At 39.2% G+C, this 70,097-nt stretch overlaps 2 protein-coding genes across 3 annotated transcripts; one reads left to right on the top strand and one right to left on the bottom strand.

The window, feature by feature from the left end:
* Window positions 1-5,227: 5,227 nt before the first annotated feature.
* KLHL15 (kelch like family member 15) lies at window positions 5,228-37,360 on the bottom strand. 2 transcript variants are annotated; one of them, XM_032330177.1, is made up of 4 exons: window positions 36,918-37,360; window positions 23,742-24,453; window positions 6,976-8,067; window positions 5,228-6,661 (listed from the first exon to the last, which is right to left on the bottom strand). In XM_032330177.1, the coding sequence occupies exons 2-4, from the start codon at window positions 24,444-24,446 to the stop codon at window positions 6,650-6,652; spliced, it is 1,809 nt and encodes a 602-aa protein (XP_032186068.1). In that variant the 5' UTR covers window positions 24,447-24,453; window positions 36,918-37,360; the 3' UTR covers window positions 5,228-6,649. The 2 variants fall into 2 exon arrangements, with proteins under 2 accessions (XP_032186068.1, XP_032186067.1); XM_032330176.1 differs by having other exon boundaries at window positions 5,228-8,067.
* A 12,738-nt stretch (window positions 37,361-50,098) lies between these two features.
* EIF2S3 (eukaryotic translation initiation factor 2 subunit gamma) lies at window positions 50,099-68,299 on the top strand. The gene is made up of 12 exons (XM_032330642.1): window positions 50,099-50,228; window positions 50,780-50,843; window positions 51,793-51,920; window positions 52,005-52,126; window positions 53,949-54,043; window positions 55,549-55,707; window positions 57,831-57,965; window positions 59,926-60,020; window positions 60,542-60,686; window positions 62,286-62,455; window positions 62,730-62,902; window positions 67,877-68,299. The coding sequence occupies exons 1-12, from the start codon at window positions 50,160-50,162 to the stop codon at window positions 67,938-67,940; spliced, it is 1,419 nt and encodes a 472-aa protein (XP_032186533.1). The 5' UTR covers window positions 50,099-50,159; the 3' UTR covers window positions 67,941-68,299.
* Window positions 68,300-70,097: the final 1,798 nt, after the last annotated feature.

Genomic DNA, 70,097 nt, shown 5'->3' on the forward strand with positions numbered 1-70,097 from the left:
CCCATCTCCTTGAATAAATGCGCCTCCCATTTGTTGTATGCTTTTGACCAATTTCCCGAGTCTCCATTTTTTGGGACAGGTTTGTTTAGTTTTATTGTTTTTTAGGGATAGGATCTGCTGAGCTCCTTAACTGGCCACTCCGGAAGTCCTGCTGTGTAAATCACATAAGTTGTACAGATTAATTATACAAATTCATCTTACTCCTTGGGGGAGACAGTGGGACCTTCCTTGGGTTGTCAAATCCCCAGGGTAATGTCACCTTGGCAAAATGTTGACTTCAGCCTGGAAACTAACTGGATCTGCAGGAGGAAGTCCAATTGTACAGACCAGAGCACCTGAACTAGTGGCCCTCTGTACTTGTTTTCTTCCAGTTAGTTTTTAGGCAGGCTTTTTCAAGAATATTCAATGATCATATATATTCCATGAAAAAAAAAAAACCACCAAAAAGAGCTCTGTGGCCAACATTTGGTTCACACTAAGCTAAACAAAATCAAAAGAAGTTAACGTCAGGACTTCTCAGAGCTTTTAATATGCTGTTTGTTGAGACTCTCTAGGAAAGAAAAAATATACATAGTGTTTTCTCAACATAATTGTGACCAACGAACACATTTTTCCTCCACAGAGAATTTCAAAGTATTAGTGATCTTTGAGACACCCTTTGGTGTGTTTTACTTGAAAATTTCCACTTGGATCAGACATACTGAGATGTTAAGGGAAGAAGTATGTTCACAACTATGAAAGCTATACGCATTAACCTTCTAAAGGGACCAGTGCTAGTGGAAATGAATGGAGGAAATCCCTCAGGGAGGTCTATTTCAGCAGACAATCAAGCTAATACAGCTGCCCCTCCTCACCAGGAGCATTTCATTGGTAACCTTCCAACTTCGTTTTTTTTTTTTTTTTTTTAAGAAGGCCTTCCCATGTGCCTGGCTTAAGTCAGACTTTTGGAAAATAAAGACACCATCAAGGAGTACAGTTAAGGGTGAGACAGAAAAGAGTTACAAGCCGGATGTGTAAGAGGCAGGCTGGGGGTGTCCACAAGGTGCTGTGGTAAGGCCAATGGCACAGTTAACCTGGACCAGGGTGTACAAGGAAACCTGACAAAGGCCGTGATGTCCAGGCTGGTTCTTGCAGGCCAAAGAAGGCGTGACCAGGATAGGCAAAGAAGAGCATGTGCAGAGGCAGAGAGGCCACAGGGAACAGTGTCTTCAGGGGACTCCAAGTTGCTTACATAGCTAGAATGTGGGGTGTAGAAGACTGGACAGGTACAAAGGTAGCAAAACACGAAGGGTTTTGTGTGGCACCCTGCGGAGTTTGGATCTTATCCTCAGAGTGAAGGGAGATTATGAAAGGCTGTTGCATCTCAGGATGGTCTATGCTTCAGAAGCTCCCTCTGGCAGCAGTGTAGAAAAGGGATCATGGAGGTAGATCAGAAAGCCAGCTCCAGGCGGCCAGCAAGAATAATGAGGGCCTGAATGAGCCAAGATGCTGGGGCGAAGCGGACAGAGGGAGTGGTAGACCATTCCTAGGCTTCTGACTTGAACAATATCAGGCAATGGTACAGCCACATAACCGAGGGAACACAGGACAAGGGGCAGGTGTTTGGGAAGGAGTTAATGCATTCAGGTTTGCACTTGTTGGGTTTGAAATTCTGACAGAACGTGTACAAGATGTTCAGGAGATGGGTGGGACTCTGGGTTGAGACACAGATTTGACAGGTTTCAAGACAGAAGGTTGTTGAAGCCATAGGTGTGGAGGGCAAGGGCAAGGGCTGCGGAGACTAAGCAACAGACAAAACTGGCGGGAACTGCATCTCCCTCTTCCAAACGCCTACAACACGTGCCTGGAGCTCAGACGGCATCTGTCGTGCGCTGCAGCATTTATTTAGCTCTGCGCCTGTGGGCCACAGAAAGTGTCACGCTAGATGTGAACGTATGAAGAGAAATAAAAGATCCTTTCGTCCAAGGAGGCTATGATGCCGTTGGGGGGGAAAGAATTCTACCCAACTATTATGAAAATGAAATGAAGAGTTATGAATATGCTGAGTGTAGAAGAGGCAATTAATCCAATGGAAGATATAACCCAGGCTTCGGGAAAAGAGGAGAGCATCTGAGTTGAGGGGGGAAAATAAGTGGATTTCGCAAGCAGGGAAGGGGAAAGAAGGCAAGTAATTTGAGGCTGGAAACTGACAGATCACAAGAGAATGGAGTGCAGGAAGTGACAGAGAGAAAGAAGCTGGAAGGGTGGCTTGAGGCCAGGATCCAGGGAATCCTGCTGAGATTTCTCAGGAGTCCATTTTAAAGGCACACATGGGCCTATGTACACCCAAGGGCCTGTGATGTAGCTAGCTTCGTTTCTGCCTATTCACTAACCTCAGAAACACATTTAAGAACGATCAATCACAAATGCTAAAGGAAACCTACAAAACCACCACACTACATTTCCATTCTGCAAAACTGCGTTAGTGGAACTTTAATTACTTGGCTTCATTATAAAATTTCCACTGCATGTAAGTGTAAATAATTTCACTCTAATGCACTCATTTGAATCTGTGGCTGAAAGCATTGGTAGAAATCCCATTTTTGTGGCACTTCCTTGGCACACTGAAGGAAAACAAAATGTATACTGTTAATCAAGTCCTGAGTGACTCTGAAAGTGATGGGTTGCATAAAGATAGCAAATAATAAGAGAAAAATCTATTTTAAAGATTAAAAATATTTTATTTAAACTTTTCTTCATAAACACTTTTAACATTTTTTTTTCAATTTAAAAACAGAATGGATAGCATAAACATGTTTGAATAGATTATATTCACGGCTTGGGAAAAATTACCTGACAAAAATGTAAAGGCTTTCAAAACAGGTATAAAAGGCAAACCTTAAATTATTCTAAGATTTTTAAATCGGCCCTAGGATTATTTGACTACTGGCCCAAAATGTACCTAAAGGTCAAAATATTTTTCTATAGACAAAGGATGCCCAAGAGGTAGAGGGCATATACAAGTTAGGTAGAAAATAACCTCTCTGACCACCTCACTGTAACTCTCCTTCAGAAAGCGAACACCTAATCCTTACTGACACACTGATAGATAAGGTTTTTAATGCAGTTGTTCCCAAAGATGTAAAAAGAAAATCCAAGAATATCGAGGGGGAACAAAGCAAGCTGATGGCATTCTCTCGGTGTTGCTCACGTAACACCGAAGTTACACGGGTACATGTACTAAAAGGCTAGGACTTCCACGAGCTTACTGATTCCAGTCTATGTCTATTGAATATTTGACTTTATAAACTCTCAATAAACTAATTTTTCAGGACTTTCATTTTTAAGATAAATCTCTTTTTAGAAGATATTTATTCCCAAACCAACTCTAATCTGATTGAACAAACATATGTTCCCTAAAAATGTTCAGAGTACAAAAAAAAAAAAATCAAAAATGTGTAATAGGCAAAAAAGAAAAATGGCACTAGCAGTTTTACTGCCATATAGCCCTCAGTTATATCTAATTTACACTATTATCTATGTTGTGTTTTACTTCAGTCTAAAACTTTAAATTATGTATTCTCAAAAGAGCTAGTCTTTTCTGAGATAGCTTATAAACTGAAATATCAATTTATATTATAAACTGAAATGTTATGACCTACAACCACATATACATATATAAAAATAGTCCCACTGAACGTTTGACATGTTTAGATTATGCAGCTCAAATAATTTGTTATAAAATATTTTAAAGCTTAGTTTCATGTAATTAAGACAAAACTCTCCATTTTTACCACTTCTCCTCACACAAATGTGTGTGTCCTTTACTATGACTCGAGCAGGCTTCCCAGAATGAGGTGTCCAAAGGTGCTGCTTTAGAAAAGATAAGTGAAGGGCTCAGTCAATATTTCACAAATTAGAGTAACACACACACAGAGCAGAGTAATGAGGACACACAGAATGCTGTCTCAAGAAAAGCTAATAGTTCTATTAATTAAGCTTTGCTTTTTTTAAAAACCAGTAGTATTTCTTCCAATATAAAACCTTCAATGTGAGAATCTTGGATTTTATGAAATGGCTGTAGTGCAAGGATTTTCTTTAAGCAGACTAAAATCGAAACTGAGAGGGTCAAAGATATGGAGAACAAACATTTCTAATTAAGATGTAATTAATGAAAATCGGCTATTTTTGTAAAGTCTGCCGTTTAAAATGTAAAGTGAAAACACACAAGGATCACAACAGTTACACTGTAGTTTCCAATCTGACTGAATTTAAAAAAAAAAAACAACTATTTTGAGCACATACAATGTAGATTAACAAAAATGGTTCCAAATGAAGCACACAAAAAATAAACTTGAAAAAAATTCTATGGAAAAATTTTCCATAGTTTAGTATAACAAAAATAAATCTCTTTCAACAATTAAACCACAATTTTAAAAGGGAATGTAAGTTAATCATGGATTTAAAATAACCTATATTAGCACTACATATAAACAGGTGAGTTTTCTCAATACATTCAGAACCCAAGCAATAGCAACTATTCTTAAAGCTCAAAACTGATTACAGCTAACATCAGGTCAGACATGACTTATGTGTGAAGCTGAACCCAGAGTTAGTTCAAGTTAAGATTTCAGAAATTTTCTAAAATGTGAACTTTGATCTTGGTCTTGTGTCTTGAGAATGGAGACCAAGAATATGCAACTGTTCGCCCAGACTTTACCCTAACTGGGGCTATGAAGTCATACCTAAGCAATTAAAGAGAACCACCACTGGTGTGTGACGTATAAAAGCCTGATGGGGTACCCTGTCTCGATTTTTTCCAGCAAAAGACAACGATGAGGAAAATAATGAAGACGTTATTATTGTTATTTTCTTTAAAGCAAGACAGCACACACACAAAACATTAAACCAACTAATGTATTAGAAAAAGAATTAAATGGCTAACCTAATGCCTAACTTTCAAAAGTAAAATGATTAAAAATGCTTTTTAAAAGGTAGAAAAAGACTTTTACTCATATTACTATGGCAAACAAGATACTGAATTCCGTTTTAAGAAAGTGAAAGTAAATGACAGAACCACTTAATAAAAATTTAAGTCTCATATACAAAAGAATATCATTAACTTGATTTCTAAAACCAACGCCAATGTTTCTCTTTCTCAAAAACTACTTGTGTACCTGACTGTTTCTTAAACTCAAATGTCTCCGGTTTTGGAGTTTTAAAATCAGGCGTTCTTTTCATAGTTATCTAATTGCAAAAAAAAAACAAACAAAACAAAAACAAAAAAAAAAAAAAGAAAACCAAAAAACCCAAAAGTCTTCACATTTCCGTGACTTCACCCTTCCATTTTGTGTTCAGTGGTGGCAGCAGCAAAAAAAAAAAAAGAAAAAAAAAGTGAAACTAGAAAATTTATACAACAGCCATAGAAGAAGGCATTGCAATATTGCACCAATATCCTAAGACCTGGCAAGTTTTGCCAGTGTAGAACTAGTCTGTATCAGATATAGACTCTACTCAGGAGAAAATGGCATCCATGTGAATGATCCACTCCCTGGTTATTCTTGCTTAATCTTGTTCTTCCTTCTGAGTTTAAAGAGTTGAAAGGTGCGCGGCTAATCCTACAACACTTACTATAAATGCTTTTAAACAGTTATTCTTGATCTGTTCTGAACTTTGAGGTTACTATCCTTCATGCTAGTAGCTTTCAGTAAATAAAACAAAGGCTGGGGGCTTACATCCCCGGTGCCACTAAGTATTCTGTACTAAATAAACAAGTAGATATGACCAGTAAGATTATAATTCTGTTTCTTACCTCTACATCAAAAATGAGCTCAAATTTTCCACGAGTTGCTACTTTCCATTCAGTAACAGACGCAGCAGCCTTACTGAGTGTAAAGAATGGGAGTTGCACTTACTTTTAAGGGGCCTCTATTTAGGAGTCTGGTATGACCTAAATGCTCTTTAAAAGTGCTTGCACGCCGCAAGGCCCGGGCTGCGTCTACCACTCCGATTCTCACTAAAAACAGGGTAACGTTAAACAGACTGCAAAGAAAAACATTTTCAAAAAGAAGACATACATTGAATAAGGAACACTAACGTTTACTTTTGAAAAGAAAATATAAAATGTTAGTTTTCAGAAATCCATACATGTTTCAGGAATACACGGAGTTCCAATATTACTGAATCAGTATGGACTGAAGATAGGCTACTTTGATACCAATGAGGACTCCAGTTATTTTAACTTTCTAAAAATGTTAATACACGAAAAGACGTTACATCTAAAATTCAACAAGTATGGCAAACCGTGTGTGCAAGTGCACTAGCTTAAAAATATAGAATCCTAACCACGCATAAAAGGAGATGTGCCTTATATGTTCATAAGATGTATGCAAGTATGGATATGCTTCACTAACACAATGCAGATAAGAGAAGGCAGCTTAGAAATAGTGTTTTGAATATAAAAAAGTTAATTTTGTAGAAAATTTATATTTTTGCATTTTCAGCAAAAAGCCATGCAAAAAGGTCAAGAGTTTTAAACTTAAATTATAAAACCAAAAGGTCTAACAGACTGTAATACACTGAAACGTTCCAAAAGATTTCAGATCGAGATAGGAACCGAAATTACATCCAGTGACACTTATCAGGTCTTCTCTTAGAAGATGCAGGACTCCTACGCTGACATCTGAAAGAAATGTTTAAAGCACAAAATCAACTTCCCAGATAAGTGGATCACTCTATTAAACTGCTTCTGGAAGTAGTTTCAAGAGCTAGCGCTTAGAATGAACTTATTGCATGAGTCTGAGGCCACTAAAAAGAAAAAAAAAAAACGGATGCTAGCACAGAATGAAATTTTTTTACGATATTAGACCAATGGCTTTGATAGTAAAACTGGTGAGGTTTTTCTTCACTTTTTTTAATTAACTACTTCGTCACAAACAAATCTTTTGTTTGGCTTTTTTTAAAGGGAGAAAGATGTCATTAGTTGCAACGCCTGACCTCGTCCAGTATATATTCCGGGAAGTGCAGGTTGCACACTTGTAAACCATCCAGCTTGCAGGGCATCCGCGGGTACTCATCTTCCTTCCACTTGTTTTCTTCTGGATCAAAAGTAAGGATGGAATCGCTGTAATGACCGTTGTAGCAAAGGCCTCCGAGAACCATTATTTGTTTGTCCAGCACAGTCACACCGTGGCCACTTCTGCCAATTGGCATGGATGCCAAGATGGTCCACTGATCAGTCTCTGGGTTGTACACTTCTGTGGAAGGGCATCCCTGAGACTCAAAAGAGGCCCTCAAGATCACACAGACACCACCGAAGACATAAAGCTTGCCGTTGTAAGAAATCATCTTGTGAAAGCATCTTGCGTAATTCATTTTGCTCTTATTCTCCCAACAGTTGGTAACCACTTGCGTTCTTCTGGTCCGCTGTTCTATGGTCCCTTCTTTACTGGGGTCGAACACGCACACTTGTTTGGAGGTGGAAGATGAGGTGATTCCACCGGTGATAAACAACTTGTTGTTGAGCACTGTCCCTTCATGTCCGTATTTGTTAACTGGATAAGGATCCACGAATTCCCATTTATCATTGGTGATGTCGTATCTCTCGGTTGAATAGAAAGTCTCATCTCTGGTTCTGCCAGCTACGGCATAAATAAACTTCCCAATAACACCAACTGCAAACTCTGAACGTGGCACTGACATGTCTGCCATCCGGAGCCAAGAGTTCTGCCTCGGGTCATACCTGAACACTTTGGAAGAAGCATGGAATTCGCCATCTGGGCCCAGTTCTTCCCCGCCCAACAAGAACACGAAGTTATTGACGATAGCAAGGCAGTCCGGGCGCAGAGGAACCTGCGGGCCCTCCAGCTCCCACCAGACTCTTGGCTTCTTTAAGAGAAGGATTTTACTGTTAACCATGCTATGTCCAATCATTCCTCGGAATACTGTAGTTTGGGGTTTGGCAGAGCGGATGCGGCTGGATTTCATGTCCAACAAAGGCTGCTGGTGAACGTTCTGAAAGTAATTCAATGCTTGGTCAACTTCATAGCGCAGCTGTCGGGAGTATCTATAAAATTCGGATGTCTTAACCTAAGAATACAAGTAAAATGATTTAACGAAAAGAAAGAACATCAATGGCAAAAAATATATATATATATATCAAAGCCAACTAAGGAGACTAGTGTATGATCTAAGGCTTGCTGTACTAAAACTGCTTTTCTTATTAAGATCACATACTTTTTTTTAAACAAAGCTATTATATATTTGTTTTTATAATAATCTATGCACAGTCCCAAGCCTTTCAAAGTAAACAAGCTATTTTCCAGGCACAAGCTAAATTCCTCTAGCAAAATGTACTGATCATCTATTCTATATCAGGCCCTGGGATATAAGTGGTGATTATGAGGACAAACAGAGGTTTCACAGTAGAGGGAGTCACGGCCATGGTTTCCTTAACCACAAGAACACTGTAAGAGCAACCATGACTGAATAACTTGGGCAATCAAGTTAGTGAGTTAGTAAAAATTTTAGAAGATGCAAAATTCTCAGTAGGTTTTTGCTATAAAGACTTGGTCGGATATCAGCAACTCCTACAACCATCAAGCAGGTGACAAGGTCCAATTTTTTTCCTTTTTGTTTTTGGAGCTGGAACTACCTCATTGTGAGGATTTTCTTTTTTAACCAAAATCTTATGAAGCACTTTTAAGTACTGTGCTAAGTTCCATAGGGAGACAAAAATGTTAAGTATAAGATGGGGTCTGTTTCCTCAAAGAACTTCGAATATGTTTGGGGAAATGAAAATAAGACACAGATTTGCCAACAAGCGAACGAGGCGGTTGGCGGCTGGGAACGAGAGCGCACAGCCCATCTTTGAGTGCTGCAGGTGTGAAGACAGGGAACATACCAAACCGGCCCAAAAGACAGGCTGCCTCGTGGAAGAGGTAGGAAGCTGGACAACCACGAAGAAAAAGCCTGTGTCATAATGACAAGGATGAGGTGAGAGTCTCCCATGTCGACGGGAAAATCAGATATTGAGAGAGAAAATGGGCACAAGTGCATGACTGACGTGAAGTAGGGATAGGTTCCCAAAGAGAGGACTCTGACTGATCGGAGAATTTAGACTTGAGGTGCTCTGGAGAGTGCTGTCACTAAGGGACACGGGAGAGGCATTCCACTTCATTGGTGATCCATCTGAGCTGCTGAGAGGACACGGACATGGCGAGGTCCAGGCACCCGTGGGGGATCCAGGGGGACTGCTTGGGAGGGAGCCAGCACCAGGCATTTACTTAGGAGCTTCCTTTTCCTCCCTCTGCCCTATCTTTCTCATTCATTCCCCACCTCGGTCCAAAGAAAGTCTGAAACATAAAGGACCACAAATGTGTTTTAAGTATTTTGGTAACTGTCTTTCAATATAATTGGCTTCCTTTGTAATCCCAATCACTGAACTTTATGGCTTTAGTATCACTATTCTGAGAAGGGGTCCTTCCGTGGGTTTCACCAGGGTAGCGAAAGAGTAAACAGCACAAAAAAAGGTTGAGAATTCCTTGTCTTACTGCGTAAAAGAGACAAAATGGATATCAACACTTCACTGAGGCTTTACATGTAATATCTCAAGTTAAATTATTCCTCCCATAAGAGAGTAACAATCATCACTATTCTTCTAAAAAAATGAGGATCAATTATAAGATGAAAAAACTGAGGCGTAGACCCTTAAGTGACGTGCCCAAATTGTTTACATGACTAAAACTGATAAGAGCGGGGATCTGAAACTTGCACCAGGACAGTCTTGCTCCAAAGCTATTTCCACAGCTTCCACTACTCATTAGAAAACTCTTTAAATGACAAACTCATTTATTAAAACACTTAACATACATGTTCAACAAGTTATCCTAATGACCCTTCTCAAAGAAAAGATAGTATAATGGTTCTTTTTTTTTTTAAAGATTTATTTATTTATTTATTGGACAGAGAGATCACAAGTAGACAGAGAGGCAGGCAGAGAGAGAGAGAGAGAGAAGCAGACTCCCTGCTGAGCAGAGAGCCCGACACGGGACTCGATCCCAGGACCCCGAGATCATGACCTGAGCCGAAGGCAGCGGCTTAACCCACTGAGCCACCCAGGCGCCCCAGTATAATGGTTCTTGAAACAAAGAATCAATTGCGTGGATCACAATGACTGGACATCCAACCCCACTCTGCCTAGCAAAACACCTAATGTAGAAGAGATCAAATAATGAATGGTAAAGAAGTAATTTCAATAAACAGTCTAATAATAAAAAATATAGATCTGAAGTCTCATCCTCTACTTTTGCTTCACATATAAAAACGTACAGAACAAAGGAAATGAAGTGAGCTTCAATCACTTATGAGAAACAATGGAAACCTATATCGCCATCATCACCGAGTGTTTATTAACATGGAACGATGTTCACAACAGATTCAGTTTTTTAAAAAAGCAATTGTACACTGGTAGCTCAACTGAATAAGATTTTGTGTATGCCTGCTTGCGTTAATAATGATTATCTCTGAAACTTCACAAACATCTCTGCATTCTTTTTTATGTATCATATTTATAAACAAAAAGAGTCTTGCCATTTAAAAACTGGGTCTCTTAAAACCATCAAATACACATTTGCTTAGGAAAAACGAGCATCTTTTTTTGTCTTTCCATTTCTTCTATGAATTGCCTAATGGTGTATCTCACCCATTTTTCCTCACCTTTTTCTTAATTGCAAGAGCTAAAAGGCAATACCCTGGAAATCAACAAGAAACATAAACCTCAAATTAAATATTTAAGTGCCTACTGTGCACAGCCAGTGGCCTAAGAGCTACACAGGTTTTGAAGTAATAGAATCCCTTCCAGCAATGTAATTAAGCACCACGTCAAGCTGCCCAGGATAGCCGATTAAGAATCCAGTAGAGGAAAATATCCAACCTTGGCACTCAGGAGTTGTGGGATCTTGGGCAAGTAACTCAACATCCTTATAGCCATTTCCTCATCTGTATTACTGGGAAAACAATACTAGTACCTATGGCTCATAACCCTAAGGCAGGAGACAAGCAAGATCATCTATGTGAAAAGGAGACTATGGTACCTGTCATGTGGCAATGTACAACGAACAGCCATTCTTAGCTACCATCACTGACCAGCGGACATCTGTAAAAGTGTCAGCTTAAGTCAGTGCGTCTGATGATGTACTTTTGGTCTGCATAAAAATTCAGTCTTTCCAAAGTAAGAGGAGAAAGGAGAGAAACTGTTACTCTGGATCTAATTCTCCCCAATAAAACATGATTGGTAAGATGCAAGGAGGAGGAAGCTTTACAGAAAGCAGCCATGTCATTTGGAAATCGAGAAGGGAAGGGGAATGTTGCACATATTGGATAGGCAGATTTCAAGTTTTTTAAAGGAAAATTAGGATCAATTCCAAGATCGGAAACTGTGTAAAGAAGCTCAAGAAGGCTTGGAGGCTCTCAAAAGCATAATGCTGACTGCATAATTGCAAAACACACTGATGAGGGGAAGAAAAGGGGAAAGTATCTAAAAAATCTGATGTGCTGCACAGAGAACTTTCTGGAATTCAGATGTTAAAAAACCACTTACAACAGATGGTAAAAAAAAAAAAAACCCACAAAAAACAAGTATTACAAAGGGTGAAATGGAGCTGTAAGCATATTGTAAACGAGGCTAAAGCCTCAGGATGAACTGTGACTTTACAAAGCGCCTGATAATGAATAAACGGCGTCTTAGAGGTTAGAGTAAAAAGAAGTAGAGGCAAAAGGAAAGCCCCTCCTGGATGGGGTGGTCAATGTAATAGTAACAGAGACAAATAGCCTTCTCCTATTTTATTTCCATTCTTGGCTAAGGATGTTTTCTTCTTTCTAATCTGAAGATCAAACACAATGACTAAGAAGAAACTTAAATCCAAGATGGCTGAGGAAAAAAAAAAAAGAAAAACTAGATAGATATTCTCATTAAATTCAAGTCATTTCATCTCAAAATCACATCCTGGGATCCTGAGAGGCTTCACAGATAAGGCTGCTTAATTGCTTTTCGTAATCTGTGTGGAATCATGAATGGGAAAGTACTAGAAGCCAGACTTCCAAACTACGGACTGGTTAGCCTGAGGCTGATCTGTATTGTTAAAAAACATCACTTGCGATAAGAAAGCGCTACACGCTGGGAGGCAGCACGGACTCACCCAGCAATGCCAAACCTTGACCACTTCCAGTTGAATGAGGACGTAACAGAACTGGCAGAGAATGAGAGAACCTATGAATGTGGCAAAGTAATCAACAAGTCCAATGATAAAGAGAAACACCAGGGACCCATGAACCACATAAAACTACAGAAATACTTGTGTTAATGCATTCCGGGAGCAGGGGGTGGGGGCACAGTAAAGTCAGAGGGTGGGAAGTCCACAGCTTTTGTCAAATACTCCAGGGATCCATAAACTCCAATGGAAAGCTATAACTGACTACCCTCAATACAGACTAACAATGCGATAGGGGAGAAGAAAATCATGGACTGAATTAAAACAGACAATCCCACCCTCTCCATTTGGTAAAACCACAGCTAAGAGGGCTGAGTTCCATCACTACAATTTAGACATCACAAAGCGGACCACATCCCGGACAGCAAAGGGATCCAAACCATATGACAAAATGGTAAAACTGACAAGGAATGTTTAAACTCAAGAGAAAACTCGCAAGAAAGATGGCAACCATTTTCAGAACCAGTCAGTGGAAGTTAGAAGAAAGATTTTGGGGCCAGCATAGGGAAAAGCTTTCTAATTAGAACTGTCAAGATAATGGATGTTCATTACATTATTTTAGGAGCACAGAAACCAGGACAACTCAAATATCTCACAAATAAGACACTGGTTGGCTGAACTCTCGTATGCAGTCTTTACCATATGCAGTCATTAAAAAGGAGGAGGTTAATCCACACGCATGAACACAGCTGTTCAAATGTCAAGTGATAAAAACTGCAGAAGAGTGTAACATTCTCAAAAAATAAAAATGGACTCTTTTATACAGCTGGCAGTATATTCAGAGGAAAACATATGTATACACATACAACATGCAGTTGCCCCTTTTCGGGTTCTATATAGGTCTGTACTTGGCTTTTTTTTTTTTTTTTTTTAACAAGGACTATGTAAGAAGGGTATGGGTACCTATTCTCCCCAAGTCAGGACTGCCACCTCTGGAGTCAGCATTCCTGCCAGTGGAGGTAGTCCAGGTGGGACCACGTATCAGGAGCGCCACGGAGGGGTCCTGGCGTCACATGAGGATGAGGCACCACAGCCTGTGTGATAGCCTTCCACATTCCAAACCCAGGCTCTTACAGATTCCATCAAACTGAGTCAGCTTAACTACTTCTTATAGTCATTCTCCTGTCTCATTTGCTACCCAACCTTTGGGTCCCTTTGTCCTTTTCTCCCTCCATCCATTCTGTCATCTTCCTTTGAAACTCCAGCTCCAAAGAATTTAAAACGTCACTTCAACTCTGTTAAAATCCACATCACAGCTACATATCTTTATCCAGCCTGTTCTACCTGTGGGCCCCCAATAATGGAAGCTGTGTCTTTGAGATAGTAGATTATACCCAAGAACATCTTCTAACCAAAGAAATTTAGCTCCTCCTCTCTGTCACAACTCAAAGTTCTAGATCTACCTTGCCCTTTTCCCAGGGCTACAATTTTCCTCTGAAACCAAATAATACAAATAAGCATAATTATAATTAGTTTCTTCTTTCATCAAAGAAATGGGGAATTAATGCCTCTTTGATAATCCTGGACAAAGTAATTACAGATACTCTGCTTTAAAACAAAAGGTGGAGGGCTGTATGAATGGAGTCATTTGAATGCATTAACAAAGGGAGCTATCAAAAAAGAATCACGTGGCTCATCCTTAAGCATTTCTCCCATCATTCACTCCCCACCTAACAGTTTATCTGTAGATCAGGTGCTTCCAAAAGCAAGATATGGGGGAAAATGACATTTCTTTCATATTCTAAAGAACTTTCCTTATCCTTTCAAAGGATTAAAAAAAGCTGTCTTAATACTTAGAATATATTCAATATTACTTTTCTTACTTTGATACTTAAAAACTGCATTACAAAAAAGCATCTTCTCTTATACTGAATACAAAATTAAATTTGTTACCTCTCAAAAACAGTGATCTGAAAATCCTAAATTGGCCATTTCTTCCTCTGATCTTTTAATGTAATTGTGTATGTGCATATAAAGGAGAAAATGTGAGAAATTATCAAATTGGAATGTGGTTCCTATAAATATATATTCAGGTGAAGAAATAATAGCTAGATATTACCACTGGCCAAAAATTCCATGTTTCTCCCTCCACTGTCAAAATGTTACATCATCCATTCATTAAATTTTTATCTTGTAAAGGTAATTCATATATTTTGAGAATTTTGAGAATTAAAACAGAACTGGCGATATAACTAAAACAGCCATTTCCACAGAGCTTACTACTTTTGTTTGATTAAAAATCTGCAATTTAAAAAATCTACTAAAACTGGCTCAGCCAGTAAAGCATGTGACTCTTGATCTCAGAGTCGTAAGTTCCTGCCCCACACTGAGTGGAGAAATTACTAAAAAATAAAATATTTAAGAAAAAATAGCTGGCTACAGTCTAAAATTATTTTAGGCCTTCAGCCAGCCAATTTAAGATATTATCAGCTATTTCACCTTTCAAAATGTTTTTTTTCAAATGCCCAATATACTTAAACAAAACCCCACGCCTTTTATTAGTTTATCCATCAGTGGGGGGTGGGAAGTGCCACTGGGGACCGGAATAATCCCCAAACTAAAGATCCCAGATCTTAGGCTTGACACAGTCCCCAAGGCACTGTGATTATGGACAAGCCTCTGGTTTAGATATTTTCTCCTTATAAAAACAATCAGTTGCATGAAGATACCTAAGGCCCTTCCTATATCCCAAAATGTTAACGTAATTTTCAGAATGAGGAGTATAAGGTGTCATGTGGAAGGAAGACAGGCCCGGCTATCAGTTTTATCATCCCCTCTCCGTAATTCAATCTGTTCAAAAGAAATATCCAGAAACAAAGCATCTACTAAAACATATTATACATCTGGGAACCACAGCTACATTTAATATTATTTTGATATTCAGCAAAACATGGAGCAGTCTTTATGTGCTGTATTATAAAAGCATCTACCCTAGTATGAGAAGTCTTTTTATAAAATCATGCTCAGAACTGAAGCTTATACTGATATATGTTAAAATCATCACCAAAAAAGCTAGGTGCAAAATACCTTTAATTAATCCCTTTGTCCTGAAAAACTGAGTTAACGACCAAGGATGAGGCTATAAAAAAAATCAGTTCCTGCTAAGCACAAATCCTCTCAGTAATACTGTAATTGGAGTCAAATACCAAGTGGTAAAGACAAATTTTAGTAAGGATTTACCTAACTCTTCTTCAAGCAGGCAACCGAACAGAACTTCCGAAGTCAAGAAACCAGCGTAAGTCGGGGGTAAGGGAGAGGCCTCTCCTCAACGTAATACTCCCTCTGATACAAGTTTCAGCACCATTTGGTTAGTGGTCTATCCCTTCAACTTTTCTACAGTGAAAAATAAGTAGTTCAAAAATAAGTATGCTCAGAAAGTCTAATTTCCTTCCAATTTCAACCAACTCATAGAACACCACTAGAAATTAAGTGTGCACAAGCCTAAAAGGTAGAAAATGATTTCCAGAAAGCCCCTTAAGTCCATTGTATTATTTCATTATAGTTATATTTAGATAGTACAACTAAATTCTAAAGTTCTTCCTATTTATGGAAATATTTTCAACTACATAAATACTGTAATTTCATTTAAAATATGGTAAAACAGAAGGAAAGCCAAAAAGGTTTAATCCTAAAGCTAACTTCTAAATGAGCAAGGCTTACCTGTGACACATGCAACATTTTCTGAGTAAATATTAAATCTGAGAATTAAAACTTTAAGGCCTAAAATCTTAGTATTTGCCCTTGTTCCTCTCCTGTTGCTAACCTCGTCCCCATTTTCTAACTTCTCCGATCTTGTTCGATTTCTGCTTATCATTTGGTCTCTCTCCCTCCTTTTTCTTCCGTTCATTAAAAAAACTTTCTCCTTCTACAAGTCAATATAGCTGTCTGTATTCCATCTCTTCCTGCGTGGCTAATTTCCAATTCTAGAACTTTGTTTTCTTCAGCCATTTATTTTATTTAAAAGGAAAACCAGCAAGACTGAATTAGTAAACTCCTGTTTTCACTAGGTTCCTGCCGGCTTCATACACCTCCCACCAAAGTCTCTCTCCCAGGGGAATCCAACAGCAGTGCACACCGTGAATTACCGCACCCTCCAGGAACCTACGAACCTGGGATGAATGCAAGTCAAAGGTAGAAAACAAGAGCACTCTACTCCCCTACATAAAGGGCTTAAGACTTGAGGAGAAAAACACCTTGGGTGATTTTTTAAGAACTCTGCCCATGTTAATTAAATCATCCAAGTCCACGGGGCTGGGGAAGAGGGGTAGGTAAAAAGGAGACGGATACAGAAAAAGACACCAAGTGAACGGTGAAAGTCCGCTTAACCTAATAACCTAGCTTCGACCAGAAAACCCGCTCCTCTCTGTGCTTTCACTCCAAGGGGCAAGTGAGCTAGCTGACTGTCAGTTTAAACAATTTCAAGTTTATAGCTGTGTAAGTACTATTTAATATACGAAGGGGATTTTAAACTTCTTCAAAAACAACTCAAACTTATTAGGAACCCTAACCAAATTTCACATTTGAAATCTAGGTTACTGACTTTGTAAAAACAAACAAACAAACAAACAAACAAACATTTGTATTGTCAAATAAAGCACTGCTTATGTTTCTCATGTACTTCAGTGAGGGTTAGAAGCAGATTTCTGTTTTTTCCTCTAGATTTGTCTGGCTGTAGCTGAAGTTATTAGAAATAAACTTTGAGTTTTCTGCTGAACTGTGGTAACACTACAGATAATGGTCTGGCTGCTGGACAGAAATTTTGGATCGCTCAAGTGTTAGATTAGTCAAAACATGTCCCAGTATCTAAGTAAAGGAATTCTGGAGGGCATATAGCACCTACACTTTACATAGATGCAACCGTACCCATAAAGTGTCGTTACAAGTGGTCCGCGCCTCAATTAACCGGAATATCACACCATCCAAGTGTGACATTAAGGACAATCAATTTACTTATGTGTCACACAGTCCACTGTTAATGCTATCTACATCACCTATGCTAACAGAGAAAATATTTGGAAGATTATCAGTGTTTTGTGAAGACCAGTTCTGAGAGCTAACATTCTTCAGTATCCAAGGTTATACTGGGACACTTAATTTATAATCCTTGAATTCTTTCCCTCTCAAGGTGAGCACTAGACACCTTACCCCCATTTTAACATGTAGCTTTTAAAGCCACAAATTCTGCACCTTAAGTTAAAGCCTTTTTAAAAAAAGGTATTAGGAAATTCTTCTGTAGCATGTTTTATTCTGATACTAGGATTAATTTTTACTAATAATGAAGCTGGGTTTTTTTCAGCAGACTATCAAAATTATCTCAAAGTTGTAAAAGTTTCTATAACAAACTTTCATAAAATGCAGATACAGTTTTTAAATCCAAATATATTCTCAGTAAAAGAGAACTTTTTTCTCACTAAAACATTAGCTTTGCTCTTTAAAAGTTACATAAACCCCAATTTGGGGCCATATGATGAATTACACTTAATACATGAGGAAAAAAGCACACTAGGGAACCTGACTATCACAAACTAGTTTATAAAACATTAAGAATAAAGCAGAATACATCTTTATAATCTGCTCCCTTACTGAACAGCCAGTGAAAAACCAACTGTAAAAGCCTAATTATAAGCTGAACAAATGTGTTATTTTTAATCTTTACAGGACTGAAAGATTTTCCTTCCTTTTGAAAAACTGGAAGATTTTATGATTAATACAATTTCTAAGGGGAATCACTGGCACACTCTTACCTTATGCATATTTATGATATTGAAGATGCCCTAGGTTCAAAAATATTAAAATGTCACTGTACTAAAGAACCAACATATGGGTATGTAAATGAATAATTTAACAATTTTGCTAAGAAGATCTTTTCTATACAAAAAAAGTATAATAGCATTTTGCCAAATATACATTTACTTCATAAAATGTTTTCAATAAAGCAGTAATCGTTTTTTTAAAAACCAAAAAACCAAAGAAAGCAAGGTTTAAACTATTTAAATCTTCCCATCACTGAAATTCAGAATGACAAATGTCAGGCCTTATCTCTGTTAACAGACGCAAAGACCCTCAGAGCTAGTAAAAAACAAAAAACAAAAACGCCACAGACGTTTGTCAGTAAAAACTGAAAATGAAGTCTATTTTAAACACCCACTACAGAGGGGACCTGGGTGGCTCAGTCAGTTAAGCGTCTGTCTTCGGCTCAGGTCATGAGCCCAGGGTCCTGGGATGGAGCTGAGCATCGGGCTCCCTGCTCGGCCAGAGACCCTGCTTCTCCCTCTCCTTGTCACTCCCACTGCCTCTACTCATCCTCTCTGTAAAACAAATAAAATCTTAAAAAAACAATCCACTAGAGATAAAAGGAATCCTAAGACCTCTTCAACAACTATATTAAAAGGACAAGATCCTTAAAATTTATTTCTTTGAAATAAATTGTACATTTAAAATTTCCTTGAAATTCTTAAAATTTCTTTGAAATAAATTTAAAATTTAAAATTTAATTTCTTTGATAATACATCGAAATCCCCAGAATTGGGCTTGCACATCTGGAAGCTTTCCCACACCTTGTGCTTTTTTCAGTGCCATTAAATTTCTCTGGCTATATTTTGTTCATGCAAACAAACTGAATTTTCATGACTATCTAACAACTTCTAAATGACCCAAGCTGGGCCAGAACACCTTATATATGTCAGATTGTGCCTCAAAAGCTCTACACAAAGGTTGAGGCTACAGGTTAGTTCCCTTTAACAGATTAAAAAACAGGCTCAGAGAAGTGCCTGGGTGGCTCAGTGGGTTAAAGCCTCTGCCTTCGGCTCAGGTCATGATCCCAGGGTCCTGGGATTGAGCCCCGCATGGGGATCTCTGCTCAGCAGGGAGCCTGCTTCCCCCTCTCTCTCTGCCTGCTTCTCTGCCTACTTGTGATCTCTGTCTAATAAATAAATAAAATCTTAAAAAACAACAACAAAAAAACAGGCTCAGAAAGGTTAGGAATCTTATTCCAGAACAAGTGGCACTGCTCAGAGTGGAACCCAGGTCTGCTCGCTTCCCGGTCCAAGGGCTTCCTACGATGGCTGCTAGAGCAGGAAGGGAGAGGACCGTGAGGTGCAGAAGTGTGCGCTTAACCCCGGTGGCTTCTAAGGAACTCAGTGAGGAAATCTGGAAGCCATGATCTCTCTGGTGATGGTCCCACAGAGTACTCAGTACAAAAGTTAAGACCATCTGTTTTCAGCTGGGGAGAAAAGTAGAGGATGAGGGAGAAAGATACTACAGAAGCATCAACTCAAAGATTGCAGCATAGCTGGAGGACAAGACTCAGGTCCCCGCAACGAAAAGGGCTATTCCCCGATGAGAGGCGGAAGGCCCCGTTCCCTCACTACGAAGCTTCTGTTCAGATGTGTTCATTACCACCAAAGAAAGAATTAAAGTCCACACAGGTTCCTTCCACCAAGCTTTGTTCACTTGCTTTTTATTTTCCTAAGGCCAGGGTCGGGATCCTGACAAAGAGATACTACGTTCAAGTTAACCTCATCAGCCACGCTAAAGAATAGGTAGGTAGGTAAGCTCATTCAACATTAGAGCGTGCAGAACATCTTAAAAGGCTGAGAAACCAGGAAAAGGGTCTAATATGTGAGAAAGACTGTTTACCATATTCTTGTTCACAGAGTTTCTGATGAACAACTCACTCCCTGAACTTCTAGAGCAGCGCTGTGCAGAAGAAATATAAAGAGCCACAAATGTGAGCCACTGATTACTTGTACACTTTCTGGTAGCCACATTTAAGAAAGTACAAAGGTGAAGTTGATTTTATGAGACTGACGCGCTACTTACTGCACTAACGAGGCACCTGAAGTTGATTTTAATAATGTGTTTCATTTTACCCAGTATACCCAAAATATCAGTTCAAGCTATGATCAATATAAAAATGAGTAATGAGGTTATTTACACCCCTTTTGTCATCCTAATAAAATCTCAATTCAGACTTGCCACATCTCAAGTATTCAGTAGCCACAAGCAGTAACCCTACTGAACAACGCAGTTCTAGGGTCATAGCTATACACTAATTTTTTATTAGAAAGCAATCTTTTAATCTTGACTTCAGCTAGTTTTAATCCCATCAAACTGAATGGAAAGGCTCTCCATTTTTTTTAAAGGAGGGAAATTTTAAGAATCTAAAAGAAATCTAATAATACTATGAATAAGATTCTTGATTACCTCAGTCATAGGATCAGGCTACTTAGCCTCCTAAGGAAAGAAAAACGGTAAATTCTAAGTTTGATTAGAGCTGCTAAGTGCCAAGACTTCTTTGGCATTACAACAATATTGCCCTGTAACTGTTCCTGAAAAAACACAATGCTGAGAAGTAGATGTGTTAACAGGACACATAAGGAAAAGAGGAACTAAGTTAACACCAACACAAAGAAATAATCTGACAAATCCAGAATGTGGGACACACTAAGACAATCAGAGATCTGACCTTTCTCAAAAATAAAAAAAAAAAGTGCGGGACAGTTTTAGATTAAGATTAGACAGATGTGATAATCAAAAGCAATACATAAATAATGACTAGATTCTAGGGCACTTTGAGAAATGGGAAAATTTGAATATGGACTAGCTATCACATGATATTATTGTTGATTAACCTAAGTGGAATGGCACTGAATTTGGGTAGGGCAGTTCTGGAACCTAGGTGACAGCTACAGAGTTATGTTATACTATTCTTCCATCTTTTCATGTTTGAACATCCTCATCATAAACAAGAAAAAAGAGAGAGAGTTCCAGATTCAAAGGGAGACACAACAATCCAATATGCTGTATGAACCTTGATTAAATCCTTTAAAAAAAAAACAGCTTAAAAAAAAGACATTTAGGGAACAAGTAAGAAAAATCACAAAATGAAGAGCCTATTACATGACATTAAGGAATTATTGTTAATTTCAACAATGGTATTATGGTTATGTCGAATTTCCTCACTCTTGGGAGATGAGCTGCTCGCTCGAGCAGTTAGGGATGAAGTGTCATAATGTCTACAACATTCTCTGAAATGGTTTTACACAGCTAAAGCCAAGGCGGCAAGATGATAACAGTCTTAACCTAAAGGATATGTTTATGGGTGATCATTCCACTATTCTTTCAGACATTTAATGTTTAGAAAGTCATAGGAAGTTTTAATAATTTAAAGCTAAAAATAAAATGTGCCTATCAATATTCTGTTTTTCTAAATTTCAGCAAATAGGATAAAACCACAAATCAAAACTGCCTACGCTTTTCCCTATGTAGATTCTCATACTAAAAAAGGACCAGCACAGATGTAACATGTCTTTATTTCTGTGCCCTTTCTGGCAGTGTGCATATATAATGGATATTAAAATGGCTTTGTTTGAGACCTGCAGCACACTAAGTAAAGGAAAAATGGATGGGCCCTCTTTTCAAGGGAACTCAAAATAGTATGGTGCAAAATAGTTCAAATTCTTATTTCCCAACCCAATTTTCCATTTAAGTTTGGTTTATGAAGTTTTATTTCTAGAGATAAGCTCTCAAAAATGTTTCTCAACATTCAGAAAGCCAATGTATGTTAAACTCTATTGGAAGTAAAATAGAAGAGAAAGCCACAGAGTACTATGATAAGCAGTAACTCTCGTACATCACTAAGATAAGAATCACTGACTACTTTCCATTGATCTTACCAGTATTACTAAAATAAAACTGAAAGATTTCTAAATTACAAAAAAACAAAGCTCCCTCTTTGGCCAGGGCCTTATGAAGTTTTCCTTAGAAATTAACTCAAGAAGGAAGCCTTAACATTTTTATTTTGAGGAGATCTACCCAATCCTGGGCCAGTGGTGAATAATCACATCCTATGCTACAGAAGCAAACAAAATCCATCAGAAGGTACATGAGATGTTTCATGTAATTTACAAAACTACCCGATGGTATTAACTTTCATTTCAGCCACTGTCACTACTGACCACCTTGAACTGGTAATTAGAACATAAAAAGGCTCAGCACTCAGCAATTAAAAATCATTTACTGCTAACAATTATCCATTATATTGTCCCACAGAAGGAGAAATTTTATTTCTTATTTCACCAGTACTTCCATCTAGACTAAAGTTGGAGGGTTTTGTTTAAGCCGTGGGAGAGCATTTGCATTTAGTGCATAAAGACAAAACAGAATTCCCCAGAGAAAGAGAACAATAAAAACATTAGTAAGGAAAAAAATCGTTATCAGAGACAAATGATTGACATAGTTGACGTGGGGCCGATTATCACCCAACAAAAAGTAATTAAGCAATGTATTCTTTAGTTTCAGTTATTTCTGCCAGATCCAGTGCATTCTGAGAATAAAGATAAAATCCCATAAAGTTGGGTTCTCTATTAAAAGTATAAGTTAATGATATTTCACAGCATTTCGGGGGGGGGGGGGAACATGCCAGACTGCTGAGTGTTATCTGCAGGGGCAAATCTGTTTATTTTTCAAATGGTGTAAACAACCCTCCTTTGCAAATATTATATTTTTATCACCACGTGTGGTAACTAAAGCTAAAGAACTATTTAACATGAAGGGTGTTGAACCAAAGCTTTAAGTGTGCTTTCTAGAAAGAGGAAAAGATGCAAGAGGTAAACAGAGCCCCAGAGGTAACCGTATGATTAGAAACCAATTAAGTTAAGCAATTACTGAAACTGCTTTCTCTCCTTTTGGCAAGAAAAGATCATAAGTGAAGACTCTGATATAAAAATGAAAGATGCTTGCGTGCAAAAAGGGCAAGGCTGTTTTGGAGAAAGACTATTTTTCAAAGAACAGAACTGTTACATGGTAAAATGTGCACAGGGCTGTTTGATCAACGTTGACAGAGGATTTATAGTCTATTTAGTTAGAAATGCCAAAACAATGGTTTTAGACATAAACATGTTTTCATGGTTAAATTTAGTTAGTATTCATAGTGAAACGGGAAAAACAGAACTACTTAAGCATAGGGAAGAAACAACTAGGTAAGGGTAGAGAAGCATCACCACTAGGGCCTATTGCTTTTCAAGAACTATTTTATGTTTACTCACTACATTTTAGAGGAATACAAAACTACATTAATGTACATCATTCAAAACTACAAAAACTCCTCTCAACTCTAATTTCTGCATGTATTACTTAAATTAATTTTTAAAAACGGAGCTAACCTGACCCAATTCAGATTTAATTACTTTGTGAAAAGAAAGAAAAGCTAAAGCAAACTTGGAATATTTTGGATTAAATAATTATGCTTCAACTTTAAAAGTACTTTTAAAACAAAACTACTCTACTTACCTACCTGGTTCTTCTTTCCCCCACAAAATGTGTTTTTAAAAACCTAAATGTACAAGCTACAACACATTAGACTGCTTATCCACTAACTATTCTTATAAACTATTCTTTTTAGCTCCTGACCAAGCCTGGGAATCTGACCTATAAAGACATACTGCCTCAACTAAATGGTGAGTCCTGTCTGTTGCTTTCAAATGCACTAACCTTCTCAAAAACACTGGATGGGGTCATCAAACAAAACCTGATGTTCTGAATGATGGTATCGGTATGTCTCCAGCGTCTTCTATCATGCCGCAGCCAAGACTGCACAGCCTCGTACAGCTCTATCTCTGGGAACCTGCTCAGATGATCATTATCCAAATAAGACATGAGCTTCTCAAAGCTCAGATAAGACAGGAAGTCAGGTCTGGACATGAGTGGCACAAAGTTGTCTAGCAGAAAGGCGTCCAACTTCTCCCTGACTCCCTCGATGTTTACACCAAAATCATCTAAGAGTCTCATAATTTCTGCACAATTTTCTAAGCAGATTTTTGCTAATAGAAAAGAGCAGCAGAACTTCACCACTTCTATAAGTTGAACATACATGGCAGCCTGAAGGATCTCATGAACAGTATTCATACTCAGTTCTATAGTTCCATAATACATAAATTGAAGGACGTGGCTGAAACCAGTAGCAGTTAGACCTTTTAAATGAATTTTGTCCTGATCTCGCTCCCTCATGTCTGCAGTAAACATAATTCTGAAGTAATCACTCTGGGTGGCCAAGAGTGCTTTATGGGCCTGGAACTGATGATCTTCAATAACCAGAGTGACATCAAGAAGCAATCCCTCCTCATACAGTGCTCTGAACCCGGCAGAGACACTGGTGTCATGGATGGAGGAACAGAATCCTTCCACGTCCCCTGCCATGAATCACCTGGAAAAAAGGTAATCAAAGAAAACTGTGTTAATCATTTCCATGCATTATTAACTTAAGAGCTTAAACAATTTTTCATAATTATCTCAATTCCACTGCCTAAGTCTTAAATGTACAAGCCCTTTGGGAGAAGACAACCTAAAGGTTTACAGGCTAATGTTTTTGGCTTCCCTACCTGGGGAAAAAGTCTATTACGTATCGATCAAACGATGGTAAATTGTTAACTCACAAATAATATATGCCTAGCCCACTGATTTTACACTGTTCACCAAATATATTTCACTATGTCCCCAAATTATCAACACAAAAAGGATTTGTCAGCCAAATGCTAAATTATGAGAAAAAGCAACAAAAAAGAAATCAACCCAAAAGGTACCACTGTTGACCTTGAAAAAACCTAGGAACTTACCCGAAGGAAATAATCAGATAAATATGCCAAACTGTACACACATGATTTTTCTTTCTAGCCTTACTTATAATAAAAAACTGGAAAATATTCAGAAGCCCAACAACAGAGTATATGAAGTAAATGTGGTATAGTTCTCTAATGGAGTACTGTAACAACTAAAAACGATGGCAGAAGTCTACCTATTCTGACAAAGGATGTTTATTAGGTATTGTTACGTGAAAAAGCAATGAAGCAGACAACTGCAGTTTACTTGGTGCATTTTCCAAAATTAAATACACACATGTATGTTGAGATAAGAAAACGTCTGGAGGAACAGATACCAAAATGATATCCTCGGGTAGTAAGATTTCAAGAAACTGAGATTTACCCCCTTCTCTTTTTTACTTACCTCATTAACCTTATTGTAAAAAAAAACAATGATCACATGTTATTTATATATTTAAAATATAAATATGTAAATTTTTTGAAAGGAATGAAAGCACATTTTTGCATATCAGAGAAATGAAGCCAAGAGAATGGAATAATAATTAGATCTTCTAGGGCAGAATAAACTAATTGAGTTTATTAGACTGTTTCTGAAGCAAAGTAATTTTCTCCTTTTCACACGACTACTCTCCTTTCCACCCTGCCGGCCAGGCCAAGGGCCACTTATCTTCTCCTCTCATCCTTCCCAGCTCCGGGGCCTCCTCCCATCCCCAATTCCCTCCCTACCTTTTTCGTCTGTGCCCTGTGGAACCTTGGGTCAGAGTAAACAAACTCCCCTACCAGCTCCTGCTGGTCGCAAAGTTTTCTCCACAGTCTGATTTAAACATACAAAAAAATACTCTCTGTTATTAAGCCTACCTTCTAAGCCTTCTTTTAGGTTTCTACTATCCTTTTTCTAAAACATGGCCTTTCGCTCAGATAAAAATCTATCTTCTACTGCTCCTTGTCACTGATCACATACCCACATCCTCACCAATGACTCTCGCCCCCATGTTCATGGACAACCTTGGCATCCGGCTAAGGCTCCTGTTCTCCACCTTTTCAATGCTCACATAAGATCACTCGTACAAAACCCACAAAGTCTAACTTCCCTGGCCACCTCAACTCCTACAACCTCCCCCCTTACTCCATTTTAAAACCGTGTTCCTCTACCTGCTAGAATGCACCACAATCTAAAACCGGTTACCACCTAAATCTCAACTGTCAACTTTTCATTCTGGCTTAACCTTCATCTCTCTTTTCACTTGGCCTATCAATCCCAAACTTTACTTTCTGTCCTTCTCCTGCGTAGACCTTCTAGTATCCGACCCAATCTCCCAAGTGCTTTCCTTTCCGGTCTCCCCCACTCTATCACCATTACCTCCTCCTTTACTTGCCATAAGAGCGTCTCGGTGTGTGCCAGGCACTGTGGTAGGCATGGAGGTTATGTGTCTTTCGGGAATCCCTCCCGCACCCTGGATTTGGCAGAGGCCTCCGATGTGGCAATGAAAAGGCAGCTTCCATGGCCATGCTAAAAGCACTACTTCTCCACCCTAGTGAGTAAGCTATCACTGTATTTTTCTACTTTGTTTCATCAATATGTTATCTGTGACACCCTATGTTTAATTTCTTGACCTATTAACCCATTGATTCAGCAGTTATCCCAGTCTAAAGTCATCTTTAAAAAAATCCTTTGTTGGTCAGCAAGAAAAAATGTCTGAAAGGATAATAGAACATGATGTTAAAAACGGTTATCTCAGGATGATAGAATATTAAGCAGTTCTAATTTGTTCCCTTTTGCTAAATTGTGTTTTCTAATCTCCCTGCCACAGAAGTGTACTATTGTTTTTGAAATTTCATTTCTAAAAATCTCATTTTAAAAACTGAAATTTCATTTTAAAAATTAAAGGTTTAAAATAAAAATTTTTTTTAAAAATTGAAGGTTTAAAAAAAACCCTTTAATTGCCAAATCCAATGATTATATACTGGCCCCTATTTCTCAGAATCCTTCTGCAGTATGACTTCCTCCCTTGGCTCATCACTTGCTCTGTTTCAGGATACTATTTCCCCAATTGTCTTTCTATTCCTGGGCTGCTTACTTCTGAAATCTCCTCCCTGGACTCATGTTTCTGGAATGAACACTGGTGTCCCCCCAGACTTCTGTTCTCAGACCTTTTTCTCTTCTCATCTAAACACTGTGTCTCCTTAAATGACTTCACTTAAACCCAGGGTTTCTCCTATTACCCACCTCTACCCATACCTTGACCACCTCTGTCCCAGTGGTGAATGGTCCGCTAGATACTTAGTGCCCCCCCCACTGGGATCTCAAAATCATCATGTCTAAAAATAGTCATAATTCTACCCTCTCCCAATCAGTTCTTTCTTCCGTATTCCCCATCTTACCAAGAGGCATCCTAGGTGCTCTTGTCCCAGTTTGTCCCTAACTTACCTTCAAGTATTACTGATTAAATGACATAGTATGTTTACTTACCTAAGGCAGCAAAATACGCATAAGGTGAAATTATTATCAAGGTTTTTTTTATTAGTACTCCATTAATTCAAAAGCTATACTTTCATTTTGGAAAAGCAGAACACAAGAGGGCTGTTTATCATTTGGAAAAGAGATATAAAATATTTTAGACTCTGCAAGCAATGCTTGACAGAACAACTTTACTAATACATTCAAGATTAAAGTAAGCTACTAGGATTTTTTTTCCTGAATTATTTTTTAAAGGTAAAATTAGAATTAGAGCTTAGAATTTTCCAAGTGATATGAGGCATCTGTACACAACTGAGCACTGGGAACAAAAGGAACATCATACAGTGTGGTATCTGAATAATCAAACATTATGGTTAATAGAGGACTACTCACATCACATTAACGATCAATTTTCAGAATAACTGGAATTAAAAAAACACAGTAAGTTAAACCGATAAAATATTTGATATTTCATTATCTTTCTCAGGATCACCAATTAGCACTCTAACATCAGTCAAGATATTGGTCACATTTAATGAAGATTCAGCAGTACAAGACTGGACATTAGCATTCATATACTTGAGAGTAGACTACCTTGTCTTTTATTAATCTGTTATTTTGATAGTGCCTAAAATACCATATATTTCACTCCTTGTCAAAGTGACCCTCTCTATTCAACAGCTGTCACTATCAGATTAGGTCTCAAACAGCTATCATTCACCTTTCTGAAAAAGGTTCCATCTAAAGGAAATTTTTTTTTAAAGATTTTTTCTTTATTTATCTGACAGAGATCACAAGTAGGCAGAGAGGCAGGCAGAGAGAGAGAAGGAAGCAGGCTCCCCGCAGAGCAGAGAGCCCGATGTGGGGCTCGATCCCAGGACCCCGGGATCATGACCTGAGCCGAAGGCAGAGGCCCAACCCACTGAGCCACCCAGGTGCCCCTAAAGGAAATTTTTAAAAAGAGATACTATGCTGCAGTAAACATAGAGGTACATAGATCTTTTTGAATTCATGCTTTCAGTTTTCTTTGGGTAAATACCCAGAAGTGGAATTACTGGGTCATATGGTAATTCTATTTTTAATTTTTTGCAAAACCCCCATACTGTTTTCCACAATGGCTGTACCAATCTGCAATAGCCAAAATATGGAAGCAACCTAAGTGTCTACTGACTGATGAATAGATAAAGAATGTGGAGTTATACATATATAGATCACACACACACACACACACACACACACACACACACACACACACGGAATAATACTCAGCCATAAAAAAGAAAAAAAAAGAAATCTTGCCATTTGCAACAAGATGGATGGACCTAGAGAGTATAATGCCAAGTAAAGTAAGTCAGAAAGACAGATATCATATGATTTCACTAATATGCAGAATTTTAAAAACAAATGAACAAGGAAAAAGAGACAACAGACTCTTAAACACAGAGAACAAACTGGTGGTTGCCAGAGGGGAAGCTGGTGGGGGGAATGGAAGAAAAAAAGAGGATGAAGAGTACACTTCTCTTGATGAACACTGAGAAATGTATAAAATTGTTCAATCACTATATTGTATACCTGAAACCAATATACACCTATATGTTAATGGTACTTGAATTAAAAAAAAATTTTTTTAAAAGGAGAAACCATGCTTTCTCAAAAGCAGCAATCTAGGTTCCAGATACTTACTATGGCAGAATCATCACAGGGCAAAGAAGCAAGGGGGAAAAAAAAAAAAAAAAGAAAAAAAAAGGAGAATGACTGGTAAACTGGGAGTCAAAAGATCCTAAAAATACAGCACCCATTCGTATTCCTCTGGGCACCCAGCCCACTAAGGGGACTCCAAGTAGGCCAGCTTCCCCGCTGTGATCCTGTCCAGTCACATAAGGTCAGATTGGGGTGGGAAATAGGCATGAAGATGAACTCTCTCTTGTCAAGAATTTAGAAAAGGGAAAAAGAGAGGCACACCGACCGTGTATGACTAGGACTAGAAGATGTCGAAGAGCAGCTGTGGGCACCAACTTCTGCTTGCCATGCTGGCTTGGCTATCAGAGAAAGCCAGTGAACTGAGAAAGAAGAATAAAGCGAAGACAAGAGGACAGGGAGTGCTCCCCAATGCCCTCATTTTTCCCGCTGCTAGGCCCAGCTCTATTCCTGTCCCCGGATTCTAAAAGAAATCCTTCCATGCTTAGAATAAATTCCAATTTTACTACCTTAGGTGGGTTTTTTCCTTCGTATTATAATCAAGATCCCTGAATAATGTGTTTTAGAACAGAAATTCTATACTTTAAGTTACTCAAACCTTCTTGGTCTTATATGTGTACATCTAAAACTGAGAACATTGAACATGATGAATTCAAAATTTTGTCATAAAACTCTCACTTATTCTCCTCCAGAGGTATAATGCACTTAATGCAGGCATGCAGACTAAATAAACTATAGTTATTTCTCAAGTCTTAGCAATGCGCATTTGTCAAATTTACTTGATCTAAATTGACTCTTAAAACTAATTTGTGGTAGCTGGAACATATCAGTAACTTTTTTTCTACATGAAAAAGCTTGGTGCATCTATCAATAAGACTAACAGCTTTAGAGCTGCAAAAGTATTTTACATTTTAATGGGAAGCATGTGTATAAGCAGAAAATAGTAAAATACTCAGTGATTAACTGACCAACATTTAATCTCTAAATGGAAGTAGTGAGTTAAGAGTACAGGTGTGGAGTAAGGTGCCATGTTTGAATCCCGGGTCTGCCTCTTACCAGCTATGACCTTGGGGCAAGCTATTTACTCTCTCTGTGCTCTGATGTCCTGATCTGTAAAAAGCGACATCAATATCAACAGAACCTTCCTTATAGGTTGCTGTGAGGATTACATGAATGACTACACCTAAAGACTTGAGACCAGTATGTGGCCCTTAAAGACACCCTAATGTTAGGGCTTATTATGCTCTTTCTGTTGGTGTTACTGGAACCAGTATAACAGACCTGACCCTTTAAGAGTCCTGTTGTCTCTGGAAAAACCCTTCTCCTTAGTCATAGCATTTCCTTCAAACCCCAACCTGTCTTTATCAACTCTAACTTGATAAAGACACTAGGGCTGAGGGGTGAAATTTTTCAAGGTCATGCAACTAGTTAGATAAAATTGGAATTTGATTTGCAAAAAATACAAAGAAACTTGTATTCTGTTGGAAAGAGCAAAACTTAGGAGATTAAGAGTGCTCACTAGTACTTACCACTGCGTGACCTGGAGAATTTGAGTTAACTTCCTGACTTTAGTTCCATCCATCCACACATTAGGAATTATCACCACCACCTTATTACTGAGTTGTGGTGGTGATTAAACGAATTTGCTTAAATGCCTAGCCCAGAGCAAGGCACTCCACCAGAGGTCACTCAATCTTGGCTTCCACTGTCCAACTCTTGCCTATTTATCATTCACAAAACCAAAGGAACTTGATACCCCTCAAAATCACCTCTACAGATCCCACATCTCCCTAGGGTTTATCACAATTTAAGTTTAGAAGAGAGTAGATGTAATGGTAGTTAAAACCCTGGACTTCATTTTGTAATGGCATTATTTTCCATTTTTTCTCATCACACAAGTATAATTTTCTAGCTTTTATGGGCTCTTCAAGTTTTTCTGCCCTAACCAGAGTACCCACTCTCTACATTTGTCCTGTTCAATACACAAGGGCTATGGAGCCCTTGAAATGTGTCTAGTCCAAACTGACATGTGCTGTTAAATATAAAATGGATGCCAGAAAAAAAAATGGATGCCAGATTTTGAAGAGCTAGTACAAAAAAGAAAGGGTAAGTTATCTCATTGTACAAAATGTTGTACTGATCACATATTGAAGTAATATTTTGGATACAGTGGGTTAAATAAGATATGTTAAAAGTAATCTCATCTATTTTTGACTTAAAAAAAACCCAGTGACTATGAGAAAATTTAAAATTACATTTATCTTGTATTATATTCTAATGGACACCACAAATCAACAAAATCAATGCTTAAGGCATCAAACAACCAAACTTACAAATGAACACTTGAAACAAAACCACCTTGTTCACAATCCATACCCTGGAAGCTACCAAAAAAGAAGAAAAAAAAAAGTGAGGCTTAAATTAAAATAAAAACACAAAATACACGTAGAAGCAAATTAAAAATATTAATTAGAAAAAGGAAAGTGTAAGAATAAAAAAAAACATAAAAACTTATGCATAAGAATTCTGTAAGAATTACAACAAATTATGGAATAAGTAAATAATTAAAAAATAAATCACTATAAAACTAAGCTCAAATAAGAACTATAAATCAATGAGAGCTGGTGAAAAAAACCCATTAAGGGGTTTTGAGAAGAGAGATTTACTAACATACAAAATGTTCAATGTACAAAAATTCTGTATCCTCACTTTTCAGAAACAGATCACCAGATTAAAGGAAATCATGGTTTATAAACCCACATATGTATATATTCTACATTTGGCTTTAGAATGTTAAATGGAAGATTTTTTCAAAAGCAGGACCAACTTAAACTAGTGACAAGACATACACTACTAGGAAAGAAATATTGAAGAGTTTGCCTTGTTTCATCAACTTGGCACTGATTAAAAAAAAAAAAAAGCCACATATTTTCTACACATAAGAATGATTGGTATAGGGGCACCTGGGTGGCTTAGTGGGTTAAGCCTCTGCCCTCGGCTCAGGTCATGATCTCGGGGTCCTGGGATCGAGCCCTGCATCGGGCTCTCTGCTGAGTGGGAAGCCTGCTTCCCCTTCTCTCTCTGCCCACCTCCCTACTTGTGATCTGTCAAATAAATAAATAAAAATAAAAATAATTTTTAAAAAAGAATGATTAGTATAGCACTTTCCAAAGTGTAGTCCAGGGACAAATGGGGTCCTTATCCTCTAAAAGGATTCCACAAAGTCAAAACTATTTTCACAGTAATAATTTTAGAAGTTGTTTTTTTCACTTTCATTCTCTCAGTGTTTTCCAGAAGCTACACATGTGATATGGTAACAGATTAAATGCAGAAGCTGATAAGAAGCCCATTGTCTTCCATTAAGTTAGATATTAATTAGATCTGCAAAAAGGTAAAAATTAGATCTTCTCACCAAGTTTTGTATGGTTTGGAAAACATTTTTGTCAAAAATGCTATTTAATGTGTAATGGGTTTAATATTCCAGTTTTAATTTATATTATGATAAATATAAACAGATACAACCCACACAAACAAAAGCTCTTTAGGATCTCCAAAATTTTTAAGAGAATAATGAAGTCTTGAGACCAAAAGGTTTGAGTACTACTGATGGTATGATCAAGAGATCAATGACAACACACGCATACACACAAAACATACTCTTCCTACCTCTGCCCTGGAAGCCTATTACTGCTATTTATATCACAGAAATTTCTAACAGTTCAAACTCTCTAGTGACCAGTAAAGAAAGAAGTCTGGTGGGGGTAAAATTTGACAGGAAATTAAAGGCAAAGAAATTAAATGCTTCCTTTTCAGTTAGAAGGCTGCCATTCCGATTTGAAGGCAAAATTCTAGGCAATTAAATAGAAGATGTTTCAAAATTAAGGTCCACGTTTATGCCATAAGCATTAATGCTTTCACATTCCTCCCAAAGGTCCTTAAAAACTCATACAAAATCCTAACTCATTTGAAAAAAAAGCTAGATTCTCAGAGCTTGAAATACTTATTTTCAAAGAAAAGTTTAAATTATTTCATACTACCTTCATGCTTAAACTGGTAGCTTACCAAAGTTGGTGCCTAATGCAGAAAATCCCATACTCACACACAGAAAAGAAAATGCAAGGCTTACTATGGATAAAAATAGAATTAATTTCTGAGTCATAAAGTTTCTCACCATTTCTGTAACTTATAAAGAAAAAAATCTAAGTTCGGCAATCTCAAAGTGGCTAACTTCTCAATCTAAAAGGCAAGAAAATTTTAAAAACAGACTCATTGTATTAGCTATATTAGCAGTCATTTTACTCTTGGATACACTATTCAGATTGAGAAACAACTCAATTTTAATATGGGAGGAAAGGCTGCACAACTTTAATTTGTTTAATACTGGAAATTCTTTCTTGTCTATCTAAATGTTTTTATAACTCAGTACCAAATTGCAAATGACTGTTTAAGCTTTTAGGAAGGCTCTGGGTTCTCCAGCCCCAGGTTGGCACCTATCATCCAAATTACTTCACTTTTTAGGTATGTTTAGCATTTAATCGTTCTATAATACAAGAAACCTTGCAAGAAAAAAAATTACTCCTGCTTCAATGCTATTTTTTCATCAGAAGATTTTCATTTAATGCTCCTCTGCCTATTCCTCAGTACGAACAGTAGTAGTCCAAGAGTGATGTCATGGAAAACAGCTTCCCTAGCCTTTAGAGATTGGATCCAGTGAGAATTCTAGGAAAAGCCTCTATTGGGGAATAAAACCCCAAATCTTCTAAGTTATATCCTAACAAGAAATCATCAACATTATAATGTTAACATTCTAGTTCTCTATAAGAATTATACAATCAAACTAAATCTTTCATAAGGTCTTGATGTTCTGATACAGATTTACTGCAAATCTTTAAATGATGTAAAATCATTAACTAAACTCAATGATTTTATCAGAGACAAAGGAATAAATTTTCTATCTGTTCTTATATGTTTCAATGATTCAGCCAGATGAGCCTTATATTAAATACAGAGTACCCTGCCTTTTCCAGCTTCTTCCAAAGTAAAATTTCTAATTCTGAAAATGCCTTCCACTTTTGGACCAGTAGCAGTACAACATATATCCACACCAAGATGAACCATGAGGGCCCCTCCAACGATTCTTAAGATGGTAATAATAATTATCTCCTATTACTCTCCCCCCTCATTCACCATGCCCCAGATACACTGGCCTCTTGAGCTGTTTCTTGAAAACAAGCCACACACCCAACTTAAGGCTTCTACACTTGCTGTTCCCTTTGCCTGGATTACTACATTCCCAGATATATACGGTTCCCTTCGAGTCTACTCCAGTGGCATCTCAAGTGAGGTCTTCCCCAAACCCCATCTTTGAAAACAACAACAAAAAAAAAAAAACAAAAAAACCAAAAACCTCACCCACCCCCCACAACCAGAAATCCTCACTTTCCCTTTCTGCTTTATTTTTTTCTACAGTATATTGAAATAGAGATAACAGGCTCTTTTTTTCTTAATTAGTTTGCTTTTTATGTTTTTTTTTTTCAGTTTTGCTTTGACTGTTGTATCCCTCACAACCTAGAAATAACAGCGCTTGGCACGTAATAAGTGCTTAATAAATATTTGTTGGATGAAGAGATCAATTTAATCTTCATGACACTCCATGTTCTGTAACCCTCCTTGATTTAAAGATGAGAAGAATCAAAAGCTCACAGAGGTTAAGGAACTTGCCCAAGGCTATGATTCTTAAGTGGTAGAGTTGGGGTCCATTCCACTTCTGATCATGTATGTTTAACCAGTATCCTACAATGCTTCACCAATGACTCTTTCATTTCTCTTCAATAAAAAACCCCACACCAACTACAGTATTCCAGTTCAGAGGACACATATGCTAATAAATTAATTCAACCCCTCAAACTAAATATTCATTCTTCTCCCAGCTAATGTTATTAACTCTTAAAATATTTACAAGGTGAATGGCAAGCTGACAACAGGCCAACTAATTTTGGGGGCCCAAGCGAAATGAAAGTTTGGGTTCCTTATCCAAAAGCAGGAAAAAAATGTTGTTAAAGGTACTATAATAAAAAGGTTTCTCCTTTCTTCTGTGGTCTCTCTTGACTTGTCATGTTGTTTTTTTATTTGTGGTTTAATGCATTCTAAGTGAAGAAAAATTAAAAGTTTAAATTAGCATGAATTTTACCATTCACCTTTATATTACACAATGCCAGTTTTAAATGCAGATTATTACACCAACTTCAGGGCCCTTTTGAACACCCATGAAGCCAAGCCAGCCCTGGTTCCAAGATTTTAGACCCAGGTAACCCAAATCAAGGCAGAGAGAAGGTCAAACCTTGAAACTCCCAATAAAGCAGTGATTTGCCAAAATTTTATCTTTAGGACAAACGATAAGCCCATTTTATAAAAGCTAGCACATTAAGATAGGCTCTTCCATTTGCTAATTTAATCGTGCCCGCTTATATTACTCTGCCTTTTTATAAAACACAAAAGCATACTCGAAAAAAAAAACTGGTATTGGGTTATAAATAAAACATTTCAGAAAAAACTCAGAAAACCATTTGCTGGCTAAAATAATAATATACTAAAAAAATGGTTCTTTTTCACTTTTTGTGGACCATTTTTAAGCCAAACCATACTACATTTTTGATGTACCCAGTAGGAATGATTCCATACTGATCTGTTACACACATATATTAGTTCTGACAAATAATAAATCCAATTTCTCAAACCACAAATACTTACTCTTCTATTATTCCTAAGTTACATCAGCAGTAGAGTGCAAATTAACACCAATTCCCACTGAAAAACTGGCTCTAAGCACCTACTAAGTGCTGTGAGGATTTAAAAAGAGAATTATATAAACACTATTACATTGTCGAAAAGTTGAAAATTTCTATGCATTTCTAGATCTGGTAAGAATTACAGAAATCTGAATCCATTTATAAGCTCTTCAAAAACAATTTTCAAATTAGTAGAGATATTCAGGCATCCTGTTCTCTAGACATGAAAAAAAAAGCATTAAATTAGAGTATATATCTTAAAAGCATTTTTTAAGTTACCATTAAATCAGATCAACAAAAATAAATATAAATTCGGAAAATATAGAAGACTAGACATTAAATACTTCAAGTGAGAAAAAGAGCATAAGCGGCCTAGAAAAATGAAAAGCAAATAACTACAGTAACGTTAAATTTGAATTAAAGAATACCGTTATTTAAATAAGCAGTTAGCATTTCGGAGGAAGAAGGCCAAGCAACGTGACTATTATATATCCAGTAGATTCGCAGCACTGCTTCGCTATTCCGTACTTATTGCTTATACTTATAATACAGGGGAAAAAAAAGAGGCAGCAACAGTTAGCCACTACAACATTAACCACTCTGGCAAAGGTTACTTAAAAAATCGCTTTGCATTTTTACAACACTTTACATCTATAGGTTATTTTCACATATATGACCTCATATAGTCCTCTCTACCCTGTGATGTGGCTATTACTGCCTAGATTTCATAGATAAGAAACCGATGTTCGGTAAGCGATTTTCTCAGCGTCACCCAGTCGAACCCAGACCTTCTGATTCCACGTTTTATGCCTCGCATTTCGCATAGTTCTATTTCAGGCATAAACAGAATTTTTAAAGGGGAGGAACGGGTTAGGGAGAAAATAATCATGGTACCTGCAGCTGTGTGCTGCAAAAAATGGCTGAATTATGCTTCTTCCGTTTTTTTCCCCCCTCCTTGAAAAAAATTATATTTCAAACAATTTAAGTAAACTCAAATTAGGTCCCGGCGTCTACCAAATGTTTGACTCGGGTCTGTGCAGAAAACGCTACCGAACCCGTGCCCAGCGCGGGGCCGCGGACGAAGCCCGGGCTCCTGCAGGCCGGAGGGCCAGGGGCGGCTACGCACCTCGGGGGTCTGTCCAACCTCTAGTGGACGGCAGTCTGCATCAGGAAGAAGCGGGCCGGCGGGCCGGGCGGTGGGCGGTCGGGCGCCGGGATGGCACTCGGCAGGCTCCTCGAACCTCTACAAGGGGCCGCTCCCGGGCCGGGCCGGGGCACTCCGGCGGGGGGCGAGTCTGGGCGCCTGCGGGCCCCTCGGAACCAGTCCTGGGAAAGAAGACAGTGCTGAGTCGCGAGTCGAGACAGTCGGGCTCGGCGTAAGGCGGCGCGGCGTCGGGGCCGGGCCCGGCCTTGCCAACGCCAGGGGCCTCGCGGCGCCCGGCGGGGCTCGGCCGGAGGGCCGACTCGGGGCCACGGGCGGGGGAAAGGGCTGGGGGGCCGCGGGCAGCGGCAGAAGAACCGGCAGCAGCAGCGTCGACGACGGCGTCTCCGGGCTTCTGCCCCGAAGCGCGCCGAGCCTTAGGATCACCCACGCCGGGGGTGGAGGAAGGCGGGAAAGGGGCGGGCAAGGGGCGGAGCGTGCGAGGCCACGAGCCAGGGGCCGCTCCGGGCCGCGCGCCCCCTGCGGGCCGCGGGAGCCGCCCGGGGCCGGCCCAGGGAGGCGGGGCCCGCCGGCAGGGGGCTCCATGCGCCGTCGTCGCAACGCGGAAACCTGCCACGCGGGTAGGGAGGTCGAAGGGCGGGAAGACGAGAGTTGGAAAGCAGGCCTCGGAGGCGCCCTCGGCCCCCATCGGCGCCTCGAGGGGGCCCGTGCGCGGGCCGCGGCCCGGAGGGTGTTTACCTTCCCCCTGGTCGAGCGCCAATGCCGCCATGTTTCAGCCAGCGCGCGTCACTTCCGGCGCTGGGGGAGCGGGAGCGGGTGTGGGAGTGGGGTGGGGGCAGGGCTGTCCCACGCCCGCGGGGCCCCACGTTCAAGCCGGCCACGCCGGCGGGCCCCACCGAGGGAATAATGCGGCCGGGCGCTGCTCTGCGGGCCCGGCCGAACGCGCTTTCCCTCGTGGCGTCGCCGTCGGGGCTGGGAACGCTCGGCGGTGCTCGTCTCCGCGCTGCGGTCCCGCTTAGTCTACGCGAGCGGTGGGCTAAAGCTATAGCGGTGCGCCCACCCTGGACAAGTTGAGGATTGGGACGCCCGGAAAATGTCATTTTGCATCTTAAACACCGCGGTGGGGTTGGGGTGGGGGAATCTGCGACGACGGGCGGGAAGCCTTGCCATAGCTACCTGTTATAAAATTGACTACATCTGCGCCAAATGACATCATTTTTGTAAGGCAATTTGCAGGGGGTTATTGCGTCATAGTTCCACTTGGCTTATTACACAACGATTACACGTTTCGGAAATGCATTTCCCAGAGGTGGGAAAATTCATAGAAAACGGCATGTCTGCACCACACAGAAATGTCGGATCTAAAAACGCTGTTCTATTTGCGTCAAAATAAGATGGCAAGAACGAACATTCAGAGAGCAGCGATTTGGGGGGTGGCTATTCTTTTTAAGTAAATCAGCTGTAGAATTCTAGCTAATGCTTTTAAAACGCCGCCTTTCTTGATTTAAAAATATTAAAACAACACTATAGGACTGTTCTGTAAATTTGTTATTGTGAAATCTCTTTGTGAGAAAAATGTGAATGACAGAAATACACAGCTGGAGGCCAGTGGTTCTACAGCTAACCTTAAATTAAGCCATCCGTTGCCCATTTCTAATCCTCAACTGAGGAATTTCTCCTACCCCAACCCCCACCCCATCCCCCGCCGCCATTTTCTCTCTAGACCAATATCCTGATGAATTTACAGTGAGGTGTGTGGCTAAAAGCGATCATTATCTCTTTCTAGCAAACTTGAACATGTCATGTTTCCCAAGAGGCCAAGATAGCACAAGGTGTACTGTTTTGCTGAAGTAGACTAGTTCGTGGGAAAAAAATAGAGAATCACCTGAATCCTTTGGAAACAGGGAAATAAGCTTAACTTTTCTGACTTAAACTATAAAACGAGCTTTTCCGACTTAAACTATAAAACGAGCTTTAAAAAACTATAAGCCCTAAAATACAGCATACATTCAACTTTGAATATTTGAGTTTTCATGCATTATTCTTGAACATTTAAAAGTGGTGAATTTTATTTTTGTGTACTAGCGAACAAGCTTATATTTTGAAGTATATATTACATAGTGTAGTAGTGACCTGTCTAGAGAGAAATTTAGGTTCTTGACTAAAGCAGGAACCAAAATGTGTCTGTGTTCTATGTAGCTGGTATGTACATCTACAGTGAGTGATGTCCTAAACCATTGTGATTAGTACATCCTTATTATGACATTACCAGGCCTCATATGTGGCATTTCAATTTTGTCCAAAAGGCTCTTTTTTTTAATGGCCTTTTTAAAAAAGATTTTATTTATTTATTTGACAGAGAGAGATCACAAGTAAACAGAGCAGCAGGCAGAGAGAGCCGGGGAAGCAGGCTGCCTGCAGAGCAATGGGGCTGGATCCCAGGACCCTGAGATCATGACCTGAGCTGAAGGCAGAGGCTTTAACCCACTGAGCCACCCAGGCACCCCAAGGCTCTTTTTAAAAAAAATACCATTTCTGAAACTAGGCAGTGTCTTTTCATCAATCCGTATATTTACTGTGTAGAGTCCATTCCTGGGCGTGAGTGGGGGGATGGGAGGGGTGAGGGCGTAGGGGTTCTGGGGTTCTGTTTAATCAATGATACCTCTTTCACTCTCATTTTTTTAGAATGTTTTATAGAGGGGCGCCTGGGTGGCTCAGTGGGTTGGGCCGCTGCCTTCGGCTCGGGTCATGATCTCAGGGTCCTGGGATCGAGTCCCGCATCGGGCTCTCTGCTCAGCAGGGAGCCTGCTTCCTCCTCTCTCTCTCTCTGCCTGCCTCTCTGCCTACTTGTGATCTCTCTCTCTGTCAAATAAATAAATAAAATCTTTAAAAAAAAAAAAAAAAAAAAAAAAAAAAAAAAAAAAGAATGTTTTATAGAAGGGTCTAGTACAGTAAAGAGCATTCTGCTTCTCTGAGACCAAGCAAAGTAAAACCACGTCATTTAAATAAACTAACTCCTCCAGGTAATTCCTGTATTCAATTACTTTTCCCACCAATTACTGGAAAGTAATGGGAGCTCCCAAATACCTTGAGGGCATCCTTTCACATTGGTAGAGTCCCACAGGGCAAATGGAAGCTGTCTTTTCCTAGCCCTCTAACTTAAGTATTTGAGAATACTCCTCAAATCCGCTGCCTTGCTGTCTGAAATGTCCCGAGGCATGCTGGAGGCTTGGGTCTAAGAATGGCGGTAGAGTGGGAAGGAAGTTGCAACCTGGAGGTTAGGAGGATTTAGGATACTGCACAATCTTACCCTGCCCCCACTTTTTTTTTTTTTTTTTTAAAGCAGTCAAGGCTTTTTAGAAACCTAGAGTCTGCAGTAAGGTAATTGTCTTGGTAATCCCTTTGCATGTAACTGGCTCCCACCTTAACCTCTGGGAATCGGAATTACATCTTCAGTGAACTCTGATAAGGTTACACGTGCATCCCTTTCCTCTTTAACACTGTTTGGACAGGCGCCCTATAGTCGATCAGGGGTTTTAAGGCATCTTGTTGAGGTCCAGTCCATTTCAGTCCCTCAGGGCCCACCAGCATCCCCCTCCCGCAAAATCAGTACCAACTTCTGCCAGCGCACACTAAGACCTGTACACTGACACATTCCAAAAGGATGGTGGCTGTTGTCCTAAACATTTTTTGGTGCATATACCACATAGAACCTTCAAAATGCAATCTGAGCGGCTCCTGGCTGGCTCAGTTGGAGGAGCATGCAACTCCTAATCTCAGGATCCTAAATTTGAAACCCACATTGAGTGTGGAGATTACTTTTTAAAAAATAAGCTTTTTAAAAATATTAGTAATATTTTAATATTATTTATTAATTCTTGTTAATAAATTTTATTAATTAAATAATGATTAATATTTCGATATTTATTTAATAATAATTATTATTATTTATTTAAAATTTAAATTTTGGGGGCACCTGGGTGGCTCAGTGGGTTAAAGCCTCTGCCTTCAGCTCAGGTCGTGATCCCAGGGTCCTGGCATCGAGCCCCGCATTGGGCTCTCTGCTCAGCAGGGAGCCTTCTCCCCCCCCCATCTCTACCTGCCTCTGCCTACTTGTGATCTCTCTCTCTCTGTCAAATAAATAAATAAATAAAAATCTTTTTAAAAATTTTTAATTTTTAAATTTAAAAAATTTACAAAATTATTTAATAATAATAAAAAAATAATGCAATCTGAGAGTCCCCAAATTTTCCAGCCTTTAAAGTTTGTTGTTTTTACAACCATAGAATAATTTGATCCTTGGAGCGCCTGGGTGGTAAAGGTCTGCCTTTGGCTCAGGTCATGATTCCAGAGTCCTGGATCGAGCCCCGCATCGGGGCTCCCTCCTCCACGGGGGAGCCTGCTTCTTCCTCTCTCTCTGCTGCTCCCTGGGTTTGTGCACTTGCACTCTCTCTCTTCCTCTCTGTCAAATAAATAAAATGTTTAAAAAAAATAACTTGAGCCTTTATGTTGCATGACTAACAGGAAATGGGTGTCTTCATGAATGTTGGAGGATTGGGCTAATGCCTACATGCCTTGGTTGTTGCTGGTCACCTGTCACTTGGAATGGCTCCTTGTAGCTTCTCTCCTATTATCTCTAGCCTCTGGTCTGTCACCACCTCTCCACGTTTCTCCAGTATTCCCTGTGTACTTCCCAACTCACAAACCTGACTCTCCCTCCAGTCCTCTAGCAAAGCAGAAACCCAAGGCCATCACAAGGAAACTTCAGTCTCTCTAACTAGCAATAATCACGCTTCAGATAAACCTCATTGGTTTACGATACTGCCACTGCGCAAATCGTTTTAAACAGGACATGGCTTCTCTGGTCATCTCTAAGTCAGATTTGTGGCCATTAGGTGGGAACCCTTTGCTAAGCATAGGAAAGGGTTTGTCCCAGCTCTCTTCCCCAAACTCATGAGCCTTTAAACCCATCCCCTGGGCCCAGCTAGGAGAGTGCCAGGTCCCTAAACAAAAGGAATATGGGCACACACACAAAAAGCCTTCAGAGAGTACTCCCCCTCCATGAGATAGTGTGTATTTGAAGTATTTATATTTGTGTTTGTTTATCAGTGTGGGGAGTTACCTCAACGTAAAGGAATTAATAACTTATCTCTGTATGGCCGAGAGGACTCAACAATGTGATTCTTTCTGGAACCAAATGCTTCTTCATGTTTCACTTCCATCCATGAAGCCCTAGCAAGCAATTCTCTGCTGGCGGTTGTGAGAATAACTGCTTTGTGCTTGAGGCCAGCAGCTAACAAGGGTTTAGAAACATTCAGGGTTGTTCTCAGAGTCCCCAACACATTGTGACAGGTTTAGACAACATGGGGTGCTCTGTGAGCAAGCACAAAGGTAGGGGGATGTAATCCAGGCTTGAGACGGTCAAGCAAGCCTTCTCAGAGGCAGTAACTTCTAAATTCAATCCAAAGGAAAGAAGTACAGGGGAAAGGGAAGAGAAGAAAGGACCTCCTACAACCCAGTCTGTTTCAGGCCTAGGAGAGGCAGCAAGGCAGCTTTATTTAGAGAGCCGCTGGTAATTTAGTAGGATTCCAGTGTAGGACACAAGAAGGGGAGAGGAAAAAGAAAAAACCCACGAAGGCTGCTGAGTATAGACTGAGGCAGTGAAGGCTTCACCCCGCTTTTGTGGCCTCTCACACCATGCTCTTTTTTTTTTTTTTCGTAAGATTTTATTTATTTATTTGGTGGAGAGAGAGCACAAGTAGGTAGAGCGGCATGGCACACAGAGGGAGAGGGAGAAGCAGGCTCCTCACTGAGCAGGGAGCCGGATGCGGGGCTCAATCCCCGGACCCCGGGATCATCACCTGAGCCAAAGGCAGACTCATAACAGACTGAGCCACCCAGTGCCCCACGCGTGCTCTATCAACTGTACCATTGCTATTATACTGATGAACATACTAAATGATCTTGGTTTTTACTCCTATATAATTCCATAAATTGTTCAGTTACTATAGTAATCTACTAGTAATCGAATCTCTGCTGATTTACTTGTTCATGCCATCAGTATTTATGAGGGCCTACTCTGTGCCAAGTCTATACTAAGCACTGGGAATCTGTCAGTGACCAAAACATATAACAATCCTTGCCATCTCAAAGATTAAATAAATGGGGTAATAAAATAAATAAGCAAATTATGGGGCCTATTAGAGTGTGATGAGTGTTACAGGAAAAAACAGAGCAGGATAAAGAGATTAGGAGTGTTGAGGTGAGAGCTATTCCAGTTTTACCTGGGATGGCCAAGTTAGGGAGTTGCATTTCGCTTAAAGGAGGTGAAGGACCAGACTGTGTAAAGCCTTGTAGACCACTGTAAGGGCTTTGGCCATGGAGAGACTGGGAACCATTGGAAGCTCATCAATATAATTCACACTAAGGCTGCTGTGTAAATAATAAGAGTTTAGGCATAATGTAATGTACAACATGATGACTATAGCCAGCCCTACTATATGCGGTATTTGTAAGCTGCTAAGCGAGTAAATCGTAAAAGTTCTCATTGCAAGAAAAAAACGTTTTTTTCTCTTCTATCTGTATGAGATGATGGATGTTAACTTATTATGGTCATCATTTCACAATGTATTTATGCCAAGTCATTACTGAAAGAAAACCAAGCATACACACACACACACACACACACACACACACACACATACACACACACACATGAATAATAAAATAGGCTATTTTAAAATGTAAGTGGACAAATGTGGAGGCAGGAAGATGGGTAAGGAGACTTGTCTAACAATGGAATAGAATAGAGGCTAAAGGAGAGACTTGGGGAAGGGGCCAGACTGTAGATACTCTGAAGTCAAAGCCAACAGGGTTTCCTGGATGTAGGGGTAAAGGAAAGAGACGAGCCAAGGATGTCACCTAGGCTTCCAGCCTGAGTGACTGGAAGGATGGAACTGATATTTCCTGAGATGGGGAAGACCCCAAGAGGAACAGGTTTGAAGGAGTTGTGGGAGAAAGGACAAGGGGGCATGCCAAGGGGAGGTAGCTGTCCCGGAGAACAGGGAGCCGGTGTAGGAGATCAGAGTGTGGATGCTACCAGCAGGAGAGACAGGTACTAGAAGTGGGTCAACGTCCACCATGGATAAAAGGTGCAATGAATGTTGCCATGTGAACTGAGTAGATTCACTTTGAAATGCAGTGTAGACAATGTCCCCTTGCAAATGAAAATGTCAGAAAGAACAAATGTTTAAAAAGTTAATCATTTTTGTCCTCCTTCTGAAACAATGAAAAATAACACTATGCTTCAGAAGCCTCAACAGTGCAAGCCACATATTCATGAGGTGTTTTTGAGATTCCCAGGGGACGGAGTGAAGTAGAGCAAGGACTGGGCCCCGGGGCACTCCTGTTAGGGAGTCATCCAGGGGAAAGATAGAGGAGTAGCCAGTGAGATACTGGTAAAAACAAAGAACGTGGTATGCCAAGCCAGATTAAAAATGAAAGTATTGTAAGTTGTTAAACATCCACTATCTATAAAAGATGAAATGAATGTCACCATTTTAATGGAATATATTTACTTTGAAACACAATGCACACAATGCCCCCTTGTAAATGAAAATGTTAAAAAAGAACAAATTTCCTCCAAAGTTAATCGTCTTTATGTTCTTTATGAACCAATGAAAAACAACACTATACTTTAGAAGCCTCAAAGTACAAGCCACATATTCATAAGCACTGCATTTCGGTAGATGTGCATGCAAACTCACACACACACACACACACACACACACACACCCCCTAAGTGTGAGTGCCAGAGTTGAGGTGAGTGGGAGCAATGAAGAGATGCTATATGGTGTTTGCTCAATGAAAGAAGTGAAAAAAAATAAAGCCTTCAGTAATAAGTGTTGCCAGAAGCACAGCTTTGGGGTTTGGGGAGTGTGGTTAAGGGTAGAGACGGGATTGAATCCAGGCTCTGAGGTTATTTATTGCTCCGAAAACTAAATTCTTAAAAAAACAGTGATCACATAGCTCTCTGGGGACAAAGTGTCTTTGTCAGTACAGGGCAGAGAGGGACTTCAGGTAAGTCAGTTCTGGCTGCCACAGCTTGGGGGTGGTAGCTGCAGTGGAAGCAGGGGAAGCATGCCTCAAACAACTGGGCCCAGGCTTGGCAGGAAGGCCTGAAGAGCTTCTTGCTCTCCAGTGATGTGAGGGGTGCAGCACTGTTTGGGGAGGGGGGCACTGGAATGCTAAATATAGGTAACGCAGGATAGTCCCATGGGATGGAAGCCTCGATGGTGATTCTCCCTAAATTGATCTGCAGATTAAAAACAATCCATATCAAAAACCCAGCAGGCTTTTTTTTTCTTTTCTTTTTTTTTTTTTTTTTTTTGGCAGAAATGGACAGACTGATCCTGAAATTCATATGGAAATGCAAAAGCTCTAAAAGGGCCAAAATGGTTTTGAAAAAGGACATAGTTAAAAGAGACGCTTTCCAGTTTCAAAATGCACTATGAAACTACAGAAATCAAGACAGTGTTGTACTGGCATAAGTATAGACATATAGATCAATGGAACAATATTGAGGGTCCAGAAATAAACCGTTTATTTTTTAATAAACCCTTTTATGGCCAATTTATTTTCTACAAAGATGCCAAGGCAACGCAATAGGGAAGAGATTGTCTTTTCAACAAATAGTGCTGGGACAATCGGATATCCGCATGTAAAAAGAGTTAAGCCCTTTTGGATGGAGTTAAACCCTTTCTTCACACTTTACATAAAAATGAACTCAAAATAGGTCATAGACCTAAATATAAGAGCTGAAACTATCAACCTTTGAGAAGAAAACCTAAGAGTAAATTTTTGTGAACTTGGGCTAGGCAAAGTGTTCTCTTTTTCTCTTTTTTAATTTTTTATTTTTTTAAAGATTTTATTTACTTATTTGACGCGGGGGCGGGGGGACACAAGAAGCAGGAGTGGGAGAGGAAGAAGCAGCCTTCCTGCTGAGCAAGGAGCAGGATATGGGGCTTGATACCAGGACCCTGGGATCATGACCTGAGCTTAAGGCAGACGCTTAACAACTGAGCCACCCAGGCGCCCCTAGATAAAGTGTTCTTAAGTATGATACCAAAAGCATGATTCATAAATGAAGAAATAACTTGGACTTCATCAAAGCTAAAAACTTTTGCTCTTCAAAGATACCACTAAGAAAAGGAAAAGACAAGCGACTGGCTGGAAGAAAACATTTGCTAATCATGTGTCTGATAGAGACTGGTATCCAGAATCCATAAAGAACTCTTACAACTCAATAATAAGAAAAATAAGCAACCCAATTTAAGAACGGGCTGGAATAATAGAAGAAATATGAATGGCTAATAAGTACGTGAAATGATGCTCAATACATCATTAGTCATTAGAGAAATGCAAATGAAATCTGCATCTACTTGAATATCTATAATAAAAAGAAAAAAACAGTATCAAGCGTTGTTGAGGATGTGGAGAAACTGGAGCCTTCATACATTGCTGGTAGGAATGTAAAATGTGCACCCTCTTTAGAGTTTGTGCAGGGGCGCCTGGGTGGCTCAGTCATTAAGCGTTGCCTTTGGCTTGGGTCATGATTTCAGGAAACTGGGTTCAAGCCCTGAATCCGGCTCCCTGCTCACTAGGAAGCCTGCTTCTCCCTCTCTCACTCCCCCTGCTTGTGTTCCCTCTCTTGTGTATCTCTGTCAAATAAATAACTCTTTTTTAAAAAGATTTTTAAAAAAATTTATTTGACAGAGCGTGAGAGAGCAAGAGAGGGAACACAAGCAGGGGGAGTGGGAGAGGGAGAAGTAGGCTTCCCACAAAGTGGGGAGCCTGATGTGGGGCTTGATCCCAGGACGCTGGGATCATGACCTAATCCGAAAGCAGATGCTTAATGACTGAGCCACCCAGGTGCCCCTACATAAAAAAAAATCTTACAAAAAAAAGTTTGACTGTTCCACAAAATGTTAAACATAGATTTGCCATCAGACTCAGCAATTGCACAACTAGATATTTACCAAGAGAAAGAAAACATGTTTTCATAAAAATGTGTACAGCAATGTTCACAGGAGCATTATTCACAACAAAAACTTGTACATCAATGTTCATAGCAGTATTATTCACTATAGCCAACAATCCAAATACCCATCAACTGGTGAAAGAATTAACAAAATGTGGTATGCCTATACATGGAATTAACTCAGGAATAAAAAGGGATGAACTGCTATTTTTTTTTTAAAGATTTCATTTATTTATTTGACAGACAGAGATCACAAGCAGGCAGAGAGGCAGGCAGAGAAGCAGGCTCCCTGCTGAGCAGAGAGCCTGACTCGGCTCGATCCCAGGACCCTGAGATCATGACCTGAGCCGAAAGCAGAGGCTTCAACCCACTGAGCCACCCAGGCGCCCCAGGAATGAACTGCTATTGATAGATACTATGACATGGATGAACCTCAAAACCACTATGCTTAGTGAAAGAAGCCAGATGCAAAAGACTACGTTTTATATGATTCCAATTACGTGAAAGTTCCAGAAATCATCCGTAGAGACAAAGGCCTTTAGTGGCTGCCCCGGGGCCAGAGATGGAAAGGGGGACTGACTGCAGATAGACATGAGGGATCTCTTTGGGGTGACAGAAATATTCAAAATCTGGATTGTGGTTACACAGCTCTGAAAATTTACTAAAAATCACTGAATTGTATACTTGAAGTGGGCGAGTTTCATGGTATGCAATTTTACCTCAAAGCTAACTTTTTTTTTAAAAAAGATTTGGGGATTAGTTTTTTTTTTTTTCTATTTACTTATTTGAGAGAGAGAGAATGAAAGAGAGCGAGAATGAGAGGGGGTAGGGTCAGAGAGAGATGCTAGGCAGGGAGTCTCATGTGGGGCTAGATCACAGGACTCCAGGATTATGACCTGAGCAGAAGGCAGTCACTTAACCAACTGAGCCACCCAGGCACCCACCTCAAAGCTAACTTTTTAAAAAGAGTATACTTGTAGGGGCGCCTGGGTGGCTCAGTGGTTTGGGCTGCTGCCTTTGGCTTGGGTCATGATCTCAGGGTCCTGGGATCGAGCCCCGCATCGGGCTCCCTGCTCCACAGGAAGCCTGCTTCCCTCTGTCTCTCTCTCTCTCTCTGCCTGCCTCTCTGCCTACTTGTGATCTCTGTCTGTCAAATAAATAAATAAAATCTTTAAAAAAAAATAAAAAGAGTATACTTGTAATTGCCTGTGAATTCCAGCTCTGCTACTTACAAGCTGTGAGATTGTTGGCGTGTTATGTAATCTTTTAGGGACTCAGTTTCCTCACCTGTAAAAATGGGAATTACACTATCTACTTCATCAGATTGTTGTGCAGGGTAGATAAAGTGAATACTTGTTAAGTCAGCGCCAATATTTAACTATAATTTTAAATTAATATTATTTCTTGTGACATTTCTACTTTTAGTATGTTTCTGACAATGGAGCATATTATGCTCTATTTATAATCAATGAATTTTATTTTTCATTGAGATATAATTCACATACCGTAAGATTCCCTCTTTTAAACTATACAGTTCACTGGTTTTTAGTATAGTCACAAAGTTGTGCAAGCATCACTAGTTTGACAATTTTTTAAATGGAAGTATAGTTGACCTACAATATTACATTAATTTCAGGTGTATGACATAATGATTCCACATTTCTACATTTTTATCACCTCAACGGGTTTTTCTTTTTTTTTTAAGATTTTATTTATTTATTTGACAGACAGATCACAAGTAGGCAGAGAGGCAGGCAGAGAGAGAGGGGGAAGCAGGCTCCCCACTTGAGCAGGGAGCCCGATGCGGGACTCAATCCCATGACCCTGGGACCATGACCTGAGCAGAAAGCAGAGGCTTTAACCCACTGAGCCACCCAGGCGCCCCTCAACGGGTTTTTCTGAGTTGGCTGGTGTAACTATTCAGAATCTAAGATTAAATTCTAAATTTATAAGCTTACAAATCTGTAAGTTCCTGAAGTTAGGAACTAAATGCCTCCATTCAAATACAATACAATGTACAGTCTCTACCATCACTTAACCAATGAATGCATTTATTGAAATAGAACTTTCTATTTTAGGTAAACTGTTGTAGCCTAAAACTTATGTGATAGGAAACATATTCCTTTTAATCTTACTTCAGTATTCTATGAACACAGGTGATCTAAATTCTTATTCACCCCTCTTTACATTTTTTGCTGGCTAGAAAAGAACACCTGTTCATGACAGAAAATTTGTAAAGTACAGAAATGCATGGGGAGAAACAAAAATTACTCGACTTCTTTTTGATACACCGTGGGAAAAAAAAAAAAAAAAGGAAATTCCCCGAAGTCTTTAAATTTTAAAACACCGATTTAGTGGTAATCTTTCTATTGAAGAAGTGAGTTTTCCTGTATGGGCTTAAAAACAACAAGAGCAACAACAAAAAACACCTCCTTGGGCGCTCTTAAAACACCTAGCTCCATCCTATGCTAACTCCACGCTGTGCAGTTTAGAGCCACCACGGACCGCCTCCCAGGCCCTAGAAACCTGAGAACAAGTTAGGGACTTTGCTCTTCCGGAACATCCCTGATCCGCTGAGCACTTCATCAAACCTCCGCGCGAGGGCGCCCTCCCGGCCACCCGCCAGGTGACGCGAACGCCGTAAACGCGGCCAACGTGGCCATCACCGCCTAGCCGCACCCCAAGCGATCTCGCCTTATTAAATTATGGAAATCAGCAAAGATGGCCAGCCCCCATCGTCTGTCCTCACACCCCCAGAGAACATTCCCAGCTTCCGGGAAACTCTTCCGGCCATACCCACGGGAACCGGAAATGGCTTCTCCCTCGCGGGCGCGCTTGGCGGTTGCATCACCCGCCTGGCGGAGGTGGGGGAGGAGGGGGCTTCTTTTGGGGCTGCCCTCAGCGTTGCCTGCACAAAAATCCGTCAGGTGGGCGACGAATGGATTCCAAAACTCTGCCTCCTGTTTTTTTAGTGAGTCGTCCGTCAGACATTGTGTAAACCCAAGCGTAGAGAAGTCCAAGCAGCGAGGACCCTGCTGCACTAGCCCGCCTCCTTTCCCAGGCGTGGGTTCTAGTCGGCCTTCCCGCCTCTCCTTCCCCGCCCCACAAAAGGGGACCTGCGTTCGGTCAGGCGGCAGCTTGGGCGACTTCCTTCTTCTCGGAGCAAGATGGCGGGGGGTGAGGCTGGAGTGACTCTGGGGCAGCCGCATCTTTCTCGCCAGGATCTCGCCACCTTGGTAAGGTTTCGTTCTGCAAGGATGCGAAGTGAACTCAGAAGTGGATGATCGAGCCTCCGGGGAGGCGTTGAGACGAGGCAGTGCCGGGATGTCGGGAGCATGTGTTAGGAGGGAGACTCGTGCCGCCGCCTGCAGCTCGGCAAGTCCGTGAGCTGTACATGGGGTTCTGAGTTTGTGGGACTTCAGGCACCCGGAGGATTCGGCTGGAAAGTCATGGTGTTAAGTGTTACTAAGGCTTTTGCTTCTGAAGGTGTGGAAAGGGCGTATCTACCGTGTCCTCAGTGCTTATGCTGACAAGGTTGCCGGGGCGGGTTGGGGGTGGGGGTTCGGTCTCAGGCTTTGACATCTCCCCTAGTGAGTGGACGTGTAGTTCTGTAACGATGCAGGACATTTAGGGCTTCCCAGTCATCAAAGTACAATATTGCTTTTGCCGGAAAAGTGCTTTAGAAGTAGAGGAGAGCTGTTCACATGGTGGCAGGCTATGGGTAGCAAATGTAAAGTCAAAGGAAGTCTTACCTACAGCGATTTAAAATAAAAATGTTTCATTGCAGGATGTTACCAAGTTGACACCACTTTCACACGAAGTTATCAGCAGACAAGCCACAATTAATATAGGTAAGATAAGAATAATTTGGCGACATGACTTTATCTCGACAGGTAATTTTATTATCTTCTCCCTTTGTGTGATTACTTGAATTTTATGAGGACGCAGATATTCAAGAAATAGACTTTGAGCCTGTGTGAGTAAAATCCTGCCGGATTTTGTGGCAAGCATATATTGTTCACGCCTAGCTCATGTCTAGGTGAGAAGAAATGGTACAGACATATGAAAAATTTAGTAGCATAAAGCAAGATGTAGTCATATGCAACAGAAGAGGTGAAAATATGGTACTTGCCACACAGGGTTGTTGCAAGGGCATAATTTTCAAAAGTTTTATTTGGTATATAAGTGATTATTAAGTAGAAGGGTTTTTTTCCTCCCCTAATTGCCACCTAGAACTTTAGAGGAGAAGGTTTGTTGACTGAGTGTAAATTTAGGGTATTTGACAGAAGCAGCACAATTAAATTTAGTTAAAAGTAAAGCTCTACCATCAGGTTATATTAAGTTATAAGATATATCTTACCCTTGATAGCATTACCATAATTAAACCTGGGTTGTTTTCCTATTATTGCAGTTTCTTTTTGGTTGTGTCAGGACTCATACTTTTTTACTTCACTGTGGTTGTGCTGGAAGTTCTTTAATCTAAGATTTTATCTTATTGAGTGTTTATTTTAAATGAAGGCAGTTTTTTATGTGGTTAGAAACATAAGATGAATAGCTTTTGCTGTACTGGAGTGTAGCTTTTGACGAGATTGTCATTACAGGGGAAGTTCCATTCAGTTCTGTATCAGAATAAGGTTTTGGTAGGAAAGAATATGAAGGAGGAAAAATTGAAGTCACTGTTGGTTTTATGTTGGTATTTATAGTGAGTTTTAGCTTTGGATTTTCTATTCCAGTGCTTTCTGAAATAGTATTCTGTGTAACTGAATGCTCATGAATTAATTTCTTACACTTTGTCTATAGGTACCATTGGTCATGTAGCTCATGGGAAATCCACAGTTGTAAAAGCTATTTCTGGAGTTCACACTGTCAGGTTCAAAAATGAACTAGAAAGAAATATTACAATCAAGCTTGGATATGCTAATGCTAAGGTGAGTTTGTGTTGTAGAACTAGAAAAAGCTTTGTTGAATGTGCAGCTAACAAATTCGAATCTTTTTTTTATTGGAATTTTTAGATTTATAAACTTGACGATCCAAGTTGTCCTCGGCCAGAATGTTACAGATCCTGTGGAAGTAGTACACCAGATGAGTTTCCTACAGACATCCCAGGGACCAAAGGGAATTTCAAATTAGTCAGGTGACCTCTTTCAGAAAACACCTTATACTTCATGCTCTATTGTCTTGTGATTGTGCTTTTTTTTTTTTTTTAAAGATTTTATTCATTTATTTGATGGAGAGAGATCACAAGTAGGCAGAGAGAGAGAGAGGAGGAAGCAGGCTCCCCGCTGAGCAGAGAGCCTGATGCGGGACTCGATCCCAGGACCCTGAGATCATGACCTGAGCCGAAGGCAGAGGCTTAACCCACTGAGCCACCCAGGCGCCTCGTGATTGTGCTTTTTAAAATATTTAACTGAGATATTAAATTTTGAAACTAATTGCTGAGTATTTTTTTCTATGTTTTGGTGTTCTTACTGTCTGTAATGACAGTAATTTGAAAAGTCTAAATCATCCTCATCCTCAATTTAGATACTTGCATGTAAGTTCTCCAAAGGAAAGGTAACGTGAGGAAAGGAATGGAGGGAAACACAGCTCATTGGATTGAGGGGAAGCTTTTTGCGAGGCTTCCTACATTTCTTTTAAATAGTGTTGTTTCTGTTTTTTAGACAGGGGATGAACAAAGCGATCCTTAATTACTTCTCTTCAGTACATGGGCTTGTTACCACATCAAGTTTCTGAATATGATTTGTATCCTGGTTCTTTATCAGATGTTACAGACTCCTATTCCCTAGTGATGTTAATGGGGTTAGGGATGGCCCACAAGGAAATTTTACATTGGGCCAGGGCTGGGACTGGGGAAAGGTAAGTGAAGCCCTTCCCTTGAACCCCAAATGTAAGGGGGGTAATCCTAAAGAAAAAGAAAAAAAAACCTCAGTGATCAGGATAAACAGTATTTCAAGGCAGTGCTTTTTGAAATCGATGCAAAGAAATCTTAATAGAATATTATTTGTTTAAATAAAGACAACTCAAAATAGCACATTTTTCCCATTTGCTTCAGTATCATTTTTGGTTCAGTGTGGCATTATTAGTTACCTTTGATATTTTACTCATCGTGAATTTGTTTGCATTTTGTTTTTAAAAATCTTAAAAAATTTAAATGTTATTTATCTTGATTAGTGAGTTTTTTGGCCCTCTCTAAATTTTTTTTTTTAAGATTTTATTTATTTGACAGAGATCACAAGTAGGCAGAGAGGCAGGCAGAGAGAGAGGACGCAGTCTCCCCACTGAGCAGAGAGCCCAATGTGGGGCTTGATCCCAGGACCCCAGGATCATGAACTGAGCCGAAGGCAGAGGCTTTAACCCACTGAGCCACCCAGGCACCCCATGGCACTCTCTTAAATTTTGCATCTAAGACAACTATCTTACTCAGCCTCACCCTGGTTCTAGTCCTCATCAGAGAACAGGAAACCTTTTTTTATAAGTGGCCAGATCATAAATATTTTTATCTCTGCAGGCCATAGGTTCTCTGGGAAGAAGCTACTCATCTTTGCTCTTGTGTTACGAAAGTAGGTGCAAATAATATGTGCTTGAGTGGGTATGGGCCAGATTTGGCCTAAGGGTCTTAGTTTGCTAACCCCTGTTTTAGATCATGACCTTATGAGCATACACTCTTTAAAAATAGTAATTCTCAATGAGTAGCAGTTTTGCTAAAATAGTATTGCCGTCTCTATTTCACATTGGCAGTTCCAGCTTTTCAAGGTGCTGGAGGAATTTTTGGCAAATTATTTTTTTAGGTGGTAGTGCCCATTCTGTTAACAGTTTTAGCTTTCAAATCGATGACATTTCCAGTGTACATTTTATATCATGTTCTATACCATATTCGTTTTGATTGGATTTGGGAATTTTCTACCTGTGAAAATATGGATTGTTTTTAGGACTGATTGTTATTTCTTCATCGTTAGACATGTTTCCTTTGTTGACTGTCCTGGCCACGATATCTTGATGGCTACTATGCTAAATGGTGCAGCAGTGATGGATGCAGCTCTTCTGTTGATAGGTAAATATATCAGAATTGGTTTCGACAAATCAGTGTGGAGCAAATCCAAGATAGAATATTAAAGGGGAACTAAGGACATTAAGGGCCGTATCCATTACCTAAGAGTGACACAAATGGGAGCTAAGATGTCATCCAGGATGACACCTCTGCCTACCAGGTATCACAAAATACTAAGATAGATGTGGGGCTGATTAGAGAATTCGTAGGTTAGTATATATTTTTTTTTAATTTAAATTTTTATTTTTTTATAAACATATAATGTATCATTAGCTCCAAGGTTAGTCTATATCTTTAAATTAAAATCACTAGTGCACTTTTCCTACCTAGATGACATGAGATGGTTTATTATTTTAGTTAAATATTTTTATAAGTGTACATGTATTTGTCATCTGCAGCAACGTTGATGTATAGTGGTTTTATTTAGATGCAAATCTTATTCATAATAAGTGCTAAAGTGTAGAGCTAATTGGGATTTTCAAAGCTAGGATTGTGCTACCTTCCTTCTGTGAGCTGTCAAGAGATTTCATTGTTATGGGACATTGTTTTTATTTTTTTGAAGATTTTGGGATTGAGAGAGATAGAGAGGGCAAGAGCAGAGAGGGAGAAGCAGGCTCCCCACTCAGCAGGGAGCCTGATACTGGGCTTGATCCTAGAACCCTGGGATCGTGAACGAAGACAAAGGCAGACACTTAATGTATGGGACATAATTTTTTAAAGGGTGCCAAGTAGGTACAGTACAGGACTGCTTAACATCACTGCTTGGGTAAGTTGATTGTTGGAATGCCCAACAAAACATGCCAATGTTTATGATATGCTGTTGGTTGTCTGTGCATTTAGTGTTCTTGTCTCCCTTTGTTAGGGAGTACCCTTTGGTAGTAGTTGAAATTCACAGACTGCATTAAGTGTTTTCCCTTAATTACTCTCTACCTCTTAGGAGCTGAACTGGGCCAAAACATCTCTAAGACTGGATAGAGCCAGAGGGCTATACCTTATACCTGAGCAAAGGGCAGACCCTGGGATGCCAAACTTGTTGATTCCAAGCTTCTTGCATAGCACCAGGGATGAAAGTCAGATGATCTGGAGGCTCCAGTGAATGCAGGCACAAAGGGTGAAACAGGGCAAACGGTGGACGCTTGGCAGTGATATCCAGGACTTTTGCCTGGAGTGAGGCTAGAATATGCAAAAGTTTCCTTCATTAGATGCCAGGTAAATTTGTTTTGGTAGTAAAATACACATAAAATAAAATTTACTATTATAGTTATTTAAAGTGCACAACTCAGTGACATTAAGTACATTAACAGTGTTCTATAAGCATCACAAATTTCTAGTTCCAGACATTCTCATTGCCCCAAAAGGATACCCCATGCCTGTTAAGCAGTCACTCTGTGCCATACCTTCCCTCCAGCTCCTAGCAACCACTAATCTGCTTTCTGTCCCTTTGGATTTGCTTATTCTGGATGTTTTCAGTTAATTCTCATGCATCTTTTTAATTCTTCATCATCTAGCTGGTAATGAGTCTTGTCCTCAACCTCAGACTTCTGAACACCTGGCTGCTATAGAAATCATGAAACTGAAGCATATTTTGATTCTACAAAATAAAATTGATCTGGTAAAAGAAAGTCAGGCTAAAGAACAGTATGAACAGATCCTTGCGTTTGTACAAGGTAAGAAGACGTTATCACTAATAAATCTATGAATCACTTTGAGAGATATTTAATCCAGATACCACATGTTAAATTTAACTTTTACTATAATAGACTGTCTGAAATAGATAAATTTTTCCATCTTTTTTTTTAAGATTTTTTAAAAAATTGTTTTATTATTTATCTGTCAGAGAGAGAGATTACAAGTAGGCAGAGAGGCAGGCAGAGAGAGAGAGGAAACAGGCTCCCCACTGAGCAGAGAGCTCAATGTGGGGTGTGATCCCAGGACCCTGAGATCATGACCTGAGCCGAAGGCAGAGGCTTAAACCACTGACCCACCCAGGCGCCCCAGATTTTTGCATCTTAAAACCTTATTTACCGGGGCACCTGGGTGGCTCAGTGGGTTAAAGCCTCTGCCTTCAGCTCAGGTCATGGTCCCAGGTCCTGGGATCAAGCCCCGCATCCAACTCTCTGCTTGGCCAGGAGCCTGCTTCCTCCTCTCTCTCTGCCTGCCTCTCTGCCTACTTGTGATCTCTCTCTGTCAAATGAATAAATAAAATCTTTAAAAAAAAAAAAAAAAAAACCTTATTTACCTACCTACTACTTGTTAGCTACCTGATACAATTAGTGAAATCTATGTTTGTGAATTTGATAAACTAAAGCACATACATTTTTTTTCATCCATGTGTGTTTCAAATATTTTGCTGAGGTTTAGTTGATGTACTATGTTAGTTTCAAGTGTATAATATAGGGATTCAATAGTTCTGATAATTCAGTACATAATGCAGTGTTCCAGACAGTAAATATAGTTACTGTCTATTACCACACAAAAGTTGTTAAAATACTATGGTCTATATTCACTATGCTACAAATTTCATCTCAGTGACTCTTTTATTATTAGAAGTTTAAACTGAAGTATATTTTTGCTGGCTGAAAGTTAGAACTGAAGTTGTATTCTGGAAACTGTGAGTCAGTTTAGGAAAAAAAGTCCTCCTTAATGAACAGAAGCTTTTTTTTGTTTTGAACTTGAGTCTTATACTGTTCTTACCGAGTACTTTGATCATTGGAACTGACAATGATGTATTTAATCTTTATGAGTTCATTTCTCTGTCCCATTCATTTCTCTGCTGCATAAGGTTTTTCATTTCAGGGAAGACATGATGCATGTTATTGTTGACAATTCCCTCTCAGTGTTGTTCGAAGAATTGATTCCCATGAATCTAGTTCTGTCATGATGAAAAAGAATAAGTCATTTTGATTAAAATCTAATTATGTTTGGTCCATTTCTTTGACCAACCTGTTTGACATATAATTAATAAGGAGCAAATATTTTATGAGCCAGTAGTCTTTGATTAGCAAAGAGTCTGTAATTTTACCTTGACATTTATTTGGAGGTTAATTACATGTTACTAGAAATCTTTAAACTAGTAACGTGCTTTTTCCCAGGAGCGTTAATATTTACTCCTTTAGATGGTATTATCGTTTTAGCATAGTAAATACGTGTGTAAATATATTTTAACAAATTTTTTTCCATAAAAGGAGTAGTATTCATTTTTAGGAGTAAAACCAACGGAATACTGCCATCTTTCTAAACAGAATTATCACTTTGCACCTGTTGGCATTTGTGTGAGGATGTTTAGGCATCTATTTTAGTGTTTCTTGTTTTTGTTTCTAGAGATTTTATTTATTTATTTGACAGAGATCACAAGTAGGCAGAGAGGCAGGCAGTGTGGCGGGGGGGAGCAGGCTCCCCACTGAGCAGAGAGCCCGATGTGAGTCTCGATCCCAGGACCCTGAGATCATGACCTGAGCCAAAGGCAGAGGCTTAACTCACTGAGCCACCCAGGTGCCCCTGTTTTGTTTTGCTTTTTAAAATTTATTTATTTTAGAGAAGAAGGGGCAGAAGAAGAGGAAGAGAGAGTCTCTCAAGCACACTCCCTGCTGAGCACAGGGCCTGATGTGGGGCTCAGTCACACAATTCCAAGATCATGACCTGAGCTGAAACCAAGAGCCGGAGGCTCAACTGACTGAGCCACTCAGACACCCCAAGGCGTCTATTTTTGTAATCTTGACTTTTTCATGTAACGTAGAAAGACCAAGTTCTGTAAAAGTAAAGGATTTTAATCTTTCTGAATTTTGTATAGGCACAGTAGCAGAAGGAGCTCCTATTATTCCAATCTCTGCTCAGCTGAAATACAACATTGAGGTTGTTTGTGAGTACATAGTGAAGAAAATTCCAGTACCACCAAGAGACTTTACTTCAGAACCCCGACTTATTGGTAAGTGATAGTATTTGTCTTTAACTCTTTTTCTTTTTTTAAAGATTTTATTTTTTTGACACACAGAGAGAGACAGCGAGAGAGGGAATATAAGCAGAGGGAGTAGGAGAGAGAGAAGGAGGCTTCCTGCTGGGCCAGGAGCCCAACGCTGGGCTCCATCCCAAGACCCTGGGTTCACGACCTGAGCCGAAGGCAGAGGCTCAACCCACTGAGCCACCCAGGCACTCCTCTTTAACTCTTAATTTGGTCTTTTTCATATTGATGATTCGTCTTGAAGGATGTTTATTAATACTTCCTCTTTCTGTAGAGATAAAAACAGTCTTCATAAATTTTTTTGATTCTGGGATTGTATTGACAATGCTAGATTGCATTACTGGAAGAGGGACAGAGTCCCCATACAGAAGGAACTTTTAACCTTTTTGTGGTCTGTATATGGTATTTCACATGATCATGATCAAGATGGAGTTATACAGTATTCTCCATGGAGTTAAAATGTTTTGGTCAGTAACAGGATATTAGAACTTTCATACAGATGTTTTTATTGTACATTAATGAAGATTTTACTGAAGTTCATAGGACCAATATTGGTACTACACTAAGCTTGTGGTTCCTATACAGATGTAGGAGCCTTTTTAAAACAGACATTTGAGCCTCTCTGAGCCTGCACAACTTGATATCATGGGAAGTGTTCTCTATCCTTGTTTAAAGTCACTGTTCTTTTTCTTTTTCTTCAATATTTTATTGATTTGTTTATTTATTTATTTGAGAGAGTGAGAGAACATGAGAGGGGAGAAGGTCAGAGGGAGAAGCAGACTCCCTGTGGAGCTGGGAGCCCAATGTGGGACTCAGTCCCAAGACTCCGGGTTCAATTCCTGAGCCGAAAGCAGTGGCTTAACCAGTTGAGCCACCCAGCGCCCCCAAAGTCACTGCTCTTGACCTAAGTTCAGTGCATGTAGTTCGAAAGTTCTTCTGTAGGTTTTTTTTTTTTTTTTTTTTTTAAGATTTTATTTGATTTACTTAACAGAGACACAGAGAACACAGCAGGGGGAGTGGGAGAGAGAGAAGTAGGCCCTCTGCCGAGCAGGAACCCTGGGATCATGACCTGAGCTGAAAGCAGATGCTTAGCGACTGAGCTACCCAGGTGCCCCTGTTTTGTAGTTTTAAAACTAAATTTTAATTTAAGAAGTTACGCAGAGATAGATAAAGGAAAAAAAGTCCACAGTCTCCCTGCCTTTCACTTCGAGCCCTTTAGCCCAGAAGCAGCCAAAGTTAATGGTGTGTACTAGTCTCACACCTTCCTCTTCATGCATATCATTATGTATAAACATGGACGTGTTTCCCATTTCAGTTCTACTTTATGGAAATGGGATCATACTCTCTGTGTTACTTGTGTCTGGTTTTATGTGTGTGTGTGTTTTTTTTAAATAGAATGTGTGGGTTATTCTTTTAGGTCATTATATTATAGGTTAGACATCCTTTTTTAGGGGTGCCTGCGTGGCACATTTGGTTAGGCATCAAACTCTTGGTTTCAGCTTAAATCAAGATCTCAGGGTCATGGGATTGAGCCCCATGTCAGGTTCCATGCTCAGTGTGGAGTCTGCTTAAGTTTTTCTGTCCCTCTCCCTCTGCCCATCCCCCCAGCACGCATGTATGCTCTCTATCTGAAATAAATAAATCAGTCTTTAAAAAAAAAGCCGAAACGTTCTTTAATACCTGCTGATGTTCCATAGTATGGATGTACCATAATGTGCCCCCGTCAATTAACTTTTATTTCTACTATTTTCATCATACGTAAACCTGCAATAAACGTAAGAGTAATGATAATAGATTTTATCACAAAGTTGCCCGTGTGTATAAATATTATGTGGCCTCTATCTTAGAAAAATTATCTTAGTAAAGAATATTTCCTTTAAAATTAAAATGAGCAGATTCGACTTTAATTTGTTTTGTTTTCTTTTAGTAATTAGGTCCTTTGATGTCAATAAACCTGGCTGTGAAGTTGATGACCTTAAGGGTGGTGTAGCTGGTGGCAGTATTCTAAAAGGAGTATTAAAGGTGAACTGGATTTTGTTATATTTTTATTTGTTTATTTTTCCCTGTCTTAATCATAAGGTGAATAGTAGGATACTCCAAATTAAAAATAAAAATTTTTTCCTAAATATTTTACTTATTTACTTGACAGAGAGATCACAAGTAGGCAGAGAGGCAGGCAGAGAGAAGGGGGGAAGCAGGCTCCCTGCTGAGCAGAGAGCCCAGTGCTGGGCTCGATCCCAGGACCCTGGGATCATGACCTGAGCTGAAGGCTTAACCCACTGAGCCACCCAGGCAGCCCTGGATCACATTTTATATGGAGATAGGCTTGTGTGGTAGGTAGTTAGCAACAGTTGGATGGATGTTTCTGGTTTTGAAGCTCTCTTCCCCATTTTTTTTTTTTTTAATAACAATCCTCAACATAGAGAAATAATGGTCTTTTCAGTTTGGGCATCTTCCTCTTAAGACTTCTGCTATGTAACTGGTAATGGTGTTGTCCCACAGTAAATCTAATTACTAACTTCTGTGTTCTTCTATGTTTACAGGTGGGCCAGGAGATAGAAGTCAGACCTGGTATTGTTTCCAAAGATAGTGAAGGAAAACTCATGTGTAAACCAATCTTTTCCAAAATCGTGTCCCTTTTTGCAGAACATAATGATCTTCAATATGCTGCTCCAGGAGGTCTTATCGGTAAGGATTTTTCTCTCATCCCTACATTTTTGTCGTATTTTTCGTGGGAAAAGGATTGCCCAAAAAGATATATTGTAGATTTTTAATTGGGTATTTCAAATAATTGATTGGGGTGGGGAACATTAATGTGGTTAAGTTATTGGTTTTAGTTCATAAGATAGTTTCATGTGTTTGTAAAAACTATTTCTAAGGATAAAGAAGAATGTGTTTTGGTTTAGTATATGAAGTAATTCCTTTTAGCAGTAATAAGTGTTATGATCCAGCATTTAAAATAATTAAGTATACTTCTTTGTCTACACAATCTTGGTGGTAGAGTGGTTGTTTTTTTGTGTGTGTTTTGCAAATGGAAAATTATCCACAAATGTCAGTTGAATCCTTGCAGATCATGTTTACTCTGAGGTGGGAATAAAAAATAACTTTGATTGTGTAGGAATTACTGAGATGATTTTACGGATTTTTTTTTTTTTTAAAGATTTTATTTATTTATTTGACAGAGAACACAAGTAGGCAGAGAGTCAGGCAGAGAGAGAGGAGGAAGCATGTTCCCTGCTGAGCAGAGAGCCCGATGCGGGACTCGATCCCAGGACCCTGAGATCATGACCTGAGCCGAAGGCAGCGGCTTAACCCACTAAGCCACCCAGGCGCCCCGATTTTACGGATTTTTCTAGTTTGTTACAACTTAGTGTCTTACCAGATACCCAGAAAAAGACAAGATTCAAATGAGACTTAGATATGTTGTACCTTTGAATTAAAGAAGTTGTTGTTGGATAAAGAAGGAGTTCGTCTTTTGGTTCTCTGGTTTTTGGGTATATAATTCACTTTTTTATTCTGTCATTAAGAGTTTACTATATATAATTTAATGATAATACTCATGTAGCCACCACCCAGCTTGAACCAGTTAACCAGTGCTTTACCAGTCTTGGTTGATCCTTTTATCCCCTTCCCTCTCCTCATATGCAGCTAAAATATTTTGAAGTGGATCCTCTGAATCATATATGAAGTCCTGAAGTTTTTGTTTGTTTGTTTGTTTTTTTAAAGATTTTATTTATTTATTTGACAGAGAGAAATCACAAGTAGATGTAGAGGCAGGCAGAAAGAGAGAGAGGGAAGCAGGCTCTCCGCTGAGGAGAGAGCCCCATGCAGGACTCGATCCCAGGACCCTGAGATCATGACCTGAGCCAAAGGCAGCGGCTTAACCCACTGAGCCACCCAGGCGCCCTGAAGTTATTTTTTTAATCAGCCTTTCAGGGGAGAAATGGCAAGCAAATATTCTACAAATTACTCATTATGAATTTTGTATCCTTTCAACCTTTATTAAGTATATTCAGACTCATTTTTTAGTTAGGTTGTCATCTCTGTCCTTTGTTTAGAATTTAAATCAAGAGACTGTTCTCAAATGCCCAACTAATCCGTGGGTTCATGATTCTGTTTCTTCAGGTAAGACAGGTATTTTCTCATGCCCATGAAGCTATTACATGAGTATGAGAATATAAATGTGTATTAAAATGTATAGGTATATGCTGTATTTATTTGACTAAGTTTTGGGTAAACTTATAGGAAATAAAAAGTTAGGCTTTATATATCTTGTTTTTATATCAGGAGTGGGAACAAAAATTGACCCTACTTTGTGCCGGGCTGACAGAATGGTGGGACAGGTACTTGGTGCAGTTGGAGCTTTACCAGAGATCTTCACAGAATTGGAAATCTCCTATTTCCTACTTAGACGGCTGCTAGGTGTACGCACTGAAGGAGATAAGAAAGCAGCAAAGGTAAGTGCTTTCTATAATTCCTGTTTCAGAAAAGTGGCAGTGATGTTAGGACCAGTTTTGAGGTTCATTCTTTTATAGTTAACATGGGATTAACATAAAGGGTGAGTGAATTTGGCTTTCTACTTTTAGGAACTTGAAAGTTTCATATTAGGTTAGCAGAAATGGAAAATTGCTGGTATGTATTGTTGGCAAGGATATGGGAAAATAAGCTGTCATTTTTGGCAAGCATTTTCTTGATTTGGGGGTTTATCTTTCCTCAATTTTATTTTCCTAGGTGCAAAAGCTGTCTAAGAATGAAGTGCTCATGGTCAACATAGGATCCCTGTCAACAGGAGGAAGAGTTAGTGCAGTCAAGGCCGATTTGGGCAAAATTGTTTTGACTAACCCTGTCTGCACAGAAGTAGGAGAAAAAATTGCCCTTAGCCGAAGAGTTGAGAAACACTGGCGGTAAGTTTACTAGCCTTCGTCACTATCTAATAAAAAAGACACAGTCAGTTTCCTTAAGTTCTTGGTGGTGGGCAGGCATACTTTACCTTGAACAGAACAGTTTTTTAGCTTAACTATTTATTGAAGCTTTAACTCACTATTTTATTTGGATGACTTTGAATTTGTATTTCTAGCCTTGATTTGTGATACACACAACCTATGAAAAAACCAGTGAATTTAGGCTTGATCTTTCTCTTTGGCTTTGTAAAACTTTATATTTGGAAATAATTTCAAACTTAACAAGAGAATTGCAAGAATTGCACACAGCTCTTTTTCTCTTTTCCCAGATATGCAATTTATTTGAGTGTGTGTGTATTCTATATGTATAAACTTCTTTCTTGACTGTTTAGGTGTGGGTTGTATATATCATATCTCTTGATCTCTTAACATGTTGGTTTATATTTCCTAAAAACAAAGACATTCTCTTAATTAACCACTTCAAGAAGTTAACATTGATAATTACTGAAACCTATAGTTGATAATCCAGTTACACAGCTTGTCCCTGTAATGTCCTGTAGTCCCTCTGGTCTCGGCTCATTTAGTTGTCATACGTCTCTTTGATCTCTAATCAGGTACTTGGGTTTTTTTGTTTTGTTTTGTTTTGTTTTTTTGTCTTACTTGACATTGACTATTTTGAAGAACACATTTTTACTCTTTCTCAATCTGAGTTTATCTGATACTTCCTAAGATTAGGTTCAGGTTATGTATTCTTGGCTGGTATAGTTACATAGATGGTGATACCTCCTCAGGAAATCACAACCAGAGGCACATGAGATCTGATTGCTCCTCCTTGTGGAAGTTAATTTTGATTATGCAGTTGAAGTGTTGTCCAGTTTTCTACTGTATACTGTTTTTATCTGTGCACCTACTAAGCATTTTATGGGAAGACTCACTGAGATGAAGTGAATAGCTTACTCCTCATCACGTCTTACCACCCTGGATTTCACATCCGCTGATGATTCTTGTCTGAATTGAACTTGATTATATGATTAGAAAATGGTGACAACCCTCCCCCAACCCGCCACTTCTCATTTATTGTTCTTTCTTCCCTAGTGTTTACTTAACTGATTATAATATAGACTCATAGAGTTTTATTTTATTCAGTAGGTTATGATTCACTACTGTCCTTACTTATTTTCATGCTCAAATTGCTCAGAGGGAAGCAGGGATCAGAGAGCCTGATGCAGGGCCCCACCCCAGGAGATCATGACATGAGATCATGACCTGAGCCGAGGGCAGAAGCTTTAACCCACTGAGCCACCCCGGCACCCTTTGGTTGAATTTTAAGTAAATAATCCTGCTTTGTGGTATTTATGTCATTTGATTTTACTCTTTGGTGTGATTATACCATTTGCTATTACAGACACACTGATTCCCAGGGTATTTTAAAATAGGCTTAAATAATAAACTTTCAGAAACTCTCAACAGGGAATATATTATTCTTACTTAGTTAGAATGGTACATTTCCTAGATCAGAACAGATTTTAGAATAAAAGGATTTTTTTGTGTGTGTCTGCCCACTAATACTGTAAGAGGATTTTATTCACATGAAACTAGATCTTGCTTAAAAATTAGCAAGACTCTACCAGAAAACTGTTAGAACTAATAATAAATGGATTCAAGAAAGTTGCAGGATACAAAATAAATATATAGGAATCTGTTGTACTTCTAGATACTAATAACAGTAGCAGAAAGAGAGATTAAGAAAACTATTTTATTTATGGTTGCTTGGGAAAGAATAAAATACCTAGGAATAAATCTAAGGATGTGGAAGACCTATACTCTGAAAACTATAAGTCTTTGGTGAAAGAAATTGAAGACAACACAAATGGAAAGACATATCATGCTTATGGATTAGAAGAATTGATATTGTTGAAATGGTGTTACTGTCCAAAGCAATCTTCAGAATCAGTGTAATTCCTATCAAAATACCATTTTTCATAGAACTAGAATAAATAATCCTAAAATTTGTGTGGAATCACAAAGGATCCCAGATAGCCACAACAGTTGAGAAAAAGTACAAAGCTGGAGATATCACAGCCCCAGATTTCAAGCTGTCTTACAAACCTGTAGTAGTCGAAACAGTATTGTACTGGCACAAATATAGACATATAGATCCATGGAACAGGAAAGCCTGAAAAGAAACCCATGCTTATGTGGTCAGTTAATCTGTGACAGAGGAGGCAAGAATATACAGTGGGGGAAAGAGAGTCTCTTCAAAAAATGGTGCTGGGAAAACTGGACAGCTATACACAAAAGAGTGAAACTGGGCCACCTTTTTTTTTTTTTTTTAGGATTGATTTTTTTATTCAAAACAGAGCATGTGCACAAGCATGGTGGGTTGGGGAGCAGAGGAAGAAGAGAAGCAGACTCCCACTGAGCAGGAAATCTGACTTGGGGCCCTATCATGGGCCCTGAGTCCATGATCTGAGCTGAAGGCAGATGCTTAACTGACTGAGCCATGCAGGCACCCCAAAACTGTACCACTTTTTTACACCATACCCCAAAACAAATTTAAGACCTAAATGTCAGACTTAAAGAGACAAACTCTTAAAACAGGTAGTAATCTTTGACATCAGCTTTAGCAACATATTTATGGATATGTCTCCTCAAGCATGGCAAACAGAAGCAAAAATAAACTATTGGGACTACACCAAAATACCAAATTTTTGCATAGCAAAAGAAACCAACAAAATGAAAAGATAATCTACTGAACAGGAGAAGGTGTTTCTAAATGATACATCCGATAAAGGCTTAGTATCCAAAATAAATAAAGAACTTTCACAACTCTAGGCCAAGTCAGCTAACCAATTCAATTTTATTTTATTTTTAAAAGATTTTTATTTATTTATTTGACAGAGAGAGAGAGAGAGATCACAAGTAGGCAGAGAGGCAGGCCTAGAGAGGGGAAAGCAGACTCCCTTCTGAGCAGAGAGCCTGATGCGGGGCTCTATTCCAGGACCCTGAGATCATGACCTGAGCCGAAGGCAGAGGCTTAACTCACTGAGCCACCCAGGCACCCCAAGAATTCAGTTTTTAAAAGGGTAGTGCACCTTAATAGACATTTTTCCAAAGACGTACAGGTGGCCAACAAAGACCTGAAAAAAGGCTCAGTATCGCTAATTGTCAGGGAAATACAAATCAAAATCACAGTGAGATACATACCACTCCAAATGGCTAGTGTCCAAAAGACAAGAAAAAGGGGTGCCTGGGTGACTCCTTTGGTTGGACATCTGACTCTTGATTTCACCTCAGGTCGTGATCTCAGGATCGTGAGATTGAGCCCTATATTGGGCTCCGTCTCAGCTGGGGGTCTGCTTGAGATTCTCTTTCTCTCAAATAAGTCTTAAAAAAAAAAAAAAGGTCAAAAAATAAGTGTCGTTGAGGATGTGGAGGAAAGGGAGCCATCATGCACAGTTTGTGGGAATATAAATTGGTGCAACTACTATGGAAAACAGCATGGAAGTGCCTCAGAAATTTCAAAATACCATATGATCTAGTCATTCTACTATGGGGTATTTCCCTAAAGAAAATGAAAACGCTAATTTGAAAAGATATATATGTGCATATATCTATGTTTATTGCAGTGTTATAATAGCTAACTGTCCATCCATATATGATTGGAGGAAGGAGATACGCCTACACTGTGTATATATATACACAGTGAAATATTACTCAGCCGTAAAATAATAAAGTCTTGCCATTTGTGACAACATGGATGGATCTAGAGGATTTTATGCTAAGTGAAATAAGTTTGAGAAAGACAAATAGCTATATAATTTCACAGGTAGAATCTAAAAAACAGGCTCCTAAATTGAGAGGACAAACTGGTAGTCTCTGGTGGGGGCATGAGGTGGGTAGGGGGACAATTAGAGTCAGTGAAAGGGATTAAGGCTTTCAGTTATACAACAAATAAGTTCTGGGAATGAAAAGTGCACTTTAGGGAGCATAGTCAATAATATTGTAATGTATTGGGGCACCTGGATGGCTCAGTGGGTTAAGCCTCTGCCTTCAGTTCAGGTGATGATCCCAGGGTCCTGGGATCAAGCCCCACGTCAGGCTTTCTGCTCAGCAGGAAGCCTGCTTTCCTTCCTCTCTCTGCCTGCCTCTGTCTACTTGTGATCTCTGTCAAATAAATAAATAAAATCTTAAAAAAAAAAAGATATTGTAATGTATGGTGCCAGATGGTGAATACACTTATGGTAAGCATTGAATAATATGTAGAATTGTCAAATCACTATGCTGTATACCTGAAACCTATATAATATTGTATGTCAGTTATACCTCAATAATAAAGAAATTGAAGTAAAAAAGAGTCAAACTTCTAAAAATTAGCAAATATGTTAAAACTGTTAAATGAGGGCATCTGAGCAATCTTTACATTGCCTAGGATTGTGGTTTTACCTTGTGTTTAGATGAGTTTTGTTCTGGAAGCTGTTGTTGAGGTAGCATTCCATCGTGGTCATTGATTAGAGCAAGCATCGAAAGAGAGAGCAGAAGTTCCTCTGCTATTGAGAGTAATCTGCTTAGTTCTTCGCTTAATTTTCTTGGCCAGCCAGGGTCATGTTAAATCCTTTGTGATCTGTTCAGTGCTGTGAATGGTCAAAAAGCATTTTTCAAGGAGAAAAGGTTAGAAAAGGAGATTTTTTAGGAAATCAGACTGTGGTAGATTGTGTATCATCATGATTCCTTAGGTGGACTAGAGGACTCTGGTGGTTCTGGAGGAGTTAGTATATTTCTGTAGAGTGAAGACAAGCATATTTGTAGGTCTGGGGACCTAAGAAGAAAGTGTGAGCTTTCTTAGTGGAATAGCAGGTTTGGGGAACATTCAAATTTAGTAGATCAGCAAGTAAAACCAGTTATGTCATATGATTGTGTAGTAATGATAATGAAATGAGTATAAAATTCATGGTTTTTAAAATTTTCTTTTTGCAGTTTAATTGGTTGGGGTCAAATAAGAAGAGGAGTGACAATCAAGCCAACAGTAGATGATGACTGAAGAATTCCGGTGAAATCATACCTTTGGATGGAGTCAGAATTTCTCTTTACAACCTAGGGGTATATTTTCAAAGCAATACTGGGAAATTAATTTCACAGCTCATTACCTTAGTGGTAGCTGTAAAGTTATTCTCATTTTTTGGTGATGAAAATTTAACCTCTAATGCTAAAATAGGGTCTACAATAAATGTAAAAATTGGCATAATGTTGGATTGAATCTACATTTTAGCAGAAATTAATCATTCCTAAATAATGTCTAATTTATACATCACTGCAGGATTGAAATGAAACTGCTACAGCCAGCCTTTTCTGTAGCACACATACCAAGAAACCTGTTTCAAATAAAGGTTTTCTTCTTACTTTGCATGATTCATCTTTGAGTGGTTCCAGGCTCGAAGGACTATTGTACCAGTAAAAACTTGAAGACACAAGTTCTTGAAAACCAGCTTCCCTTTGCCCCGTATTTTATGTTGCATTATCTTTGAAATTATGAATGAAAAAGAAATTAATAAAAATTAACTTAAGAGCATAGGAGCTCATTCCCATGGACACACCTTTATGTCCCCTTTTTCAATTAGCAATAATCACGCCTCGGATAAACCTCATTGGCTACGATTCCTGAACTGGGACACAGGAAACTAGAGCCAGAAGTTCTCATTTTCTTTTGATGCCCTGCAGTTGTTTCTGCATTGGTTTATACCTGAAACCTGATAGCCTTCCCCCACTGGAAAACACTGTTAAACCTGATGATTCTAGATAAGTAACAAAGATCTTTCTAGGTCTTATTTTGTTTTTTTCTTAACTGCTTTATTGATATGATTATAATGTAGATTCTAATGTTAGTAACCTTTGGATCTTTCAAGAGGTCAGTGATGTTAGAAAGCAAAGGGTGTGCCTTGTGATTTTTACCTTTCCCTCCATTTTACATTTTTCTTGTCCTCTGCTTTATTTTTTATTTTTGGGTTTTGTTTTGTTTTGTTTAGATTTTATTTATTCATTCAAGAGAGAGCACGAGTAGGGTGGAGGGGCAGAGGCAGAGGAAGAAGCAGACTCCACTGAGCAGGGAGCTTGACGCCGGGCTTGATCCCAGGACCATGAGGTCATGACCCAAGCCGAAGGCAGATGCTTGACTGGCTAAGCCACCCAGGCACCCCTGCTTTATTTTTATTTATTTTTTACTTTGTAAGATTCTCTTAAAGTGGTAGGTCCCAGTTCTAGCTGACATTAGATTTTCTGGAGAACCTTTAAAAAAAGGGAAAAAAAAGAAAAATGTGTCCTGAAGAGATTCTGATTTAATTGAGTAGGGATGGAGCCCTAGAATTGATATTTTAAAAAATTCCCCAGTGTTAAGAAGTGAGTATAGAGAGCTGAGAAGTAGGTGTATCAAATAACACAAAATTTACTGAGTTTTGATAGTCTGATAACACAGTCTGATAATTTTAAGTCTCTAGTTGCTTTTCTTTTTTTTTTTTTTTTTTTTTTTTTAAAGATTTTATTTATTTATTTGACAGAGATCACAAGTAGGCAGAGAGTCAGGCAGAGAGAGAGGAGGAAGCAGGCTCCCTGCTGAGCAGAGAGCCCGATGTGGGACTCGATCCCAGGACCCTGAGATCATGACCTGAGCTGAAGGCAGCAGCTTAACCCACTGAGCCACCCAGGCGCCCCATCTAGTTGCTTTTCTTAAATTGCATTTAATGTGGGACTTGATGCCACAGACTAATAATAAGCCTTTTTAGGAATTGAAACTGTCCTGTAGAAATTTAGAAGGTGTGGCTATGAATTATTACTTAAATTTATAAGTTCTGAAGAAACATATGATGTTGCATACTTGATTGACTTTGAAGGGTTGTGTTGTAACATGAAGGACATTTAAATAAAGCAAGGTCCTAATCCAGACATTAATTTTATATTTAGCATGTTCCCTTTGTTTTGTAAGCACCTTCCACCAGTAGTTCAGGGATAACAAGACCCAGAGTTTCCATAGTTGACTAAATTTATCTTAAGTAATCTCATGTCAGAATTGAAAGCAAAAGTCTTGTCTCTTGTCTATTTCTAGCATCTACATGAATTTCAACAGATTTATGAAGCACTATGTTTAATGTAAATAGGTGTATACAAACATGGAAACTGTGGGCCTGATTTTCTTAAAACTTGAAGT

The sequence above is a fragment of the Mustela erminea genome, chromosome X (assembly GCF_009829155.1).
Source record: "Mustela erminea isolate mMusErm1 chromosome X, mMusErm1.Pri, whole genome shotgun sequence".
In the NCBI taxonomy this organism is placed as follows: domain Eukaryota; kingdom Metazoa; phylum Chordata; class Mammalia; order Carnivora; family Mustelidae; genus Mustela; species Mustela erminea.

Coding starts and splice junctions, on each gene's coding strand:
- KLHL15 (XM_032330176.1), bottom strand. CDS start 24,446: ATGGCAGGGGACGTGGAAGGATTCTGTTCCTCCATCCATGACACCAGT. Junction 8,068..23,741: donor CATCCAGTGTTTTTGAGAAG/GTTAGTGCATTT, acceptor TTGTATTCTTAG/GTTAAGACATCCGAATTTTA.
- EIF2S3 (XM_032330642.1), top strand. CDS start 50,160: ATGGCGGGGGGTGAGGCTGGAGTGACTCTGGGGCAGCCGCATCTTTCT. Junction 60,687..62,285: donor TGCTCCAGGAGGTCTTATCG/GTAAGGATTTTT, acceptor TTTTTATATCAG/GAGTGGGAACAAAAATTGAC. Junction 62,903..67,876: donor AGAGTTGAGAAACACTGGCG/GTAAGTTTACTA, acceptor TTCTTTTTGCAG/TTTAATTGGTTGGGGTCAAA.